Raw genomic sequence first — 60,655 nt, 5'->3', positions numbered from 1 at the left:
TGAGTAGGAGCAGAGAGGTTATTTTACCTCTGTATTTAGCACTGGTGCGACCGATGCTGAGCCTGCTGGAATCCTGTGTCCAGTTCTGGTGTCCACAATTCAGGAAGGTTATTGGTAAATTGGAGAAGGTTCAGAGAAGAGCCATGAGAATGATTAAAGAATTAGAAAACCTGCCTTACAGTGAGAGAACAAGGAGCTCCTATTCATTTTAACAAAAGGAAGGTTAAGGGGTTACAGTCTGTCAGTACCTACACGGGGAACAAATATTTAATATTGGGCTCTTCAGTCAAGCAGAGGAAGGTCTAACATGATCTAATGGCTGGACATTGAAGCTAGGCAAATTCAGACTGGAAAGAAGGAGTAAAGTTTCAACAGTGAATGTAATTAATCATTGAATTCTCCATCACTGACCATTTTAAAATCCAGATTGGATGTTTATCTAGCAGCTCTGCTCTAGGAATGACTGTGGGGCAGGTTTCTGGCCTGTGCTCTATGTGGGGTCAGAGCCTTAGAGTCCCTTCTGGCCTTAGAGTCTATTACTCTATTTTAGATGGGGAAATGGAGGGACAGGGAAGTGAAGTGACTTGCCTGGGGTTACACAGTAGGTCAGGGACAGAACACAGGAGTCCTGGCCCACAGCCTCTTGCTTTAGCCACTGGACACCATTCCCTCCACATACTGGCTCTTCTTGCCCCATAAGTGTGCTCATGCCATGAAGACTCCTAGGCCTCTGCAGAACCACAGCCCCCCAGGCACAGGGACATGGAGTGGGGCTGGCAGATGGCCCAGCAGGCCAGGAGGGGGCCCAGGCCTTGGGACAGCAGAGCAGAAGACATGGAATGCAGCAACTTTCAAAGGTTTGCCCAAACTCCCCATCACCAAAAAACCCACAGTGCCTTCTCCCAATGCCCCTCCCCCGACATAACACACCCACGGCCCTGCCCCCAACAATAACCCACCCACCGCCCCGCCCCCATTAACTCACCCTCCTTCTGCCCCCAACATTAACCCATCCACTGCCTGCCCCCAATATTAACCCACCCACCGCCCCGCCCCCGACATTAACCCACCCTCCTTCTGCCCCAACATTAACCCACTAACCGCTTTATACAGAGTAAAACAGATTTATTTGGGGTCTGGATCCCATTGGGAGCTGGGTATCTGGGTGCTGGAGACAGGTGACTTGCTGAGCTGTTTTCAGTTAAGTCTGTAGCTCTGGGGGCGTGGACCAGACCTGGGTCTGTGTTGTAGCAGGCTAGCGTGTCTGGCTCAACAAGGCAGGGTCCTGGAAGTCCCAAGCTAGCAGGGAAAACGGGCTCAGAGGTAATTTCAGCACATCATGTGACAGTCCCAACCCAAGGGGGTCTCTGTGTCCAAACTCATCACAAAGTTATCTAGACGATTGCCCTACTTTCTCAGTATGAATCAGGAGGCCTGCCCTGTTGCACCCTCCTCCTTGTGTTTCCTCCTGGTATCCCACTCCCCCACTTACCTCTGGGATTAGGTCTCCATCCCCCGGTGAACCTAGTTTAAAGCCCACCTCGCTAGGTTAGCAAGCCTGCCTGCAAAGAAGCTCTTCTGTCTCTTCATTAGGTGGATCCCATCTCTTCCGAGCAATCCTTCTGCCTGGAACAACATCCAATGGTCGAAGAATCCAAAGCCCTCTTTCTGACACCACCTGTGTAACCACATATTTACCTCCACAATTCGATGGGCCCTAACTGGGCCTTTTCCTTCAACAGGTAGGATGGAGGAGAACACCACTTGCGCCTCAAACGTCTTTATCCTTCTTCCCAGAGCCACGTAGTCTGCACTGACCCACTCAAGGTCATTCTTGGCACGATCATTGGTGCCCACGTGGAGAAGTAGGAAGGGGTAGGCTTAATCAGTCTTGGCAGACACTCTGTCACATCCTGCATTCTAGCTCCAGGCAAGCAGCACACTTCTTGAGTTTCCCGGTCTGGACGGCAGATGGTATGACTACATCTCTCTTAGAAGGGAGTCCCCAACCACCACCATCCATCTCCTCCTCTTGGGAGTGGTGGTCGTGGAACTCCTATCCCTAAGACAATGCATCCCATGCTTTCTGGCCGATGGGATCTCCTTCTGATCCTTTCCCTCAGATGACTCTTCCAAACCATTCTCCGCTGTAGTACCTGTGCAGAGAGCCTGAAAACGGTTTCTTACCTCTATCTGCATTGGGGGTATGTGGGTTCTCCTCTTTCGTCTTCTGAAGGTCACATGCTGCCAATTTTCTTCCCCATTTTGCACTGCCCTCTCTGATTCTTCAGCATGCTGTACCTGCAGTACCAAACACTGACTTCTATTCAGAAAGTCTTCATTTTCTCTGATGCAGCGCAGGGTTGATACTTGAACCTAGTCCTTGAACCTTCTTTTCCAATATGGAGGCCAGCTTGCACTTTGTACAGAGAAGTCGCTTCTATCCTCTGGGAGAAAGACAAACATGGCACATCCTTTGCCGGTCACAACAGCTGTATGTTGTATTTACTGCTCACGGAAGCCTGAAAGGCAAAAAACTCTGTGTCACCTCCCCCGAGGCGAACTCCCAGGTAAATTCCCTCTGTTTGCTTCTCCTCTGTTCACAGCTCACAGATACCTGGTCAGCCCAATAAAATCTCTTTAAATGGAATGGACTTGGAATCTCTGTCTCTGTGTGTGTCCTCTAGCGTGTGTGTGTCTGCCTGAGCTTGTATGTCTGGTGGAGCTCCCTGTCAACATGTGCATCCTTGTGTAGGTGCATCTTTGTATTTATTGCACATGTGGCTAAGTAATGGGTGTAATTTTGATCTTGTGTGGCTTGGAGTGAGCTAAGCAGAGTGTGCAGAGTGTATCTTTTTCTCTAGCTGTGTGTCTGATCTCACTGTAGCTGTGTTTCTGAGCATTCCTTTGTGTCTGTATGTGACAAGTGTGCATTGTGTGTGTTCCTGTGTATGTGTTTGTGTACCTGTGTGTTTTTGTAGATTCATATGTGTGTGCTGCTGGGCAGCTGTGGCTGAGAGGTTATATTCACACCAGAGGGGCAACAGTTTCTGGTTTTAGCCAACCATCCACTGAGGCAAAGCTGAGTCCTTATAACTCAGCACACCCAAGAGCCCTGGTAACACAGAGTGCACTATGTGATGCCATGGGCTCATTTAACAGAAAGTGAATTGAGGGGAAGGGGCAGCTCAAGCCATCGAGATGAGACCCTGAGCCTGGGGATGGGGGAAAGCAGATAGGCCAAGGCCTCCTGTCCCAGCTTGAGGAAACGCCTACCTTCAGCTGGGAATGCCAAAGACAAGGCCCAGAAGCATCCTGGGATACGTGGTCACCCACGCTGCCTGTGCTTTCCCTGGGGCTGAGAACCAGAGCGACTGGGCCTGAGCTGGGAAGTTTGGCTCTGAGTTTGAAATTCTTGTAGCGCCAGGTCCAGACCCACAGCTGGCTCTGGCCTCCAATGTCCCCACGGCTCAAGGAATGGAGCCTGTGTCCTGGGACCAGCCCAGAGGCAGCAGAACTGGCAGTGGCAGGGAGGAGGTGATGGGAATTGATCCCGCACTTGGGCCGGACTGAATGGGTCCTGCCCCTCCTCTGGCCTAGCTCCCGGGGCACCAGGAGAAGACGGTGCCAGGAGGCAGGGATTGAAGAAGGGGTGGCCAGGAACAGCCACGTCATTTTAAAGAAACCAGCAGTGGGGTGGCCAGTTGCGTGATGAGTGGCTGCTGTGGGTGCCCAGGGAGTGGAATACGGGGGAGGGGAGGGGGGCACTATGCCACCTCAGCCCCCCCCGACTCCATCGCTTCCTCAGTCTGCTATGCGTCTTCAAGCCCAGGGCGAGTGCCTGCCCCGTGCCCTCCCACACCCATGCTGCTGCCGGAGCCCCGGGCGCTGCCCGACCTCCCTTTGTACTGTGGTGTGATCTCAGTGCCGCTTAGGTGCTGGGCTGGCACCTGACGCTTGCCTGCCTGCCATGGCCCCACAGCCCCGCTGACCCACTGGGGATCTATTCCTGCTTCTCCCAGTGGCAGCATAGCCAAGCAGAGAGCAGCAGGCTTTGGGGAAGAGGACAAGACCCTACCCCAACCTCCTTCAGCCATCACTGCACCCCCCGCCCTGCCCACCCGCAGGCCAAGTGAGACTCAGGAATGAGAACCATTTTAATGGAAGGTTATTCACTGCCACCCTGACCTTCTGTCTGGGCTAAATTTGTTCTTCTGCAAACAAGTCGCCTTATTTATAGCTGTGATGACAGGCCTTGCGGGCAGCAAGAGGCTCCGGTGCAGGAGCGCGCCTGCCTGGCCCCTGTGCTCGCCCGGCGCTGATTGGCCCAGGCGGTAATGAATTGTAATCCCAGATAAGGAGGGTGGATTAGCTGGCTGTCGTTACCGACAGACCCTGGTAACTCGACCCCCTCTGCTGGCTTGATTTATGAGGGGATCTGTGTGCTTCGAAGTCTGGGCACCGCCTGGCACAGCGGGAAGGCTGAGCATTGGCCTCAGCATAAACAAACCAGTGAAGGTTACTCAGCAGCACCGGGCTGTGCTGGGCTCTAATCCTGCCCTCCCCCAGGCTGTAAATATACCAACCGCTGTCACGTTACTCCACGCATCCCCGCCCCCTCGGTACAGCCTGCGCATCAAGGAGTCACAGCCTCCTGAGGTGGGGCGGTCCCCTCAGGACAGAGCTCAGGGTATGCTGGGGGGGGAGTGGGAGTGGTGCGAGGAACACAATGGGCTCAGGGGGTTGAGGAGACTCAATCCCACCCGAGTCAGACAAAGCTGGGGCCTCGTGGTGGGGGCAAACGAACCCTAGAAGAACCTGAAGGTGGAATTCTGCCCTCATCCCAGGACAGAAAGGACCCAGGACAAGGTCAGGGTCCATGCCAGGCAAGGATGCCAGGGTGAGGAAGGCAGCAGGGGTGGAGAAGCCCCAGGCCAGAGCTGTCTGGGGATTGTCCAGTGCTGGGGCTGAATGAACATCACACACGTTCCCCTCTCCCCCCAAGAATGGACAGTCCCCTTCACTCCATCCAGAGTGGGCTGAAATGGGGAAGCTTGCCGCACTCTCTCGGCCCAAGAGGTGATGCCCACAGGGCAGGGCTGGGGTCTCTGATGGCACTGGCAGCTGTGCTATGGACGGCGTGTGAGAGCTGAATGTATGTGCCCACTCCTCCCTGGCTACATGTCAACAACCCCACTGGCACCCAGAGGTAGCTGCAGTTTGACAGCCCCTTTGCCCCATCGGGGCTGGGCTCTGCTCTAACACCGGTGTAAATCCATAGTCGCTCCAGATTTACACCAGTTCTGCCCCAGGCTGTCTCCTCAGTGCTTTCCTTGGCCTGAGGGCACATGCACTGCAGAGGCTAATGGGTGATCAGAGCCGACACCTTGGGGGTTGTGGCGCCAGGGAAGGGTTCTTTGGATCTGTGCTTTGGGTTTCTTTGCCCTGAATGTTATTTACCAGAGCAGGCTGGTAGGGCACTTAACCCTTCACCTGCCATGGGGAAAAAGGTTCAGGCCTTAACACAAATAAACATCCCCCTCTCCAAAGGGTGAGTCCCAATCTACAGCCGGGGAAAGTCAGAGAGGTCACAGCTATAGCTCCCTTGCCTTCAGTGCCTTACGTGCCAGCATCTCTGGACACCAGGCCACAATAGCTCCCCTGACCCAAGCACTGACAGATGGAAAGAGACCCCAGAGTCCCCGTTCTCCCTCCCTGCTCTCACCCGCGAGACGCCACTGCCTGCCCAGAGCAGGACTAGAACTAGGGCACCCCAACCTCCAGACAGCGTCCCTGAAAATGCTACTTTTCTAAGGAAAAATAGCCCCATAACAGCTTGACAAGGGGGGGTTCGAGGTCATATCTTGTATTGGCCCAACTTCTGCTGGGAAGAGAGGCAAGCCTTTCAGCCACACACAGCTCTTCTGCAGGGCTGGGAAAGGCACAGTCAGCGGCAGATTAAGGTTTCGTGGAGCCCTGGGTCAGAGCAAGTGGGGGGCCCCTCCCCACTCCTTCTGTCTGCGGTCCCTCCCCCATTCCGCCTTTTCCACCTGCTATTCCGCCCACAGCCCTGCCCCGTTCTGCCCTTCCCCTCACCCCTGTTTCACCCACGGTCCCACCCCATTCCGCCCCCCACTGAGGCCCCATAACCCATTTGCTCCTTTCTGCCCCCCCACCCCTCTGTAGCCCCAAGACCAGAGAAGCTCTGTTCCCTTCCCTCCCCCCAGGAGGCCATGGCGGGGAGTGAGAGCTCCTCCAGTCCCAGGTCCATCCTCAGAGGGACCTGGGAGGCAGATGTGGCTCCGAGTCACGGCATGGTCCCCCTTGCTTGGGGCCTGAGTCCGCCCCGAGCATAGGGTTGCCAACTTTCTAATTGCACAAACCCAAACGCCCTAGCCCCGCCCCTTCCCTGAGGCCCCGCCCCTGCTCACTACATTCCCCCTCCCTCGGTGGCTCACTCTCCCCCACCTTCACTCACTTTAACTGAGCTGAGGCAGGGGGTTGGGGTGCAAGACAGGGTGAGGGCTCTGTTATATCCTTGGGGCAGCCGGTGTAAGGAGCAATCACTTGAGGCCAGAGAGCAGGCAGCTAACCAAAACCTCCATTTTATTTACATAAATACAGAGAGCAGCTCAGCCGGTTGAAACCGGTTGAGCTAACCCATAATAATCCAACTCAGTTGCCATAGCAACAAAACCATGACAACCAAATACACAACAGGCTCCAACTGGGGGTGTGGACTCTGAGGTGGGGCCAGAAGTGAGGGGTTCAGGGTGCGGGAGGGGGCTCCAGGCTGGGGCAGAGATCTGGGATGTGGGAAGGGGTGAGGGCTCTGGCTGGGGATGCAGGCTCTGGGGTGGGGCTGGGGATGAGGGATTTGGGGTACAGGACGGGGCTCCAGGCTGGGGGGTGAGGCCAAGGGATTTGGATTGTGGGAGGGGGCTGTGGGTTGAGGCAGAGTCTTGGGGTGTGGGAGGGGGTGCAGGCTCTGGGGTGGGGCCAGGGATGAGGGGTTTGGGATGCAGGAGGGGGCTCTGGGCTAGGGCAGGGGGTTGGGATGTGGGAGGGGGTGCAGGCTCCAGGGTAGGGCCATAAATGAGGGGTTCAGGATGCGGGAGAGGGCTCTGGGCTGGGGTAGTGGGTTGGGGCATGGGAGGTGAGGGCTCTGGGCTGAAGGTGCAGGTTCTGGGGTGGGGCTGGAGATGAAGGGTTTGGGGTACAGGAGGGGGCTCCAGGCTGGGGGGTGAGGCCGAGGGATTTGGAGTGCAGGAGTGGGGCTGCAGGTTGAGGCAGGGGGTTGGGGCGTGGGAGAGTGTGAGTGCTCTGGGCTGGGGTGCTGGCTCTGGGGTGGGGCTGGGGATGAGGGGTTTGGGGTGCAAGAGGGGAATGCATGTTTGGGAGGGCTCAGGGCTGGGGTAGGAGGTTGGGGCTCGGGGTTGGGGTGTAGGCTTACCTCGGGCGGCTCCTGGTCAGCGGCGCAGCACGGCTAAGACAGGCTAGTCCCTACCTCTCCTAGCACCATGCAGCACCCCAGAAGCGGCCAGCAGCGGGTCTGGCTCCTAGGCGGGGGGCCAGGAGGCTCCGTGTGCTGCTGTCGCCTGCAGGCACCACCTATGCAGCTCCCATTGGCTGTGGTTCCCATTGGCTGCAGAGCGCCTTGGTGCCAGACCTGTTGCTGGCTGCTTCTGGGGTGCGGCGCGGTGCCAGGACAGGTTGTGACTAGCCTACCCTAGCCCCGCTGACCGGACTTTTAACGGCCCGGTCGGCAATGCTGACTGGAGCCGCCAGGGTCCCTTTTTGACTGGGCGTTCCAGTCGAAAACCAGACACCTGGCAACCCTACTCAGCGCTGAGTCTGGGGCCTTCCGGCCTGGTCAATAGGTGCTGCCTTTCTCCCCCTCTTCTGTCCTTCCCTCCAGCCCCTCCCCACATGGTTCATTTCTCTACCCTGTGACAGGCTGCCACCTCAGGGGCAGGCCTCCTTCTTCCCCGGGGAAGGTATTACACAACTGGTTTAATCTCTCCTGCCTGTGGAGAGCTGTCCCCTTGACACCCCAAGGTGACTTGTCATGACTCCAGACTCCCCCTGACAGCTTTAATCTCCCTGACACCTTCGCTCCCTCCACTTGGATCTCAGAGTTATGGGAACCAACTGCAGGCCCGGCCGGGGGGAAGACACAAAGGTAACGGGACCCGGGACCCAGGGGCTCTGAGCTGTTCAGGGAGTCGGCAGGCACTTTGTATTTAATCACTGAGTCTAACTGGCCTCAGAGAGCTGTAAAAAACCTCTCTGTAGCTTTGCAGTCCCTGTAGAAAGGATTTAGACCTCGTCTATTCAGGCAGCTAACTCCTAGTGTAGGCATGATTCAAACTAGTGAAACTTGTGTTCACACCACCACAGCCACTCCAGTGACTGAGACCCCCCAGCCAGCCCCACAGCAGATGTGACTTGGCCTGGCTCCAGTGAAGTCAAGAGTGTGACACTGGATTTACATCACGGGAAGGTTTGGTCCCCAGTGCGGACAAGGCCTTAGACATGTTAAAGATCTGCAGGTCTGGCCCCTGGAATTCAGCGCTCTAGGTGAGTGGTTAGGTGGAGGTTTGCGTGTACCGTAGCAGAGCAATTTGCCTGTGTTTCCACAGCGTTGTTCAGCGTGAAAGAGCCCAAAGCCCGTTGCAGAAGGGCTGTCTCCATCCTTTGCACAATTCCACTGCGCTTGTTGCAGGGATGAACTTGGCCCGGCGAAGGCAGTAGTCACAATTCTCACTCCTGAGCTGCAGTCACCTCCGTGGCAGGGCTGAGTCCCCTTTGGCACATACCAGTGCAGCTCAATGGGAAATTATTGGTTCCTTTCTAAAAGGGTTTGGAATTTGTCCACAAACCCGAAAAGTCTGTTGTGGTCAGGTTAACAGTCAGCTTCAGAAAGCCCTGTGCGTGCGTTGAGGTGCCTGCCTGGGAACTTGAACCCCAAGTACCACCTTTCCAGGGGAGCAGCCCAGCCCGGAAGCTGTTTCTTTGCCAATCTACTGGGATCTGGGGTGGTGTGAACACAAGTTTCACCAGTTAAAATCATGTCTACACTAGGAGTTAGCTGCCTAAATAGAAGAGGTCTAAATCCTTTCCCCATCTCCTAGATAAATGCCTTAATTACCAGGCTGGAGAGTCACTCTTGCTCTTTGGCCCAGTGACTATTGAGTATTTATCCAAAATGGGACAACGTCAGCAGGACAGATTAAGAGCAGCCCTCTCCAGAATAGCTTGCAGCCTGGTGGGTAGAGAGGGGTGAACATTCTGCCTGGGACAAACGGACAACAGGACAGTGTGCTCTCTTTCCAGAACCAAGGCATGACATGTGACTCTAAGATTGGATGGGCTTCTGAAGTCGACTGGAAAGGATCCATTGGAGATGATTCATATCAGCACTCGGGCCAAGGGATTGTGGGATAAATGACTTCAGGGAACTCAGAAGTGTGCTGAAGAAGAAAAACGTGCAAGTGATCCTTCTTCCTGAGCAAAGGAAGACAGAATGCAGAAGAATCTGCAAGTGAACCACTGGCTAGGTAAGTGGAGGAGGGTTTGGGTTTTGTGGAACATTGGCCACCTTCTAAGGGGAAAGGGAGCTGTAGAGTTTGGATGGCCTCCACCTCAGTAGAAGGGGGAAGAATCTCCTCAGGGACAGGCTGGCTAGAGTAGTCAGGAAGGCATTAAACTAATAACAAAACAGGAGAGTAAAAAGAGGGAAGTTATGAGCACTCAGCACACACCTGAGATGATGAGAACAAAATTAATCCGGGAACAAAGGGACATGAAGAGAAGAAATTCTTTAGTCTGAATGATAATTGGGAATTGTTTAAGAACACTTTACTAGATGCCCAAAAAGACACAATCAGGGAAGAAGGCCATATTGGTTAAAAACCCTACCTGGTTAGAGGGGAACTGAAGGCAGCTATATACAAATTAAAAATTATATATATAACAAATAGAAGAAAGGGAAAGTTGGTAGTAATTAATATAATTCAGAAGCTAGGAACTGTAGACAATTGATAAGGGAAGCAAAGTGACACAATGGGAAATCTATGGCCAGCAGAGTTAAGGACAATACGGGGTTTTTGAAGACCCATTGGCAAAGGGTTCACTGTTCTTTGCAAAGAATTCTCACCCAGACCTGACAACCTCAGTACAAGGATGTCTTGCAGGAAATGTATCTGTAAAGGATAACATGTAAGGGATCTACAAAAAGCTCCCCACAGACCAGGACACATCAAATAAACCTACTTTTGTTTGATCAGAAGTGCTTACAAGGGCTGTATGTTGTACAGGAGCAGGGATTTAAGGTCAAACTAATTAACTGGGCTACCCTGCTCCTTTGGGGGCAGAGGAGCTGGAATTCTGTGAGTAGCCAGTGTCAGGCGCTGAAGATCGCAGGGGAACGATTCAATGGGACTCAGTATTAGGGACTGGGCCATGGGTAGTCTTGCCTAATGGCCAGGGTGGAAGGCTGGCCTAATGGTCGGAACAGAATTGCCTAGGCCTAGTGGCCAGAGGCCAAATCAGAAGCCAAATTGCCAACTCCAGGAAGCGAGTCAGAACCAAGAGCCAGGAATCAGGAGCCAAGAGTCAGAGCCAGAGTATCATCCTGCATCATCCGTGCAATCGCCAGCTGCCGAGTTCCTTACAGCTACTCCTTTCAGAAGTGGTGTGCCAAGTCTTCATTTATTTACTGTAATTTAAGGTTTTGCATGCCAGTAATACATTTTAACATTTTTAGAAAGTCTCTTTCTATAAGTCTATAATATATAACTAAACTATTGTTGTATGTGAAGTAAATAAGGTTTTTAAAATGTTTAAGAAGCTTCATTTAAAATTAAATTAAAATGCAGAGCCCCCCAGACCGGCGGCCGGGACCCAGGCAGTGACATTGCCATTGAAAATCAGCTTGTGTGCCGCCTTCGGCACGTGTGCCATAGATTGCCTACCCCTGATCTAGAGGCTGCTGAGCTGAATTCACTTTGGGCCAATGGTGCACCAGCACTGGGGCTCCCCTACTACAATCACTAAGAGCTGAACTCACTAAAAGAGCTAAACTTACTGAGCTGAGTGCTGTGTTAACTAATGGGGGAGCCTGAAGCTCTATCGCTAAGCGGCTGGCAGAGCGGAGCAGTTTGCAGGACGGTTGGAGCAGCCAACGGAACAGTGAGCGGAGCGGTTTGCAGGGACGGCTGGAGCGGCTCACGGGTCGGCTGGAGGAGCGGAGTGGCTGGTGGAGTGGAGCTGTTCGTGGTGAATGCTGCAGCAGAACTCCACAGAGAGGTGGGGCAGTCGGCCCCAGACCATGTAAGGTGCCCTTTAACACCCTGTGCCCCCCCACCCCAATTTCCACCCAGGCTCGGGGGGGTGAAAAACTCTACAGATAAACTTTTGAACTCTGGTGCAGCACTGACCAGGGACAGAGACTTTTGGGTTGTTGGACTTTGGGGTAATTGGACTTAAGACCCTAAGGGGAAAAGGACATTGCCAAAACTTACTTGGTGGGTCTTTTGCTCAAGGTTTATGTTATGAATCCTGTTTGTGGTGTTTCCCCAATATGATGCCACATTGTTTCGCTCCTTTATTAAAAGGATTTTGCTACACTCAGACTCTGTGCTTGCGAGAGGGGAAGTATTGCCTCCTAGAGGCGCCTGGGGGTGGTGGTATGTAATTGTCCCAAGTCACTGGGTGGGGGCTCGAGCCGGTTTTGCATTGCGTTATTGAAACGGAACCCCTGGATACTGAACCCGGCCCTTGTTGCTGCGAACTCAGAGGGGCAGAAGGGTTACTCTCCGAAGAATCCAGCAGAAAGCACCCAGAGGGGTTTCCAGCTGCAACACCCTGGGAGAGCGTCTCTTAGAGCAGATTGCTACTGCCAACTGACGGGGCTGTTCCGGTAGATCTTGCGGCAGAGGTTTAAGGTTGGGTGCTGGGTTCAAAGCCCCCCAGTGGCTGGGGTTGTTACACTGCCAGTGGCCATCAGCAATCCCTAGCTGTTATTGGGTTTGCGTCCTGCTTAGGAGAGACTGAGAAGAGATAGCGCAGGAGCCAGGGGAAGCCAGTGACAGAGCAGAGCAAAAATCAGACAGAGAGCAAAACCAAGGGCAACCAGACGGCCCTCTACTGGATACTGCCCCCCCCCCAACTATGCCAGCTCCCCTTTATCCCCCCAGCTGAAACTGCTCATCTGAAACTGCTACGGATGGACCAAAAAATCATGGGCTTCTGCCTGCATTCCAGCTGGTACTATCATCCGATCCAGACTTGCTCAAAATCCAGCTCCTGCCACGACTCTGACTAGCTTTGCTCAGAGCTGCTCAGAGTCAGGTAAACATTGCACTTCAGGCTGGTCACAAGTCATTCCACCAGCTTTGCCTTGCTCCAGTTCCCATCAGTCACACCTCTCTGCTGGGATCCCCAAATCTGGACACGGGCAATGGCAGAGAGGCGGAGGGCCAGGGCAGGGTCTGACATTGCAGGGCACACATGGGGCTTCGTGTGCCGCCCCTTTAAAGGGAGTCTGGCCGGTGTGATGTCACAGAGAGTGGGTAATAATGGAAGGTGGTTGGTGTCAGTGGGCCAGGGGCTGGGGAAGGCAGGCCAGCCAGACCAATGCGAGTGGAACATCCAGGAGAGTTGCTCTTGGTGGGGTTGTAGCATGGGCCAGCCCTGGCTTAAGCTGAACCCTCGCGTAGAGAGTGTGACACCTCCACAGAGTGAGTATGGAGAGGCTGGGTGGAGGCAGATGGAGGGGGAGCCCCAAGGCAAAGCTTGGAGCAGCGAACATGGACTTGGAGAAGCATCCTGACTGCTGGAGCACATGTTCCTTAAGAGAGTCCTTAGCATTGGACCAAATTGCCGAGAGCGGTCATTAATTAGAAGTGCCCAGCTTGAGACAACCAGGCCTGAGTTTCACATGTGCGGAGCGGCTGCAAACTGGAGTAGTGGGTGCTCCGCACTTCTGGACATCAGGCCACATGCTCAGAAATGAAGCCCCCCCAATCAGTGGCCTTAATGGCTAGTTAGTAACTAGCCTTTCCTAAGCTTGGGGGTAGGCAGAATTATTTAACTGCAAGTGGCCCAGATGCTGCCTATCAGCAATTTGGATTTCTTTGGCTCTGCTATAAATTCCAGCCCCTCGACTAAGGGACCAATTGTCTTGGAAAGCAGTTGGCTTTGGAGCTGGGGTCACTGACCCACATTCTAGGGAGAGGTGGGACGATCTGAACCGTTTGTACCCACCTGACGCTGGCCCGGTGGTTCCAGAGAGAGGAAACTGACAGAACGCAGCTCCTCAAGGCAATGAGACAGCGCTCCGCTTCCAGCTCCTGTGGGGCTACATGAGACTCAGAGCTGTGGGGGTTGGGGTGGACTCCAAACCCAGGGCCGGCTCCAGAGCCCAGCGGGGCAAGCACCCGCCTGGGGCGGCCCTTTCCCGCGGGGGCGGCAGGCTGGGCCGGCGGACCTGCCGCAGTCATGCCTGCGGGAGGTCCACCGGAGCCCCGGGAGCAGCGGACCTGCCGCAGGCATGACTGCGGACGGTTCGCTGGTCCCGCGGCTCGCCTGGACCTCCAGCAGGCATGCCTGCGGCAGCTCAACCGGAGCCGCCGGACCTGCGAACCGCCCGCAGCTGCGGGAGGTCCAGCCGAGCCGCGCGACCCGTGGACCCTCCGCAGTCATGCCCGCGGGAGGTCCGCTGCTCCCGCGGCTCGGGGGCGCCTCCCGGGCATGACTGCTTGGGGCGGCCAAAAACCTAGAGCCGCCCCTGTCCAAACCGCCCCCACATCAGGGAGTTGTTTAGATCGCGATCCCGTTGACTCCAGTGGACTATTCCGACCTCCCTAATTCACCAGCAATTAGCTTCCAAACGATATAGCACTAAGATGTGTCTTGGCAGAGACCCACGGTAAACTCATGCTGGTATCAAACAAATTTGCAGATTCAGGACCAAACGGGACAGAAAATCCCACCCATGATTCAGAGCCAGCATGCCTAATGCACCTGGAATTTGACCCCCACATTCTCCCACGACCCCAGCAGCACAAGCAACCTTCCCCCAAGCCCTGGGTCTAGACTCCAGATACCCCACCTGGCCTCCATCCTCCTGACCCATCAGAGGGGCCCAAACCCCACTTACTTCATAGCTTCCTGCCCCCTAGACACCAAATCCCTCTCTCCTTCCTTCAGAGCCCCCAGGCTCACCCACTCCCCAAATCATCCATCGGAGAAGGAACTCCCTGCTCCCACCCCCTCGCCTGGAGGGGAGATGACCTCTCCCAGTCCCAGCCTGGGCCGGGGTATGTGAAACGCTGGCTCCAGGCCTGCGGTGCCTCGTGGAGGAGGCCGTGTGCTCTCCCAGTACAGCTCCTGCAGCACCCAGCCAGGCACCTCGGGGTGCTGCCCAAAGCTCTGGCAGAGGTGGAAGGGGAGCAGGATACCCCTCCCCCATCCTTTCCCTCCTACACCTCCTGAGTGGTTTTCTCTCCCCTTCTCCAGGCCATGGCTGTGGGCAGCCTGCTCTTCCTGGCGGTGCTGGTCATCGTGCACCACCCCCTCAGGGTCAGCGACAAGCAGGACCCGGCAACGGTGCAGCGGACGCAGCAGCAGGAGCAGCGGCTGGCCCTGGAGATGACGCGCCTGCAGTGGGAGTTTGAGCAGAGGAACCAAGAGGAGAGGCCGGGCCCACACCGGAGCCTGGCGCCAAACCAGAGCCAGGGGGAGGAGGAGGCCACGGCGCTGAGGGTGGCAGCCAAGCAGGGGCCCAACGACGTGGCCTGGGATGGTTGGCCCTGTGGGTTCCTGATCATTATCCTGCTCTTTGAGCTCTGCAGGCCAAGCCTGGAGCCCGAATCCAGCTACGACTCCAGCAGCGAGGATGCCAGCAGCGAGGAGGAGGAGGAGGAGGATGCCGAAGCAGCGCCAGGGGGCTCCTGCACCCGGCATCCCGACTTCCCCGGCAGAGTGGCCTTGGAGCACTTTTATGAACAGCACTTCCAGGGAGTGTCCAAGGACCTGGCCAGCACCTGCGAGTTTGTGGAAGGTCTGGTAAACAGCCTGCTGGAGGTCTGCCAAGTCCTCCCCTGCCAGACCTTCCTCCCACAGCTGGAGAACTGCATTGGCGTGGCCAGTGCCTTTGAAGGCTGGTGCCCCCATAGGGACTCCGAGGCCTACCGGGTGCTCGTGCCCCTGCTGCCGCCCAAGGGGCACTCCTTCCGCCTGGAGATGGAGAATGTGGAGGGCACCCTGGAGAAGCACGGCCACATCCTGGTGGAGCTGGAGTGCATGTGCAAAAGGGAGAGGTTGCTGGGGGACGTGGTCTGCCTCCTGCACCACGCCGAGGAAGACCTGAGTGACAACATACAGGGGCCCTTCCGCGTGCACCTCTTGTGCACTAGCTCCCACTTGGATGTGGAAAAAACCACCCTCTGGTTCCACAGTCTGGTAGGCAAGGCCTGGGCCCTTGTGGCTCCCAACTACAACTTCCAGCTCACAGCCCAGCCCTCCGCTTCCTCCTGCAAGCTCAGCCTGGCTTGTGAGTCCAGGAGGGCTCTCTCCATTGAGATCATACTCGGGGTGCAGCAGGGAAACTCTCTGGTCTTCCTGGCCAGCCACGGGGCTGAGACGGGCCCCCCGAGCAGCCCAGTCTGGCTAGAGACCTTCGCTGTCCAGGAAATGCTGTTCTTCCAGTGGGTGAGCAGGTACGCCCCAAAGGATAGCTGTCACCTGAAATGCCTCCAGATCCTCATCCATCTCAAGGAATGCAGGCTGCCCATCCTGGAGAACAGGATCCTTACCACCTACCACTTCAAAACCGTCCTGATGCACCTACTGCTCCTCCTGCCGGTGTCGGAATGGCGCCCGGAACAGCTAGCTCAGAGGCTGCAGGACATCCTCTCGTACCTGCGCCGTAGCCTGGAGGAGAAATGCCTCTACCACTTCCTGATTGGAAACAGCACCCTGGCCAGCCACATCCCTGTCCTCAAGGCCTTCCGGAATGCCGAGCCCCTCAACCTCTTCCAGCATCTGGCACTGGAGCCTGCTGCTCATGCCAAGGCAACCAGCGAGTTCCTGGAAGTGATGGAGCAAGTCAGGGCTCTACAGTGCAGCAATTAGCAAGACAGTGTGTGGGTCTGCGGCACCAAGCAGCCGATTATGCTGTGAGTCTGACAGCCTAGCCCATCATCTGCGGCACAGAATCACTACTGGGAGTCAGACCATGCCACTGACATCAGAGCGGAGCCAGAACAGCTTCACTGAGCCGGGGCAGGGGCATCAGGGCTTGCTGGAGATGCCACCCTGTTATACCAATATAATAAAAACCAGCAGGATCTTATTAAGAGGGATAAGGCAAAGATGCCACATTTATTGTAAATATAACAGTAAAGCAAAAGATAAAAGCAAGCAACGTTGTTTTACTACTTATTTCTATCACTACTTATTTCTTACACACACACACACACACACACTCATTCAGGTTCTGTATAGGTGTTATAGTTACCAGCCTAGACGTTGCTCATGCCAAGTTACTGGCCAGGTATCTTGGTCATGAGGATGGAGCCGAGTCTGTGTCAGATGCACCTGAAGGCTGGCAGCAGAACCATAGACTCAAAGTCCTTAGTCTTCAGAGTCCAGTTTTATAGGAATTTATTCCTATGTCAGTCCATGAGAGTTACTTCATTCTGCTGTTGCTAAATCAATCAGCAGGTGGCTGGCTCCATGTTGTCAGATGTTTGTTTTTCCTTCCTTTGAGGTGGTGGGTTGGATTCCAGTTTGCCCTCCGGGGGTCATCTGGTTGATCCCACTTGACACCTTCTTCAGCCGACACTGAATCCTTCAGGCTGATAACTCCCTAACCATTCATTCATTATTTAAACTAGGCACTCATTCACATACATTCTCTATCTTAATCACATCTATTTCACTGTCTCTTTACCTTTTGGGGTGTTACCAATTTATGTGAGACTCCCTGTCTTTTAACATTCAAAAATAAAGTGAGATGAAAACTTACAGAGGGTGGGGGTCTCTATCTATATACTATAACAGCTACTGTTTTGGCTTACTTAGAGTTAATTAATGTTTAACAAGTTTTATACAAAGTATTTCTTTGAGCAGGCTTCACACAGACACAGCTGGTGGCTTGCAGGTTAGAGGCTAAATCTTGGGAATCACATTTACTTCTAATATAAACCTTCAGTTATAAAGTATCAATTAACAATAAATCATTTCTAACAATAAATCATTTTTCATATAAACCATGTCTAATATAAACCTTCTTTAATATCCCTACAACCCTGTGTGCCCCGGGCGTGGAGAGACCTGGGGACAGAGGGCATGCAGAAGGCGCTGTACATTTAAAGCCAAGTCAGACGAACTTCCTAGTCCCAGAAATGCTCCAGTATTTTTGTACAAGTGTACATCCATTCTCAAGGGCTTTGCTCTACTGGTTCAAATAAAAGCTTTGGCAAATCTCCATTGATAAACACCTGACCCCATCACTTCTGGGCCAAGGGACTGAATCTCTGCTGAAAGACCCCCTCCCTCCAAACGTATTCCACTGACTCCCCAAGCATGCGGAGTCTGTTGTAGGAATTTGGATGGACTATATGGGCCAAAGGTGTTAACATAACCCAGTCACTGTCCAAGTTCCAAGGTCCAACAGGTTTTGTTTGCAGAGACCTCAGCCTGCTCCGTACCAGGCAAACCCACCTGGAAACATTTTAACCATTTACTAAAGATACAGAAAAGATGGAAAAAGCGACAGAGTCCTGTGGCACCTTATAGACTAACAGATGTTTTGGAGCATGAGCTTTCGTGGGTGGATATTAACTTTGTCAGTGTTCACACCTCAACTGCTAGAAGAGGGCCTCATCCTCCCTGACTGAACTAACCTCATTATCTCTAGACTGATTCTTGCCTGCATATTTATACCTGCCTCTGGAAACTTCCACTACATGCATCCGACGAAGTGGGTATTCACCCACGAAAGCTTATGCTCCAATACGTCTGTTAGTCTATAAGGTGCCACTGGCCTCTTTTGTCGCTTTTTACAGATCCAGACTAACACAGCTACCCCTCGGATACTTGACACCAGAAAAGATGGAAAAATCAGTTAAAGCCTTTGAAATGCAAAGTATTAAGTAAGGCGAGGCCTGGGTGCTCATGTCTCACAACTACAACTTCCAGCTCATGGACAAGCCCTCTGCCTCCTTCTGCAAGCATCTGTTTGAACTATATCCCTTGTTCCCTTTCCCTTGGGCTGGAGAGAGGTTTTAGGAGGAAAAAGCCCCATTTGTCAGTCTCTTAGGCCTTAGCTACACTTGCCAGTTATAGCGCAATAAAGCCTCCCAGAGCGCTGTACCTCACTCCCCGTCCACACTGGCAAGGCACGTACAGTGCTGTGTCTCCTTGGCTACAGCGCTGCTGGTACTCCACCTCCCCGAAAGGAATAACAGCTGTTGCATATTGGCTGAGACGCTGCTGCTCCAGTGTAAACAGGGAGTAACGTTATTACACACTGATTGACCTCCGGAAACTTCCCATAATCCTTTTAACTGAAGCGTCCTCTCTTGTTTTGTTGTGAACTCAGGAGGAAGAAGTGCCCTTTCAAAGCTCTGTTTCGGGGGCTGCTTATCAAAAAAACAAACAGCTACTATTTGCTTTGAATGAGTGAGAGGGAGGCAGGGTGGCTCTGTTTGGAGTGCCGACAGCTAATGTTTGCTTGAAGAAAGAGCGGGGGGGGGGGGGGTCCGTTTTGGCGAGCGGCTGCTTATCTGGTCTATGAGAAAAAAAGAAACAGCTGCTGTTTGCTTTCAGTGAGTGAGAGGGGTCTGAACTTACAAGACAGCGTGCTGACACTCTCAGCACCCCAAAAACCCACTCTCTCTCCCCCCACACTCCCTGTCACACTCCACCCCACCCCCCCTTTTGAAAAGCACATTGCAGCCACTAGAATGCTGGGATAGCTGCCCATAATGCACCGCTCCCAATGCCACTGCAAATGCTGCAAATGTGGCCACGCCAGTGCGCTGGCAGCTGGCAGTGTGGACACACTGCAGCGCTTTCCCTGCTCAGCTGTACAAACGCGGGTTAAACTCAAAGCGCTGTACAACCTCAAGTGTCGCCATGCCCTTAGACGGTAACAACGACAGGCAATCTTAGGTGCTGACTCCGGGGCTGGAGCACTCACAAAAAGAAATAGCAGGTGCTTAGCACCCACTGGCAGCCAGCTCTCCCCCTCCCCCTCAGCTCCTCCCATCTACCCCACTGATCAACTCCTTCCCCTCTCTCCCAGCGCCTCCCACCCACCACAGATCAGCTGTTCCATGGTGTGCAGGAGGCACTGGGAGGGAAGGGGAGGCAGGCCGCCCAGAGGATTCAGGGGGCCTGGGGCAAAGCAATTTCAGGGGCCCCTTCCATAAAAAAAAATTGCAATACTATATGCTCGTGGGGGCCCCTGTGGGGCCCAGGGCAAATTGCCCCACTTGCTCCCCCTCACGGGCGGCCCTGGGAAAAATAAACCTTCCCCATCTCAGCACAAACCTAGTTTTGAGAAAACTTCTTTACAAGGTATCACTGGTTCTCAGCATCAGCTAGTGCTAAAAGGCACTAAAGCTCATTAAAAGGGTTGGACAAATATTTTTCATCAAAACTTTTTTTGGTTCGAAAACTAGGGGTTTTTAAAAAGCAGAAAAAAATCACGGCTAATGTCTGCTTTCCTTCAAAATTTGTTGTGGTTTTTTTTAACTGAAAAGCTGAAATTAGTCTGCCAAAACCTGAATATGGTTTGGGGTTTCAGAAGTGTGTGGCCAAATATTTGCTGCTTGCTGTGTTTGATTGTTTAAATAAACAATAAAAAAATTCTGCTTAAAAAAAATCCAAAACTTTTGAACCACCTCAGCTTGTGACCAAACGCCTGAGCCCATCCAGTCAGAGATTTTTCCAGGTTTCTGATACTCTGCTGGCTTCCTTTACTCTCATCTGTCTCCATAACTTTGGGTTCATTTAGGTTAGAACATAAGAACAGCCATATTGGGTCAAACCAAAGGTCCATCCAGCCCAGTATCCTGTCTACCGACAATGGCCAATGCCAAGTGCCCCAGAGGGAGTGAATCTAACAGGTAATGGTCAAGTGATCTCTCTCCTGCCATTCATCTTCACTCTCTGACAAACAGAGGCTAGGGACACCATTCCTTACCCATCCTGGCTAATAGCCATTAATGGATTTAACCTCCATGAATTTATCTGTTTCCTAGAGACTGGCTCCATGGGGTCCCTCACAAACTGGAGATGGTTACTGTGGGCTTGTCTTTAGTATAGCTTATGTACATACTCCACGAACTGAGCATTTGAGCTTGTTCCAGAATCTGGGATGAGCCTATGCTGTGAAAACTGAAATGCTCGAAATAGCACATGCATGTGAATGGACACAGGGTGCTAAAATTTAATTAACCCAGGGGTTCTCAAACTGGGGGTCAGGACCCCTCAGGGGGTCATGAGGTTATTACTGGGGGTCGCGAGCTGTCAGCCTCCACCTCAAACCCCACTTTGCCTCCAGTATTTATAATAGTGTTAAATATATAAAAAAGTGTTTTCAATTTATAAGGGGGGGTCGCACTCAGAGGTTTGCTATGTGAAAGAGGTCACAAGGACGAAAGTTTGAGAACTACTGAATTAACCCCTCTGGAGCCTCAGGGAATGTAGGGGAGGGGAGTCTCCCTTCGTAGGGTTGGGAAGGATATTGCTCTTCTCATGTGATCCCTCCCCCAGTGGCTAATTTTAAATGAAGCTACTACCCTACCCTGACATGAATCTCCCTATGGCACTGAAATTAAATATAGACTATAATTTGGCATTTGAGAAGTGAAAGGGATGGTAGCCCTAATGGAAAAGCTCACAGCTTGGCTCTTCTGCAAGCCTCAAACTGCTGAATGAGCTTCAGGGTAGGGAAGGCTGTGCCTCCCAAACAGCCTGGCCCTGCCCCCATCTGACCCCCATCCACTTCCTGCCCCCTGACTACCCCCCTCAGAATCCCCAACCCATCCTGCTCCTTGTCCCCTCACCATCCCCCAGAGACACCACCACCACCACCCCGGGACCCCACCCCTGCTCCCTGTCCCCTGACTGCCCCGACCCCTATCCACCCCCCCGCTGAGTCCTGATAGACCCCCCAGAACACCCACGATCCAACCCCCCCGTTCCCTGTCCCCTCACCGCCCCCCCAACCTCTGCCCCCTCCCTGTGCCCTGACTGTCCCTGAGACTCCCTGCCCCTTAGCAATCCCCCGGACCCTCAGTGCGTCGCGTCCAGGGCCATCCCTGAACAGCGGTGCAGTGTGGCTCCAGCGGGGCCTGAGCTTCGCCCCACTCAGAACCGCGTGGTATGCGAGCTTCCTTCAGGGGAGAACTGGGCAGGAAGAGGTGGGGCAGAGGTGCGGCCCTGGGGAAAGAGGTGGAGTGGGGGCGGGGTCTGGGGTGGAGCAGGGACAGGAAGAGGCGGGGCAAGGGAGAGTAGGGGCAGGGCCTGGGGCGGAGCAGGAAGAGGCAGGACAAGGAGTGTAGTGGGGGCAGGGCCTGGGGCTGAGAGGGGGTGAGCTGATGCCTGTAACAGCAATAACTGTCTTTTTGGGGAAAAGAGGAGAAGCTAGTGGAGATGAGTTGGAGCAGTCCTTGCTGCTGCTCTTAAAGTCTGATCCCGTTTCCTAAGACCAGGGGCGGCTCTAGGAATTTTGCCTCCCCAAGCACGGGAGGCAGGTCCGGTGGTCCCGCGGCATCAGCAGACCTCCCGCAGGCACACTTGTGGGAGGTCCGCCGAAGCCACGGGACCACCGGACCCTCCGCAGGCAAGCTGCCGAGGGCAGCCTCCCCGCCGCCCTCGCGGCACCGGCAGAGCGCCCCCCGCGGCTTGCTGCCCCAAGCACGCGCTTGGCGTGCTGGGGCCTGGAGCCACCCCTGCCTAAGACGACAAAACCACAAAAGTGGGGAGACAAGAACAGGGAAGGTAGAAAATGCAGCTTCTGTCTCTGGTGTGACTCTCACTTGCAACCTCCCTGCTGAAAAGCACAGGCCCAGCACATGGTCTGATCAGCCACTTCAAGACCTGGCAAACTTATACCATCATCGGGCTGGATAGGCCGTTGCTTTTAGCTGCCTCTTTCTGGTCACAGGTTTACAGCAGTGCTACAAAATATCCTGGCGATGCCAGACTCTTGTTAGGCAGAAGGGAAAAGGAGAAGAGAAGCACAGAGAAGAACAAAGGGAGGGAAAGAAAAGGACACGTGGGCTGAAGAGAGAGAGAAAAAATTTCACATCCCAGGTGGTGGTTGGGATTCAGCTGGAGCTGGGTCTTGGTCCCTGTCTCTGGCCTCGTCTGGTCAGGACATCACTCAAGATCAGGAAGGATGACGTCCCACTGTCCCAGGAGATGGTGGGGATGGCAACCATGGTGGTGAAGCTTGCTCCAGTAGCCAATTTTTCTCCCCAAAGTCTCTAAAGCCCCACATTAGTTTGTCCATCAATTAGTTTCAACTCACCAGTTCTGGTTCATTGGTTTCCGATTCCACACTTTTCTTGTTACCAGGCATGATCGTAACACAGTCCTTGAGTTGGATCAGGAAGCCTCTTTGTCGGGACTAATTCAGTCTCCCGTTCGGACTTTCACCCAGCAATGTTTGTTCTTATAGGCTGTTGTCACATCTTATAAATTCACTCTCGTTTTTTACAGCTGAACTCACACGCAGGGTAAATTTGTTGGCCCAATTATCACAACACAGTCTTCATCAAAACCAAATCACCCCCCAGCACCTATGGACACACTTGGTTTCCTCTTAACACTAGCTGCACACTCCATTTCGCCCTTCCACGTATCCAAAGACGGAGCACAGCACATAGAATAGCCTCTGTGATAACCCAACATGTTATGCTTCATTTTGTGCTATTCCAACGCCGCCCCCTCGCAATATCCCACCATCCCTGGTAGTGATTCACTTCTCCTCACATATCCCCCTTTCCCACTGCCCTGCTGGCAAACTCCCTGTCCCCCAAATGTCCCCATTGGCAAACACCCCTCCACACTATCCCAACACCTCTACCGGTGACCCCCTCCACCCCAATAGTCTGATGTCCCTGCCAGAGAAACCTCCTCCCCCAGGTATCCCAATGCTTCCACTGCCACCAAACATCCCCTGGATGGGGCACCTGAGGAAGCCTCACACACCCCCAAAGGGCCCTGCACCCCACCTCCGCAGTGACTCTCAGCCAACGTGTAACAAAGGTTTATTAGTCGCCGGGAACACAGCGTAGAACAGAGCTTGTTAGCACTGAAATCAGGAAGATTTAGCAAAGTCCACCAGGGTGGAGGGAAGAGGGGGGCAGTATCCAGAGCCCAGGGCCCTCCCCGCTGAGTCCCAGACCAGTAGCCCAGCCTGAGACACCCCTCTTGCCCCTCCTCCATCCTCTCTCTTTCCCAGGCAAACAGGTCACCTGGTCTCTTTGTTCTCCAACATCTTGGGCTGGCTCCAGCTCTCAGTTGCCAGGGTACAGCGTGGCTGCCCGTTCTCTGTGCCCAGGCAGACGGCAGTCACACCTGCCCGCTACGGGTCTCTGCAATCATCACACACCCTTATCCCGCCACCTAGATACTTGAATGCTACACAGGGGAAACTGAGGCACGTGCACAGTATTCAGAGAAAACATTAAGAACATTCCCACTTTGTCACAGGTGGCACAGCCCCCCACTGGTCTGGGCTGTACCCTGGTACATCACAGAGAGCGCCCGATATCTCAATATCCCTGCTGTGCACCCTGGTGCTATCCCAATACCCCGATGGACCCCCAGCACATCCCAGAAGGTTTCCCACACATCACACTGCAACACCATTGAGTCGTCACACCAGGAAGAGTCTTTCCAGTGCCCTTTTCTCATACCCAAGCGTATCCCCAGCTCAGCAAAGCCCATTACACACTCCCTTTGATAACTGATCAGATCCTCCCGGGCACCTTCACCAATTCACTGGAGCGAGCAAGGGATGAAAACCAATATCCAGTGGACAGAGGGTCCCTTGTTTCCTGTTTGTCCCTCACTCCCCTTTCTCTGGCTCACCTCCAAGAGCCCAGCCAGGATGCAGGGGAGTGGTTCTCTGCCCACCTCTAGTGCCACCACATTACCAGTGCGAGGCAGGTCAGTGACCCGCAGCCCCTGAGATCCCACCCCTGCCCCGTCCCCCACCTGCTCGCCGCCGAAGGCTTCACCACCCTCCTAGTGAAATAGTGTTTCCTAATATCCAACCTAGACCTCCCTCACTGCAACTTGAGACCATTGCTCCTTGTTCTGTCATCTGCCACCACTGAGAAGAGTCTAGATTCATCCTCTTTGGATCCCCCCTTCAGGTAGTTGCAGGCTGCTATCAAATCCCCCCTCACTCTTCCTTCTGCAGACTAAACAATCCCAGTTCCCTCATCCTCTCCTCATAAGTCATGTGCTCCAGCCCTCTGATCATTTTTGTTGCCCTCTGCTGGACTCCAATTTGTCCACATCCTTTCTGTAGTAGGGGGCCCAAAACTGGACGCAATACTCCAGATGTGGCCTCACAAGTGCTGAATAGAGGGTAATGATCATGTCCCTCGATCTGATGGCAATGCCCCTACTAATGCAGCCCGATATGCCATTGGCCTTCTTGGCAACAAGGGCACACTGATCTCCCAGCAGTGCCCCAATCCTCTGTCTGCACAGAGTTCAACTAGTGATGGACAAGGCACTGCTTACGGCCAGACACTGCTCTTCTAGCCCTAGGCACTGCCAGCTCCACTGAGAATAGAACAGCGCCCCCTGGTGAGGGCCAGGGTTGCTCTGACTTCTCTGCCTGATTTAGTTCAATAGAAGTGAAGGTGTTGCTAGTGTTCCTACATTGCACAACCAGCAGTGTGAACAGATACATGCTTCCCTGGGATCGCATGTGGGGCTCAGGCCAGCAGCCTTGACTTCTGCTGCTCAGAGGAGCTAGTCTTGTGTATGCAGATGGGACTGGATACGCACAGCCCGGGAGGTATATTGGACTGCATCTACCTACACATCACAACTACATTTCCTGGTGGGGAGAGCTGAAGCCCGAGTCTAGTGGAGCACTGCGAGGTCATAGCTCAGGTCACGGCTATACATATGCCGGGACTATGCACCCCAGAACTCTGCAGCACACCTGTATGGTGGCATCACTTCTTGTTTACTCCAGTTAGGAGAATGGATAGAGGCAGTTGATGCTAAGTCTGCCAATGCAACCTCTTCAGGCACCCGGATGTCTGTTTCCAAAGGTTCAGGAGGGAATTCAGTCCGATGCTGCACCTATCGCATTGTTTTACTCTTCTCTGCTTCACCACCTCCCAGCACCGTGAATTCTGAAACCATGAGGGAGATGCAGTGGGGTTTGTTCTACCCCTGGGAAATCCAGTCTCCCCCCAACAAAGCAGAGCTCCCAAAATCTGAACCAATATTGCAGTTTATTATTTTTTTTTAAAAATGCTCTGTACAAAATAGTTAAAATCATTTCAGAGAGATCCTAATAATGTGTAAAGCGATGAGACAGTATAGTTACGGGGGTTAAAACCCAGTAATTACAACCAGTCCTATGTACAGAAAGTGAGAGCTGTGTTAAAACAGACAGGTGGGGATATGCTGGAGAGTTCTTTGCTCTAGCAGTGGCTATGGCAAGAAGCAGCATGAAACTGTGGGTCATTGTTACCATCTACAAAGACAAGGGAGACAGTTTGATGGTTCAAAGAAGGCTCCGGTTCCCATGGAAGCACAAGAGTAGCAATCGCCATCTGCCTGAGTGATCCTAAGAGCCCAGGTTTGGAGAGGCAGGTGTCCATGATTCACACAAGGTATTTGAGAAATCCCACTGATGTCGCTGGCAGGGGAGAGATGCAGACATGCCACTCGCTGAAACAAATGGCTAGTCTCATGGTGGGACGAAGAGCTCCTGTCCTATCAGAGCAGCCAGAGCACCCTGCTCCGCCCACATAGCACGTCAATCTCCTTGCTTCACAAGGATGTCAGACAGGTCCTCTACCCCCTCCAGCGTCAGATTCTGAAAAGGAGAGGAAACCGATTAGTTCTACAAGCCAGACTCTTCCCAGCGGAGACCACTATAGCCAGCCCACAGGAAAGCTGTTACTGACAGGTCACAACGGCACGGGTAGTCGAACTAGTCATGAGCCTAGTCTGCCCTGACTTCCAGCTTTGTACCTAGAACCGTCCCTAGGGTGGAACCATCTTAGAGTCACTGCCGAAGAGCCAACTTGCTTATTTCTTATCAGTGCATAGGAAACAATTAAAAACCCCACAGCACAGAAGTGATGTTCAAAGCAAAGTGCAGGGCCTGAGCTAAGCCACCAGAAGACAGGGTGAAAGGCCAAATTCAAACCTTAAATCAAGACCAATGTGTTCGTTTCTGGATTAATAACCACCTCAAAGAGGACGCAGGAGTAAGCAGAGAGCCTCCAACAAGGACTTGAAGACGGGATTGATCAGCAAAGAAAGCTACAGCTTGGAAGTCAGAAAGCATAGACATGAAAAGAGAATTGCAAAATTCAAGCTGAGTTAGACCTTGCAAAGGAAATTAAAGCAGTAAAAAAGTTCTTTGGTCATAAATAAAAACCCAAGAAGAAAGGTGGGGTTGCTATGAAGCATCTGAGGAGTGAAGTTCTGAAGCAGCCTCCCAAGGGGAACAGTGGGGGCAAAAAACCTACCTGGCTTCAAGACTGAGCTTGATAAGTTTATGGAGGGGGTGGCCTGATGGGGCTGCCTACAATGGCATGTAGCCGATCTGTGACTGTGAGCAGCAAATATCCCTAGTGGCCAGTGATGGGACACTAGCTGGAGCGGGCTCTGAGCTACTGCAGAGAATTCTTTCCCGTGTGTCTGGCTGGTGGGCCTTACCCAGATAGAACTTTTGGACCCAGCACCCCACCTCTTTCACTGACTGCTCTTTGCAGGCCCAGTGGGATTCATCGGAGTTGCCCAGCATTACACGCAGACACTGTGCTCACCTTTTCATTTGCCAAGTGCAAGAGGCAGGCAAAGGCCAGTGGCACAGAGAGGTTCTGAGCCATCGCGGAAGGCAGTCTGCAAAACAGCCAAAGGGAGGGAGGTGGTTACATAGACAGTGGGAGCCTACACATTAGACACCAGTGATGGGGCATACTGGTGAGCCAGTGGGGGCTGGTTACGTGAGTGACAGATCCTTCACCATTCTCCAGCTTTTCCTGTTTCTCACTAAGGAGACCAAACCCTCTCCCCTCGAGGGCCTCGCCTGGGCCGAGAGGTGAGCAGACTCTGATCGACATTCAGCAACCAGAGCTGGAGATCAAGCTATCCCCAGCTGCAGCAGATGGGAGAGCTTCACACTGCAGCCGAGACATTCAGGGTATGCTACACTGCCATGAAGCACCCGCAGCTGGCCCATGGCTCAGCCTCAGGGGCTATAAAATGGCAGTGTGGACCTTTGGACTCAGCCCAAGCTCTGGGACCTGGGTGGAGGGAGGGTCCCAGAACCCAGCTTCCAGCCTGAGTCCGTCAGCTGACATGGGGCAGCTGCAGGTGTTGCATTGCACTGTACATTTACCCGCCTCGGAGGCCACTCCCTGTTCAGACTGACACCCCCTTGGTGTAAAAGCCAAGTGCGACATTATCCCGCCAGGGGGCAGATGGGGAGTTAGTAGGGAACACCCAGGATTCATCCAGAGGCTTGCAGCAGCAGCATATCTGATCCAGCAGCTTGCAGCCATGGTGCAGTAGCCCTCTCTAGGCCTCCACATACCTGTGAAGCAGATCTTTTGTGATGCCACTGAAGACCTTCTTGCCTGCTAGCGTTACAGAGTCAGTCTCCTTCTCTGCGACTTCATTCTGCTTCAGCAAGGAGAGGAAAGGCAGATAGTCAGACACAGGCAGGTCAGGGTGCTCACCGGGACTACGCCAGGAAAGCCTCACCCCAGGAGTCCAGGTCTTTGCTTTCCCAGACATGAGCAAGCCAAAGATGCATCATGGAGGAGTCTCACACAACTCCTTCTGAAAGGTGCCATCTTCTCTCCTAAGGCTGCCAGGGACAGTCTGGCTCCTTGACGAGCCATGCGCATTGATCTGAAGCCCTCCCTGGGCCACATCAGCATGAGAGAAAAGGACCAAAGCTGAGAGCCTGGCCGTGGAGCTCCTACACTGAACACGACAATCCTGGCAGTGCAGGCAGGGTCACGCTGAATGGGCTACTTTACCCAACATTCAGGATCCCCCAGGGCTTGGTAAGGTGCCTGCTAGTAACACCACAGAGACGCCTTGGCTGGGAATGCAGTGGAATCAGCCAGCCAGGTCACTAGGCCTGAGAAGGGGCCGTCAAGCTGGTACGCAGGTATGTGGGTGGCCAGCCAGGGACGGCTGCTTTGGGTTCTCCTTGCACTCACCTCTGCCCCAACCTGGTCCTTCTGCACATCAGTCAGGAGGTCCCACATGGTCCGTTTTAGCCTCTTCATGTCCATCTTTTTGGCCGTCTTTGCATAATGAATTTCTATCTTATTCACCTGAAGGTAGACATGCAGGGTGAGGGGGGGAGGGATAGCTCAGTGGTTTGAGCATTGGCCTGCTAAACCCAGGATTGAGTGTTCAATCCTTGAGGAGCCATTTAGGGATCTGGGGCAAAAAATCTGTCAGGGGCAGTAATTGGTCCTGCTAGTGAAGGCAGGGGACTGGACTCGATGTCCTTTCAAGGTCCCTTCCAGCTCTACGAGATAGATAGAGCTATCTCCATATTAAAAAGCAGCAGCGTCCCCAGACAAGCAGAAGTGTGTCAAACAGACCAGAGAGCTGAGTCCAGCAGGATCCCCTCTCTGGGCGGTTTAGAGGGCATTATGCTACCGGATGGAGCACGGCAACCAGTTAGTCCCTGCGCCTCAGCATGCCGGCCTGTTCCGAACACGGAAGCGAGGCCTGAAGGGAGCAGGCTCCCACAAAGAGCTTTCCTTCCATGAGCCTCCTGCAGCTAGAGCTTCAGACTAGCTCCCCCGCTCCCCTGCATTGGCCAGCAGCTTGCTACGGGAGCACACAGGGGGCTTCACTGCTCTCCAGGGCCCCAGTCCACCCTGCAAGCTCAGGACTAACCCCGAAAGTGCTCGGCCACATACCAGGCGGGGCCGCACAGGCAGCAGGCCAGTTCTTACCTTCTGCGGCTCAGCAACAAGGTTGGACTCGCCATACGTCGTGATGTCAACCCCAAGGGCCCCGATGAGCTCAAACTGATCTGTCCCCCTCACAGTCAGTTCAAAGGGCCCACCCTGGCCCACGAAGTCAACGGGGTCGGGGTCGTCGTCGCTATCAGCAGCCTGAGCAGATATTGGGGGAAAAGGGAGACGCCTCATGCAGATGCCGTAGTCTGTCTCCTCCATGCAAATCCCAACAGGAACATGCAGGTTTCCCCACCCCCAACCACAGCTCAAATATCTTCCTCCCACTTCCCCCCCGATGAACCATCTACACCCCAGCACCAAAGCAGCACATGTTTTCCAGAGCTGGGAAGTGCAAAGAGATGCCCGAGCTCGCCCACCACAGGGGGTATGACTGAATTTGCGGCACGGGGTCTGTGAGGGCACTGAAGCAAGTCCATGGCATTTTTAAAGAGCCAAGGCAGAGCACTTGGAACAGGATCCTGAAACAGCTGGGAAGCCACTGGTGGCCTTGGAGGATGTGACAATTGTGCTGCGAGCTGAGGGTCCGCGCACACGGGAGGGGCGGCGGCCCGGCCCAGGTTTTCGGCAGATGGAGAGAAGCGCATTTGCAAACATAGGAGCTGGCTAGTTCGGAGTCAGCACGATTCCAAGGTTAGCGAGCATGGAGGGATGAGGAGGCTCCTGCTGCCCAGAGAAAGGTTACAACTGTGTCACCGGCAAGAGTCAGCTGCTGTTTCACTAGTGAAATCCGGTAAGCACGGGGCTTTGTTAGCGCCTGGTTCAGTCCCTCACAAGCAAGCAGCTGCCAAAGCCTGTCCAGGCAGTTCCACTCGTGGCACTGCAGGGACCACATTTGGATTGGTGAGAGCAAGCAGGCCTGTGGGGTGCTGGAGGCCGCTCTCCCAAGCGGATCTTTCCAGCTGGAGAGAGATGGTATTTTCCACCAGACAGTACACAGCCAAGTGACACCCCCACGCCACCTACCTTCAGTGCAGGACAGAAGTTGGAGGTATCATTGGGGTTGTTATAATCATAGTCTCCAATCTCATCCTCTTGGTCAGACGAGCTGCTCTGAAGAGCCTTCCTCCACAGCTGCCGAGACAAGGCCAAGGGGGAGAAAAGGACACAGAGCTCCTGAGCACTGCCCAGACTAGCATCCAGACAGCCATATTCCCTTTCTCCTAGGCCCATGGCACTCCTCTTCCTTCCCAGGTCCATCCCAGCCCTCCTCCATTTATCCCTCTGCCCTCCTCCTCATGCACAGGTTGGGGAGCACAGCATGCCTGGTATCAGCAAGGCATCAGGTTTAACCAGATGAGCCAAGCGCCTCAGCGGACTGTCTCCTGCCGGAGGAGTGTTCGGTGACTGCACCATGGGAGTCCCGCAGTCCACGGCGGGCAGGGCGGAAGAACCCAGCGGGGTCAGGAAGGGACTGTACCTTGATAGCTGGTTTGAGGGAGAGCTGGATGATGTTGTCAGGGTCATAGTGGAAGTCTTCAGGGAGAGTGGTGCTCTTCTTGTTCTGGTTGTCAAGAGTTGATTTGGCCAGAGTTATTGCTGCCTGTTCAAAGTCAACACCAGACTTATTATACCAGAGTTCCTGCCACGCCGAGGGCCAATCCTAGCCCAATACACCAGGGAGCCGTTTCAAAGAACTCCCTTGCTTGCCAGGGCATGGGAGCTCCGAGTTCCATACAGCACTGGAGCAAGCACACAAAGAGTTTGGAAGCGGCTCCTCAGAGCTCCATGTTCCAGAGAAGAGAGTGGGGGAATATTCAAGAGGAAGCTCAATGCAGCAGTAGCAGAGAGCAAATGGGAAGACAACCAGCCTGGGGCTGGCACTACTGTGCCTCGACAGGCTCGAGCTGTGAGTCTCATCTGACAAGTAACTATGGGAAAAGGCACCTTTTCACTCAACAGATCTGCCCATTTATTCAGTCAGACTTGTTCACTTTAGTGACTACAATATGCTTCTAATCCAGATTATTCTTGGGAGACTCAAAAAGCTAACAGCTCTGGGATAGCAAGATGGAAACTAGGCTAGTGCCCCCACTGTACAGATCTGTTAGCTGTGTGCCACTGGCAGCTCTGCATACTGCCCTCGTTGACCCCTGGGCAGCTCCCTGCCTGCAGCGGCATAAGCCAGGAAGAATCCAGCATGACTTCCAGAATACAGGGCTAGCAGAGAAAGACTCTATTGTCATTTGATCTGCAGCGAGGAACACCCCCACAGATGGACCCCCAGGGCTCATTTTAGAGTCCAGTTCACCGCAGAACCCCATTTTAAAAATCTGCTAATGGCTTGTACTAAAGACACTCCCCAAGTCGCAGAGGAGGGAGCAGAAAACAGCCAGGCCCCGCGGCAACCCAGTACATACCCTAGTCTTACGGAAACGCGTCGTGAAGTCAATATCCTCATCAAAGTTGAGTTCAAAGACTTTCTTTATGTTCCTCTTCCTGCCCGCATTCTCAGTACCCGTGTCCACTGCAGAAAGGGAGGATTTGGTCAATGCTCAGCACTTTGGGGGAGAAGAATCAAGTGCTGCTAGGCTTACTTCTCAGACACTGTTCCTAGCCTACTTGGAAAGGTCCTCAAATCACCCACACCCAGGTATTCTTGAGCTAAAGGAAAGGAAGATGGTATATGCTTCTCTTTGTCAGTGGAGCTTTTCTGTGAACTAACAGAGGCACTGGAGTTTTCATTCGAGATTTAGTATTTTAAAGGGATGTTTGTCTTTCTAAAGAAGCACAAGCAGAAAATGCAGTTGAGCTTCACTGTGTTGGAGGGAGGTTGCAAGCTAAACTGGGATAGATAAACTGGCATCCCCTATGGCTGCACTAGGACAGGACCTAGGTAGTATTCTGTTAGATCGATATATATAACCCCTCTCCCTACACCAAGCTAGACTCCCCCCTAGGCAGAGAGCGCTCCTCCCAAACTGGCTGGAGGAGCGACTGGAGAGCAGTGCACAGTCGTCTCTACCCGGATAGTCACTACTCAATGGCTAGAAAGCCATCTGTGTCTAGGCACACCGGAAGTTTATGATAATTGGATCCACTTTCTGAACTGCATCCTATAAATACATACGTTTATGGTGAGGCTTAAAGCGCCAGTGCTCTGGGCCAGCCCACATCAACATGGTGCGGGGGCTGAAGTAGGAATACTCTCCAGGTTTCACAGAGAGATGGAGGCACATGGTTCCGATGTCTCCCTCCGCAAGGGGAATCACGTCCTTACTGAAAGAGGACCCCCCCAAATCAGTTATAATCCATGCAAAAAACCACCACCACCACACACTACAGTAGCCCAGGGGCTAGCCAGTATGTGCATGCATCACTGTTGGATGGCATCAGTTCTGTTCAGATGTGGGTCTTTTCCCCATCCGGTGGCTAGTCTGCAAACAGTATAAAACCCTTAACACAGACAACCCTTGATCTTAAGTAGGTGGGGAACAGTGGCTTCTAACCCCTACACCTCTTATTCACTGCCTTGCTGTTGGTTGTAGAGGCACACACAAAAATAATACAAGTTAGCTGACTTGCCAACAGGGGTTCTGGGATTTGGGGAGCAGATGGTGATTTGCCATGTTGCTCCCTAAGGAGGTACAGGATAAGCAGCTGAATAAGGGTGATTTCCCTAGCTTCATTCCCTTTTGTCTCATTCCATCCCACCCCAATAGATGCCCACCACAGATGGTGGAAGGGGTTTTTACTTTCCTCCTCCTGAAGTCTGTGGGGGTAAGAGCAGGTGTTTTGGCTCTAGCTAAGGGAACAGTTTGGGCACGTTGCAGTCCCTGCCACAGATGTTTGGGGCTGTCAACTCCCATCTCTGGACATGGCGGTCAAATAGTTGATGCAGGGTAAGGATGCCCATCCCTTCAGAGGTGCTTTGCACAGGCTCAGGGACTGGTGGCCAACAGACTTAAGTGGCTTGAACTGAAGTAACAAATACTCTGGTGTGACACACAGCCCAGTTCTAACCTTCATTAACAAAGCTCAACCACCCTAATATCTTCAGCACTGATGGTTCCGGTGATTCACAGCAGGGATGGTTAGGGTGGGGGACTGGGAGAAATTTAAAACCATTTTAATTGAATTTGACATTTAAACAGCGTTGGGAGACACTTTAGATAGCTGTGCCGCTTACTTTTAACCTGGAGAACATATTGGATGGATGCGGGTCTGATTGGATCATTAACTGGGATCCTAGTTTTCCATGATGATTAAAAAAAAAAATCTCCAATAAAAAAACCTAAACAAAAACTATACAAAGCCGTGTCTTTCTGCAATTAAAATGAAACACTGAACTTTAGTTTCCCTAGCTACCCTGAGGTATCAGTTGAACACAATATTTTAGAAACCCGTTTATCCAAACCTCTGTTATCCAGCTCTCTGTATTAACCAAACCACCAGCCGCCCGAGCCCCACCACTGTCGGTTCGGTTAATACCGAGAGCCAGTCAATGAACGCATGGATAAACGGGGTTCTACTGTGTTTTTATTTTCTCATTTTAAAGATTCTCTGTAAAAGCGCAAATTCTGTGTTTTTTCATGGTGAACGGATTTCTAGTATCCCTGGTCACCAAGTCCCATTTCTGTCTCTCGGTGGGGGAAAGAAAAGATTAGAGCTAGAGTCCTATAACGAGAAGTTAGACCATTAGTCTGCTTGGTTCACGGATACCACCTGCACAGTAAGCAAGCTCTGCTTGTAAATTTCATTGCCTCAGGAAACTTGCTATCAAAACACTGCTGACCGACATTGCAATCCTGAGCTGTGGCTAGGTGGCAAACCCCAGCTGCAGACCAAAGCTCTACCACGTACCTCATGCTCTCACGCACCATCCTGCAGGCTTCCCGCTTGTCTAAGAACTCCCCACCATCCCCCGCTACTGTCCTATCTGGCATGTCTGCATCAAAGTCATCCTCCATTAGGGCATCAGCACAGTCTGCAGGGTCACAATCCACCTCTGCGTTGATATCAAAGACTTGGTCGCTTTTCTTAAATCTATCCAGCAGAGCGGACACTGACTGCAGAACAGAAAGAGCAGGTTACTCACTCACAGAACGGATTCAATACCAAACCCTGGGCCTCCAAGGCAAAATAAGACACCTATGCAGGGCTTAACACATTTACTCCAGAATATAAACCCTACTCTGGCCCTAGTACTCGGAAAGAAGGGACTAATTAAAAACCTAAAGGGGACTGGTTATCCAGAGAATGGGCACTTCAGAGAATCCCACACCCAGGTAACCTGCTCATCCTTGGAGCCTTAGTCCAGTCCTGTAGATTAAATGCTATAGGACATCAACCTCAGGGAATAGAGAGGGAAAAGAAATTGTTAAGAAACTGAAGAACTAAACTCAGGTGATGACTCCTGAAGCATATCCTCAGGCACATGCAGGCCATTTGAGCCCAGAGTACATCACCATCCTCCCAATCTAGAAGGACAAGAATTGATCCCATCTTGTACTCAGTATGTGTTTTCTCAGTACCTCAAGACGCAAGAGAAATCAACCTCTCTGCTCCACACCAATGGGTGCTGATTACAATAATCCTAGGGAATCCTTTTGCAAAGGCCAGGGCCTTAATAAGATGTCTGAGTGGCATGTATTTCTCCAGAGATGTCCCTTCAAATAGTTTTGAACCCCTATTTTCTGTTTAAAAGTAGGTCAGATGCTTGAGTTAGTCCCAGAATTCTAGTTGCTAAGATGCACCACAGGGAAATACTGGATACCACTTCCCTGTCCTGTTCCAGCAGAATAGCACTGTCCCTGCAGAGCAAGTCTCCCTTTCCTTTCCAGCCTGCAGAGAGATCTTTGACAGAGGCAGCTGAGCACACTGGGAACAACTCCCATATCATGCGCTGCACTGACCTAATACGAGCAGCTTGCTAACAGACCTACCTCATTATGGGAGTCACTGTCCCAGTGAGAAAGCTGGAAGCCACTCAACGTAGGGCAGATGGGGCGCTGTTCGATGCACTGCAGTAGGATAGCTAGAGACCACGAAAGCAGTAAGAAGATATTATGAACAGGGTTAACTGATCAGCAATTAACCTAAACAACCATCATCAAATAACCTGGATTTATACTACTGCTGAGATGACCATACCTCATTTATGGATGAGCATTTCAGAACACACGCATGGGAGTTGAAGGTTGGAGAAGAAAGCTATTGCCCCACCGCTGAGTGATTAACCCAGGAAATAAATGCCTGAAGCCACACTCTGTTTACTTTCACCCTACACTGGCCATGATTTTACGGTTTAAGCCTAAAAAGCAGCAGGAACCAAGAAACCTACCCTAAAATACGTACCACGCATCAAATATAGGAACATCTCCCCCTAAGCAATACATGCATGACAGCACCAAAGGGTTAACTGGGTGAGGGGGGTGGGGCAGAATTAGATAACAGAAGCAAGAATGAGGTCAGCTGAGACCAGAATGTTAAGATGATCCAACCAGCGAAGGGAACATAGTGCCTGTTGCACTAAGAGATAATGAGCATAAGAACTTTATTAGGGGGTTAGGTGGGATGAAACGGGAGCCTGTAGGAGTCCAGAGTTCACAGCTGTTACTTGCACCTACACTTCAGGTCTGCCACCTTCACAGGAGTAGAGCTCGGGGACTCCAACGTCTCAGAAGATGGGAGAGGCGTGACCTTGGAATCCAACAGGAGCTCACAGCGATAGCTGTGGGTGTGCAGGGTGCTGAGAAAGATGCCAACCGTGCTGCACTCATCAAAGGAGGCTGCTGTCTTCTGGAACATGGGATCGACCTGCACATGGACACAAAGCGAGAAGAATCAAGGAACAGAGGCAGAGGGAAAACAGATGATGGATGGACACATGACCCCATCACAGAGAAGCTCTAAATAGAGACATGAGCTTCACACTCACACTTGGGTTAACTAGTGCAGAGTTGTCTTGCTGTAGAATTTGAAGCACACCAGTACGGGAGGGACAGGGTGGAGACAGATGAGAGACTTGCTATGACAGCAGAGTGCAGAGATAGGCAAGAGGAAAGCACATGAATGCTACAGCCTGACACAAGATTGCCATGTTGAGAAGAGGCGTTACATGGGGGTGAGGAAGGAGAAGTGTATCTGGCGCAGGGTGAGTAGAACAATTGCTACACGAAGACTCCAGAGCAGTATTCCCCACCTCACTTCTGCGATCTGCCTCAGAGATGTTTATGTTATTCAGGTTCTGTTCGATTGTTTTGTATGAGTGCTTCTTCTTTGTCTGGAGCTTCTTGGCAGCTTCAGTACCGGCAGCAGCTCCATCTATAAAAAAGGAGAATTACTGCAGAGGCTGTCTCTAGAGCCATGTAGCTACCAATGGTGGGGGTTTGACTCTTCTTGAAAAGTGGTGAGTTGAGAGTACATCAAACATAGACCCGACCCACTCATTCCTTTCTAAATCTCTGCCTCTTCTTCTATTCCCTCAAGCTTTGGGCTAAGAGGGGTTGCGTGTGTTTGGCTTTTACCCTACACACTCATCAGGAGTTACCACAAAAATCAGCGAGCAGGTTCAAGAGTTTTGAAAAATCTCCTTAGAATTACTACAAAAATAATTCTAGGTTTATTTAAAAATCTGATCGCAAAAGGCAGTACTCAAACCCACTGGGCAGATGCTGCAGAGACGCAGACAAGAAAATGTCCTTGGATGCACAGAATCCAGCTCCATCCTCCATAAAATCTCTTCCCATTTAGATTAGTTTGTGAGAATTAACACACGCTTCTTCTTGCACGTGCTGGTGAGAATATCATCTCTGATTTCACACAGTGCAGCCCCACATCAGCTGACGGTGTAGGAACTAAGTGACATGAGTCCCTGGGCTCAGCTGAAGCTGCTTCAGTGCAACAGAGTCAGCGTTTTGTCTGCCAGTGAGCAGAGGACTGATTGTACAACATGTAGCTCCTGATCTCCTTGCTCGCCCAGACCAACACAAGGAGAAGACAAGTTCTGGACTTCACTAGCCATTACTGACTAGGGAACACAGGCCTAGACAAGTCAGAAACCAAGGTCCCTTCAACTGATCAAATTAATCCCAAAATAGCCATATAGTACCTACTCATAGCAAAGCCTTCACTACACTAAACGAAAGCAGGGAGCACAAACCAGACGATCAGCACTAGACATTTGGGGAAATCCTTTAAATTATTTCTCATTCAACTGCATTTAGATGCCTAAACTAACAGGGAAACAGAAACCCATGTCATTCGGTCCATCCTTTACTGCCCATGTAATGGGAAGCTGAAAAAGACATTGCTCTAGCATGTTTGTGCAATCTGGATTCATCCAGTTTGCTTAGGAATATAGGTTTACCATAAATAGATCAGACCATTAGTCCATATGGCTCAATATGCTACTTCCATCTGTGGCCAATACCTGCACACAAAACTGTCCCATAATGCACCTGACCAATGATACGATGCTGATGATCACAGAGGGCATGGGAAATCCGGGGCAGTGAATGTATCCTAAGGATTAGATTCCATTATTTTTATTTTAGCTTGTATGACTACAAAAGTTACTGGGCATAAAATTATCCATATTGGGTATGTCTGGAGTCCCAGCAAAGGGAAGTTATATAAAATTTGCTAAAGGTTGTGTTTCCTTTTGCTGACTAATCCGTCTTTCAACAGGACATTCTGCTTTTGTAGCACAAGACAGGATGAAGACAAGGGGGTGCTTCCTCTTACGATTTTGAATCTCTGTCAGGCCACTCTGCCAGAATAAGTAACCCAAGTACTCACACTCAGCTCAGAGAAGGGAGAAAGGTCTAGCAGGCTGAGCACAGTACTTCGGAGTCAGGAGATTTGGGTTCTAATCCCATCTCTGTCACTGATTTACTGTGTGAATTTATACGGTCACTTCCCTCCATTTCCCCATCCCTAAAAAGGGCCTAGAAATCTACAGATGCTGTGTAAGCATAAGGTTGTTATATGGGGGTCCTGCACCAGAATTGGGAGTTATGACTGTTCCAACTCCCTTGATTAGTACATCAAAGTAAAAGCAGCACACCTGCACCCTGGCTGTCCACATCCTTTGTGGTGGCTGAGTCTTTGCCCAACCCTCCAAGAACCTTGTATACATCTGCATGGACAGCATCCACTCTCACCGCATAGATCTTTGTGCTGGCATCCAGGGTGCCGGCCGCTATCTGTGAAACAGACCAAACAGAACACACAATCAGAAAGGATCTAATCTCACTGGAATAAGTTGCTTTCAGAGAAAGCAAACACAAAATGTGAGCTGCAGGACTGAAATTTCAGTGAGAACATTTATTTTTATATTCCTGATGTAACTGGAGACGAGCAAAAAGCTAAAGTAGAATTTGCCAAGCTGAAACGTGCAAGAGTGGCCATGTTGCTGGACAAAGTTCATGTTCCATTCCATCAGCACGATCGGAGATGGATTCCTTTTGTAAAAAGGATATTTTATGAGCATGAATCACCACAATGCATTTCTGTTCAGCCACACTGGGCTCTTCCATCCCTTTTCCTTCCACAAAAACACAGCTCTTCAGTAATGTCACTGTGGAGCCTATGGAATTTGTTTCTCACCCACCCTATGTGCTACTGCTGTGACCCATTCTATGGAACTGAATGCCACAGTTCTCTCTTTCAGCATGAGCTTCATACATGGAGGTCAAACTTAGTTACGGTCAGGCCACCATTACCCTATGACTCAACCATGCCGGAACTCTGCATTTGGTGCTGTTCTCCCACCTCCCAGATCTCACCTGTCTTACACACCTCATTTTAGCTAAAAGTTACAGAAGCCAAATGGATCACTCTTATTCCCCCCCTTTCAAAACGGAAAGTTAGAGCTCTATCTTCTGCCAGCGCCAGCGGGTCCGGCTCAGCTTTACTTTGAGGATTCTCAGTGACAACCTATCTTCGTAGTGTCTATCTGCAACTGAGTCCAACTTTATTGTATGTTGTCACCAAAAGTTTCATTAATTAACTGCTTCTCCTTGTCCCTCTTCTGCCCTGTTACAATTTCACCCCCTGCTACCAGAGACAGTTTCACTGCTGTACTGAATTCTACCCAGATTTTTTACCCTGTAGTGCCCTTCAGCAAATACCAGCTCTTATCCTAAGCCCAGCTCCCTAAACCCACCTGATGCTTTGAAAAGATTGGGGAGGTGTGGGGGGTTGATGGTTCCCAGGGGTACCCAAGGCACCTCTACCGCCCATCCTTAGCACAAGGAACCCTTGCCAGTACCTGCTATGGTCAGTTCCTCAACACCACCGGCATCTGGCAACATAAGAGCAGAAATACTGGGTCAGACCAAATGTCCATCTAGCCCAGTATCCTGTCTTCTGACAGTGGACAATGCCAGGTGCTTCAGAGGAAATGAACAGAACAGGGCAAGTATCAAACAGAGGCATCTCCTGTCGCCCAGTCCCAGCTTCTGGCACTCCAAGAGCATGGAGTTGCGTCTCTGACCATCTTGGCAAATAGCCATTGATGAACCTATCCTCTATGAACTTATCTAGTTCTTTTTTGAACCGTTATTCTCTTGGCCTTCACAACATCTCCTGGCAACATCTTTCACAGGTTGATTGTGAGTTCTGTGAAGAAATTCTTCCTTTCGTTTGTTTTAAAGCTGCTGCCTATTAATTCCATCTGACAACCCCTGGTTCTCGCCTAATGTAAAAGTTCGTCAATTTTTCCATACCACTCATGATTTTATAGACCTTTATCATATCCTCTTTAGTCATGTCTTTTCCAATCTGAGCAGTCCCAGTCTTTTTAAACTCTCCTTATACAGAAGCTGTTCCATACCCCTAATCATTTTTGTTGCCCTTCTCTGAACCTTTCCCAATTCTAAGATATCTTTTTTGAGATACGGCAACCAGAACTGCACACAGTATTCAAGATGTGGGAGTACCCTGGGTTTATACAGTGGCATGAGGATATTTACTATCTTATCTATCCATCCCTTTCCTAGCGGTTCATAACATTGTTAGCTTTTTTGACCACCCAAGCCTAGCAGAGTCCTCAGAAAAAGAGCAGTGCAGAGAAAATCACCAGAGAGGCCTTTACTGAAGCCTTCTGTGTAATCTACATTTTGCTTCCAGAACACTCGTGCAGACTCCCAGCAACATGGCTTGTGGAGTCTGACATCTCCCCTGGCAGGCAAGTATCTTACCGTTACCAGCAAGCAGGAATGCCCACTGGAAAGCACAACACCCACATCCAGATCTGGACTCCGTTCTGCCAATGACTTGCCTCTAGACAAATCACTCCCCCTGTTCCTCAGGCTTGCCCTGCAGAGTGGGGCTAAGCGCATCTGCTCACCTTTACAAAGCACTTGGAGATCAGAGGAAGGAAAGCACTCAAGATACAAGTATCAGAGGGGTAGCCGTGTTAGTCTGGTTCTGTAGAAGCAGCAAAGAATCCTGTGGCACCTTATAGACTAACAGACGTTTTGCAGCATGAGCTTTCGTGGGTGAATACCCACTTCTTCGGATGCAAGCAGTGGAAATTTCCAGGGGCAGGTGTGTATATATAAGCAAGCAAGAAGCAAGCTAGAGATAACGAGGTTAGATCAATCAGGGAGGATGAGGCCCTGTTCCAGCAGCTGAGGTGTGAAAACCAAGGGAGGAGAAACTGGTTCTGTAATTGGCAAGCCATTCACAGTCTTTGTTTAGTCCTAAGCTGATGGTGTTAAATTTGCAGATGAACTGGAGCTCAGCAGTTTCTCTTTGAAGTCTGGTCCTAAAGTTTTTTTGCTGTAGGATGGCCACCTTAAAATCTGCTATTGTGTGGCCAGGGAGGTTGAAGTGTTCTCCTACAGGTTTTTGTATATTGCCATTCCTAATGTCTGATTTGTGTCCATTTATCCTTTTCCTTAGAGACTGTCCAGTTTGGCCGATGTACATAGCAGAGGGGCATTGCTGGCATATGATGGCATATATTACATTGGTGGACGTGCAGGTGAATGAAGCGGTGATGGTGTGGCTGATCTGGTTAGGTCCTGCGATGGTGTTGCTGGTGTAGATATGTGGGCAGAGTTGGCATCGAGGTTTGTTGCATGGGTTGGTTCCTGAGCTAGAGTTACTATGGTGCGGTGTGCAGTTGTTGGTGAGAATATGCTTCAGGTTGGCAGGTTGTCTGTGGGTGAGGACTGGCCTGCCACCCAAGGCCTGTGAAAGTGTGGGATCATTGTCCAGGATGGGTTGTAGATCCCTGATGATGCGCTGGAGGGGTTTGAGCTGGGGACTGTATGTGATGGCCAGTGGAGTTGCATTGGTGACCTTCCAGAAAACACCATCCTAGCCACCATGGATGTAGAGGCTCTCTACACAAACATCCCACACACTGATGGAATACAAGCTGTCAGGAACAGTATCCCTGATGATGCCACAGCACAACTGGTTGCTGAGCTCTGTGCCTTTATCCTCACACACAACTATTTCAAATTTAATGACAATATATATCTCCAGATCAGTGGCACCGCTATGGGCACCCGCATGGCCCCACAATATGCCAATATTTTTATGGCCGACCTGGAACAACGCTTCCTCAGCTCCCGTCCACTCACGCCCCTTCTCTACCTACGCTACATTGATAACATCTTCATCATCTGGACCCATGGGAAGGAGACTCTGGAAAAATTCCACCATGATTTCAACAGCTTCCACCCCTCCATCAACCTCAGCCTGGACCTATCTACACGGGAGGTCCACTTCCTAGACACCACGGTGCAAATAAGTGGTGGTCACATTAACACCACCCTATACCGAAAACCTACCGACCGCTATGCCTACCTTCATGCCTCCAGCTTCCATCCCGGGCACACCACAAGATCCATTGTCTACAGCCAAGCACTGAGGTACAACCGTATCTGCTCTAACCCCACAGACAGAGACCAACACCTAGAAAATCTCCACCAAGCATTCTCAAGACTACAGTACCCACACGAGGAAATAAGGAAACAGATCAACAGAGCCAGATGTGTACCCAGAAGCCTCCTACTGCAAGACAAACCCCAGAAAGAAACCAACAGGACTCCACTGGCCATCACATACAGTCCCCAGCTCAAACCCCTCCAGCGCATCATCAGGGATCTACAACCCATCCTGGACAATGATCCCACACTTTCACAGGCCTTGGGTGGCAGGCCAGTCCTCGCCCACAGACAACCAGCCAACCTGAAGCATATTCTCACCAACAACTGCACACCGCACCATAGTAACTCTAGCTCAGGAACCAACCCATGCAACAAACTTCGATGCCAACTCTGCCCACATATCTACACCAGCAACACCATCGCAGGACCTAACCAGATCAGCCACACCATCACCGCTTCATTCACCTGCACGTCCACCAATGTAACATATGCCATCATATGCCAGCAATGCCCCTCTGCTATGTACATCGGCCAAACTGGACAGTCTCTAAGGAAAAGGATAAATGGACACAAATCAGACATTAGGAATGGCAATATACAAAAACCTGTAGGAGAACACTTCAACCTCCCTGGCCACACAACAGCAGATTTTAAGGTGGCCATCCTACAGCAAAAAAACTTTAGGACCAGACTTCAAAGAGAAACTGCTGAGCTCCAGTTCATCTGCAAATTTAACACCATCAGCTTAGGACTAAACAAAGACTGTGAATGGCTTGCCAATTACAGAACCAGTTTCTCCTCCCTTGGTTTTCACACCTCAGCTGCTGGAACAGGGCCTCATCCTCCCTGATTGATCTAACCTCGTTATCTCCAGCTTGCTTCTTGCTTGCTTATATATACACACCTGCCCCTGGAAATTTCCACTGCTTGCATCCGAAGAAGTGGGTATTCACCGACAAAAGCTCATGCTGCAAAACGTCTGTTAGTCTATAAGGTGCCACAGGATTCTTTGCTACTCAAGATACAAAGTACTATTCTCAGGGTCACCAGACCCCCTGCTATTTAAATCATGACTGAGAATCCCCTACCTACACCTTGTCCACTTAGCCCAAGTGAATATTCTGCTGGGCTCCCTCTAAAGAAAACTGTTCCCCTTTTGTCTCCTCCCATCATATCGCTGGTTCCCTCCCTGCTGTCCATCTACTCCAGTCTAATTCACTCCGCCTTCAAGTCTCCGACCAAACTCCTTTCGGTATGGCCTTGCTCTATCGCTGGCCTCTAATGTCAGAATAAGGACTTCAGGAAACCTTGCAAGCCTTTCCTTGATAAATGAACCCCGGTTTCTGTGGGCTTAATTCTGCTCGATTATACCAGTGCAGAAATCTCACTGATTTCACTGGTGTAACAGAGGAGAATTTGGCCCCATCAAATTCTATTAGGAGTTACTGTCCAGTCATTTCCATTAGCTGTCCTAACCAGGAACAGCAGAGGAGTTCCCGTCCAGCGTTCCCTCTACATTTTTATGTACATGTGCGGAATGAATTTTCCTATGTGCACCAATATGGAGGTGATGTGTGGCGGGGTGGGTTCAAAGGGTTTGGAGTCTGGAAGAGGGCTCAGGCAGAGGGTTGGAGTGCTGGGGGGGGAGGTAGGGATGAGGGGTTTGGGGTGCGGGGGGATGTGGGTTCCGACTGGGGGTGCAGGCTCTGGGGTGGGGCCGGGGATGAGGGGCTCTGGGCTGGGGGTAAGGGTTCTGGGATGGGGCTCTGGGGTGGGGCCGGGTATGAGGGGTTTGGGGTGCAGGCTCCCTCAGGGCTGCAGCAGGGAGAGAGGACTCCCCCCAGCCCTCTCTTGACACAGCAGCTCTGGGCGGGGTGAGAGGCGCCTTTCTCAACCTGCGCCGCCCTTGATAGCCTGCTGCACGGCCATGTAGCTTAGAGGGAACTTAGTTCCCATCTGCCTGCATTATGCCCATTTAAGGTGAGGCCGGAATTAACAAGAGGCCTCTCTGCTCCAGGAGGGAGCAAGAGACAGAACACTGCACCAAGCGGGCAGCAGCCATCCACCTCACCTTGAAGTTGGTCAATTCTGAGTCCTTCTGTTTGAGTATCTCTGCCATGTAGTCTATGAGGTGCAGGCCAAATGCATTCTTCGTGGTGATTCTCTGAAACACAGCACATAGGCAGCTTCTATTATTGGAAAATCATGTCCTTCAATCCAGTGACATGAGCAACTCTTGGTGGGGAATCTCATCAACAGGGGGTCTCTAGGCCCGACACTGTTCAACATTGTCATCAATGATCAGAAAAATATAAAATCACAGCTGATAAAAATCGGTAGATGGCACAAAGATTGGAAGAGGTAAATGAGGACAGGGCAGTCACACAGTGATCTGTATACCTTGGCAGGCTGGCCCTATTCAAACAAACTGTGTCTTAATGCAGATCCTTGCCAGCAGCCAGTTATTCTCCATTTTCTAGTTGTGCATTTGATTGTTCCTTCCTACTTTGTTGGTCTTTATTGAATTTCATCTTGTTGACTTCAGTCCAATTCATCAAGGTAATTTTGAATTCTAATCCTGACCTCCAGCCTGCAAGTATGGAATTTTTTGTTCCTAGATATATGACCTTCCATTTGGCCATACTGAAGTGTTTGTTTGCTTTTACCCAGCATAGCCAGCAATCCAGATCACTCTGCAGTGACCTGTCCTGTTCATTATTTACCACTCCCCCAATCTTTGAGTTATATGCAAACTATCAGTAATGATTTTATTTCTTTCAGGACACTAATAAAATATGTTAAATAGTGTATGGCCAAGAACCAATCCCAGAAGACCCTCATTAGAAACACCCCCACTCGATGATGGTTTTGGTCTGATAAACGCACGCATCCCCGCAGGTCAGCACCCATATGTACCTCCGTTTACCTGTTTGATATGATCCTGCCTGACTGTACAGAATCAAATCAAAGGAGGTTGTTAGAGATGAAGCAAAGAGGAAACAAAATAATGAGAGATAAGGCTCCTTAAGGGAACAGTGAGGGGAGCTATTAATTGGGGATTGCCTGATAATATTTACTCTTTCCAGACCTGAACCTAGGAAGATGGGGGAGAAGGGGAATTGAATATTGGCTAGGGAAGATGGGAGGGATTGAGCGGGTTATCAGCAGCAAGTGGAGATGCCCCTCTGACAGGCACAGAAACTGCAGCAAGCATGTGGTCTCTCTCAACCCAGAGGTGGAGGTAATGAATGTCATATATGCTTTAGCCAAGTTATTTTCCTCAATATAGGGGGAACTTGGTGAAACATAACAGCCTGTGATAATCTAGATCTTAAGATGTTTATAGAAAACTTTGTTTGACAGCATTCTGTCTGGCAAGAAATCACATAAGAACAGCCATAGTGGGTCAGATCAAAGGTCCATCCAGCCCAGTATCCTGTCTCCCAACAGTGGCCAATGCCAGGTGCCCCAGAGGGAGCAAACCTAATAGGTAATGTGTGACGTTATTGATATAAATTGGGACCATATAGAACATGGGTTGCAACCAAGGTCCTGTAGTGGCACCAAATCTTAAATAAAGGGGGTCATCTAAGGTGTCTAAAACCAGATTATGGGTTGCTGGTTATAATTATGCTGTCTGTATGTCTGTATCATTTTTAGTTTAAGTTATAAATGTTGGCTCTGTGCTGTCTGTATTTCAAGTTGATGCTGTGCTTCTGGGGGAAGCATCCCAGACGAGCTGGTGTTAGCTCTGTTAGCCTGTTTGATGGCCCATTAAGGACCATCAGCTACACAATTGACCCATGGAGAGAAGGCAGACACGCCTTGTGACTCAGCAAGGTATGCAGAGACTTGTCCATGTGACTGCAGACTCCATTTTGCTGGGATTTTCCACAGTGAGAACAAAGAGATTCTTACACCTGGAAAAGCCTATATAAGGCTGATGCTGCATCTCCATCTTGTCTTCAATCCTGCTTCTGACCTCTGGAGGGACTTTGCTACAAACTGAAGCTCTACACAAGGGACTGAATGACCCATCCCAGCGTGGGTGTATTCCAGAGACTCAATTTGAACCTGCAGTTTACTCCATCACTGCTGCAAGCCTGAACTAAGAACTTTGCCATTACTGTATGTAATTGATTCCATTTAACCAATTCTACTTCTCATCTCTACCTTTTTCCCTTTGTAAATAAACCTTTAGATTTTAGATTCTAAAGGATTGGCAACAGCGTGATTTGTGGGTAAGATCTGATGTGTATATTGACCTGGGTCTGGGGCTTGGTCCTTTGGGATCGAGGGAACCTTTTTCTTTTATTGGGGTGTTGGTTTTCATAACCATTCATCCCCAGGACGAGTGCACTGGTGGTGATGCTGGGAGACTGGAGTGTCTAAGGAAATTGCTTGTGTGACTTGTGGTTAGCCAGTGGGGTGAGACCAAAGTCCTTTTTGTCTGGCTGGTTTGGTTTGCCTTAGAGGTGGAAAAACCCCAGCCTAGGGCTGTGACTGCCCAGTTTAAGCAATTGGTCCTGATTTGGCACTCTCAGTTGGGTCCCGCCAGAATCGCTCCGTCACATAATGATCAAGTGATCTCTCTCCTGCCATCCATCTCCACCCTCTGACAAACAGAGGCTAGGGACACCATTCCTTACCCATCCTGGCTAAAAGCCATTAATGGACTTAACCTCCATGAATGTATCCAGTTCTCTTTTAAACCCTGTTATAGTCCTAGCCTTCACAACCTCCTCAGGCAAGGAGTAATCACTCATCAGTAGTTGTGGTTGTGAAATCCTCATTTCTTTATTGTTTTATCTTTATGGTCCCCACTTCTCTATTATTTGTTTGTATGGTCTCTGTCTGGTTCTTTGATTAATTATGTAACAGATAGAAACAATTTTGCTAGATGTAAATTAATTAAGGTGGTGGGGTATGATTGGTTAGAGAATTTTGTTATTGGTTAGTAAAATTTTAGTAAAAATGATTAGTTACGGTACAGCCAAGCAGGACTCAAGTTTCACTATATAAACTGGGGTCCAAAAAAAAGTTCTTTGGGAATCAACTCCAGGACACAGCCCCAAGAACAGAGCTGCCAGACCTCACCACTCTGCCAATGACACTGCGCAGAAACTGGAGTCCCCCAGATGACCTGATCCCAACTGGCCAGCAAGAAAAGTTCATCTGTCTTATTGGGAATGGTGAGCATTGTACGTGTAGCCTGTGCATTCTGTTTTGGCAATTGTTAATAAATAGAAGTAGGATATTACTATGTAAGGCTCTTTCACTGGTAAAAGACCCCACAAACCCGCAAAAGATTAAGCCCTGCATCCAGAGGGAATGGGTGTTTGCCCAGAGACCCCAGAGGAGTAGAGCTAGAGCGCCTAAATTAAGAGGGTTACGCCCTGAGCCCTAGGAACTAGGTAGAGGTGGGTGCCCTACGTGTGCAAGGGACAGTGAATTTTGTGTGGGTAACACATGGGCTTTTCACTAGTTTATTTGTATTGTTATAGCACCTAGGAGCCCTAGCCATGGGTCAGGGCTCTGTTGTGCTAGAAGATGCACAAAAAGACAGTCCCTGCTTTGAAGCTTACAACTTTGGGCTTACAACTGAAGGCTGCATTCTTCACTTCCAGGCTTAAACTCGGGAGTTATTGAGTCTGTTGCTAAACAGCCCAGAAACGACAGCCTTGAGCATATGCCTAAGAGTCCCAAACTTCACCATCTCCACAGGCTGCACAATGTCCTTTTTTGGGTTGTGTTTGGGCGTGATCTGTATGTGCAGAATTGCCCCACTTGAAGAAATGACTTTCTTCAAAGTCGGCTTATTGCGCTACATGCAGAACTACTTTCACTTACGTTCTCTGTTGACAGCTTGATACAGGTGGAGTAGTGATCTGAAATCTGGGTGTTTGTCAGTTTCGGGATCACAGGCAGGGAGGTTTCTGCTGGCCTAATGAAACAAGCAAGAACTTTTGCTTTAGAGAGCACAGCCCACTGAGAACTCCCGCTTGGGTAGCAATGCACGAGAAAGCATCTGTAACTTAGAAACACCTTCTCACCCCGAGTCCCAGGCCTTTCGCACAGCTCCACCCATATACTTACCCACCCCCACTAAGTCTGGTACTAACACAGCCCAGGGCACTTCCCACAGGCAATAATCGAACGTGGATAGAGATGCTTCATAAGTCACTCTGACCTGCTGGAAGGGGACTGTACAGAGAGGGGTGAGTCAGTGCTGCTGAGCTGCAGATCGATGACCCTGGAGCGTCGGCGCTGCTTCCGTTCCTGTTCGTCGTCGTTCCCCGGGAAGCTGGCTAGCACCGGGGTGTTCGAGGTGCTGACATGCTGCCGCTTGGTGCTGGGGGACACGAACACACCGTCGGAGGAGGCGCTCCGGCTGCGACCAGCGGGCTGGGGCGCTGACGTGCTCATCTTCACTGCAGGGGGGAGAGCAGGGAAATATAGAGAAGGCAGGTGATGAGCTAAAGAGACGTTAACCTCAGCCCCCCGGCCAGCGCCCCACTAACCACCCCGGGACAGCTCCTCCCCCCTGCTCCTGGGATCCCCTCCCCAGTGCCCCCTCAGCCCCGGCCAGCGCCCCACTAACCACCCCGGGACAGCTCCTCCCCCCCTGCTCCTGGGATCCCCCCCCAGTGCCCCCTCAGCCCCCAGCCAGCGCCCCACTAACCACCCCGGGACAGCTCCTCCCCCCCTGTTCCTGGGATCCCCCCCAGTGCCCCCTCAGCCCCCGGCCAGCGCCCCACTAACCACCCCGGGACAGCTCCTCCCCCCCTGCTCCTGGGATCCCCTCCCCAGTGCCCCCTCAGCCCCCAGCCAGCGCCCCACTAACCACCCCGGGACAGCTCCCCACCCGCTCCTGGGATCCCCCCCAGTGCCCCCTCAGCCCCCGGCCAGCGCCCCACTAACCACCCCGGGACAGCTCCTCCCCGCCCCCGTCAGGCCAGCGGGAGTCACCCGGGCGGCCCGGCCCGGCCCGGCCCGTCACGCCCCCGCAGGACCCGGCTGCTCCGAACCGCGCTCGCTGGGGGCGGGGCCTCCCACCGTTCGCTGCCGCGCGCCCGGCCAGTCACTCCCTGGCCCGGCCGACTTCCTCCGCTTCCCGGTTTGAATCGGCCCGCGCGGACACTGCGCAGGCGCGGGCGGGTGACGTAGCAGCGACGAGGGGAGGGTGAGCGGCTACGGGGGCTGAGAGGCGGCGTGGGGTTGGGGCCCCTTCCCGAGTGCCTGAGCCGGGGCGGGGTCGCCTTGGTTACCGCGGGGCGGCCCCGGGCCTGGCCGCTGCGTCCGGCAACCGGCCGCGCGGGGGAGACGGGGCTGCGGGGCGGGAGCGAGGGGCACCGCAGGGCTGGGGGGCGGGGCAGGGGTAACAGGGGGCTGGGAGTGAGGGGCACCGGCGGAGCTGGGTGGGGAGCCCAGCGCTGGGCTGGCAGCAGGGGGCTGCGGGGCGGGAGCGAGGGGCACCGCGGGGCTGGGGGGCGGGGCAGGGGTTGGGATCTCAGGGGCTGCGGGTCGGGCTTGAGGGACGCGCCGCGCTCTGGGTGTGGGAGGTTTATACAGCCTCTGCCTGCAGCTGGCTCCCCCCGGCCAGTGTCAGCGGTCGGTCCCCTTGCCAGGCCTGCACGGCAGACTCCAACCACTTTTCTCGTGGATTGTGTTTTCTTACACAGACACCCAACCTAATTCTCAATTACTGAGGGACAGTCTCCGCTCAATGGTATATTTTGCTTTCCACGACCAAATCTCTGTAAACTTTTCATGGGTGATGTACCTGAATACTTGGATTCTAATATCTAAATCAGGGGTAGGCAACCTATGGCACGGGTGCTGAAGGCGGCACATGAGCTGATTTTCAGTGGCACTCACGCTGCCCGGGTCCCGGCCGCCGGTCTGGGGGGCTCTGCATTTTAATTTAATTTTAAATGAAGTGTCTTAAACATTTTAAAAACCTTATTTAGTTTACATCCAACAATAGTTTAGTTCTATATTATAGCCTTATAGAAAGAGACCTTCTAAAAACGTTAATGTGTTACTAGCATGCAAAACCTTACATTAAAGTGAATAAAAGAAGACTTGGCACACCGCTTTTGAAAGGTTGCCGACCCGTAATCTAAACTGTATTGTTAAATCTATTCACCTACATTTGGGCTGTTGCCGACTGTGTACTCTTAGCATATGACTTTAAAAACAAACTTTGTATTTGTGGATAATCTAAGCACTATGCCTAGATGTACAGATGTTCTTTTCCCAACATATACATTAGAGTTTTTTTAATATTAGCTTTAATAAAAATTTTACTTTTGTCCCGGGAGGAACATAGTCCCAGTTTGGGACTATTTAGTGTTGGCAAATAGCCAGTTTTTCCAGCTGGCTTCTCATACCTCTCTCACTGTGTTATAGTTTCCTGTACTGAGTGAGAGGTAAGGAAGGGTGGAATTTTCCAAGGAGGTGCAGGGTGTTGGGAGATGGACAGCGAACTCTGGGCTCCTCTGAAAAGCCGGTCTGAATGCCAGAGGTGGGAGTGAGAGGAGAGAAGCTGGATAGGCATCCACAGCCCTGGAACACCCAGGGGAAAAAATTAGCTGCAGCCCCAGCCAGGGCTCAGTAGTTCCTAGCTCCTAGGCAGCCCCGCCCATCACTGATCAGCTGGTAGATGGCTGCATTAATTGCCTATGAGTTGTTCAACTTTTGTAGCCCCTGGGCTTGCTGCAGTAGAGGCTGACCCAGCCCTGTGTCAGCCCTCGGTGGGGAGCGGGGGTCCCTGCTCCAGCAGCCTCAGGGAGCTGCTCCAGCCAGGGTTAGGAGTGGGTGGGTGAGGGAGGAGCGCAGAGCTCCCTCTCATGAGCAGGGGGTATAGTAGGCCTCCGCCCCCACCCCCTGGCCAGCGTGCCTCCTGCAGGGATTCAGGGCTGGTGCTGGGAGGGGGCTGGTGCTGCTGCCCGGCACTCTGGGGCCACCCGAGCACCGGGACTGGGGGCATGGCGACTGCACTGCCCGGCCTCCTGAGCACCAGGGCTCGGGGCTGCCTAGGGCTGGGGGCGTGGGGACCATGCTGCCCAGACACCCGGGCTGGGGCGCTGTGGTGCACCAGGGCTGGGGCCTTGCCCCGCCGGGACCGGGAGTTAGTCTCCCTGGGCAGCTGGGTCACTGGCCAGGTCACTGGCCGCCTCTGCTCTGCACAAACCCAGCCTGATGAGCAGCAGTGAGAGCCACCTGCTCCAGGACAGGCCCAACAAAGAAAATAACAGAACACCACTAGCCGTCACCTTCAGCCCCCAACTAAAACTTCTCCAGCACATCATCAAAGATCTACAACCTACCCTGAAAGATGATCCTTCACTCTCACAGATCTTGAGATACAGGCCAGTCCTCGCTTATAGACAGCCCCCCAACCTGAAGCAAATATGCACCAGAAACCACATAACAAAAACGCTAAGCCAGGCAACGAAGCACCTAATCACATCAGCCACGCCATCAAGGGCTTGTTTACCTGCACATCTACCAATGTGATATATGCCATCATGTGCCAGCAATGCCCCTCTGCCATGTACATTGGCCAAACCGGACAGTCTCTACACAAAAGAATAAATGGACACAAATCTGACATCAGGAATCATAACATTCAAAAAACAGTAGAACACTTCAACCTCTCTGGTCATTCAGTAACAGACTTAAAGTTGGCAATTTTGCAACAGAAAAGCTTCAGAATCAGACTCCAATGAGAAACTGTTGAATTTGAATTAATATGCAAATTAGACACCATTAACTTGGGCTTGAATAGAGACTGGGAGTGGCTGGGTCATTACAAAAATTGAATCTATTTCCCCATGTTAAGTATCCTCACACCTCTTGTCAACTGTCTGAAATGGGCCATCTTGATTATCACCACAAAAGCTTTTTCTCTCCTGCTGATAACAGCTCATCTTAATTAGCCTCTTACAGTTGGTATGGCAACTTCCACCTTTTCATGTTCTCTGTATGCAGGGGTGGCTCTAGCTTTTTTGCCATCCCAAGCATGGCAGGCAGGCTGCCTTCGGCGGCGAGCGGGTGGGCAAGTGGCAGGTGGGCAAAGAGGCGAGCAGTGAGCCAGCAGGGGCTCTAGGGGCGGGCATGGGGGTTTGAGGGGAATGATCTGCCACTTTAGCTACCACCTCTGCTCTCCTTCTGGCCACACCATTCCCCCGGTAGGGCTGGAAGGGCCATGGGAAGAAAGGAGGATGGTAACTGATGGGCTGTGAGGAGCACATCCACCAGCTGGAGGCAGCAAGAGGAATAACAGGGACCCCCAGACTGCAGTACAGGAATGATGTTGATGTGTGGAATGGCCCATTCAGTGGGGTGTGCTCAGATGAATTAGGATGCTCCAAAGAGATGAATAGTCTCAGTCGTGGAATACCATTGTTCAAGGTAATCGCACGATACATATCCGTTTTAGAGCAACTGGAATATTAACATTTTCTTCTCACTGAGGGGAACAATATGCGAGGAACACCTGAGCCAAATTATTCCAAGCTTGCATCATTGGCCCTGTTCTGGCATACCAATATCCTAGATAATCTCATTATGCGTGTGGATTTTAGAGTACTTTGAAAATTAAAAGCAGCTCATAATGCAGAGGGAGGACATGTATTGGGAACATCTTGATCAGATGACCTAAATTTGTACCATAAATTCTACCCCAGTCCCTGAATAGCTTTTTAATTATTGCTTCCCCAGAAGGGAAGGGGGTGACAGAAATTATCCACGACTGATCCTGAGAGAGTAATATCAGGATCAGAGCCATAGTTTGAGCCCCAAGTATGTGTAACAAACAAACAAACTTATAAGTAGTATAAAATTTGGATGTTGTGTGATTATTTTAGTGGGACTGTATCTCACTTACACGACCACAAAAATCTTGACAACTAAACCAATCCTGTGGCTATTTTCAGACAAGATTTTTTTGGAGGCCTCTTTCCCCTAATCAGCTTTCTCTTACCCTAACCTATTCTGTCATGCTCCCAGCACTCTGGTCTATATGTACTTGCAATGGTGGAAAGGAAGAAATTTTCACACCCAGATCCAGTCTTTCAGGCCCACAAAGTCAGCAGTTACCAGGGCTGGTGCAACCACTAGGCGAACTAGGCAGCCGCCTGGGGCAGCAAGTGGTTGGGGGCGCCCAGGGCCGTCCTCAGGCAGAGGCAGCTGGGCCATAAACCAGTTGACTCCAAGCCCTGTTGGTAATTTGAATGTCAATGTTAACTGTTTCCCTGCTGACCAAAGCATGTAGGGAAGGAGAGAGCCAATCCCATGGAGATCTGCACAGTCTGCTTCGAGTGGAGTGCTGCCGGGGCACTGACCGTGCCTCGCACTGGTAATGTGGTGGCACTAGAGGTGGGCAGAGAACCACTCCCCTGCATCCTGGCTGGGCTCCTGGAGGTGAGCCAGAGAAAAAGGAGTGAGGGACAAACAGGAAACAAGGGACCCTCTGTCCACTGGATGTTGGTTTTCATCCCTTGCTCGCTCCGGTGACTTGGTGAAGGTGCCGGGAGGATCTGATCAGTTTTCAAAGGGAGTGTGTGTAGTGAGGTGGCCTAGTTCCCAGGCGCCCTGGAGGAGGAACAGCCCAGCAGAATGCCGGACTGGGCAGAGCTACGGAGCTCTGAGCCCGCCCCGCAAAGGGTCAAGCACTGACCCAGAAGTATAAAGGCAGGCCCTCCGAGCCCAGTAAGGCACCAGCCGTCAGAGGGGCTCTGCGACCGAGCTCCCGCTGGGGAGGCAGCAGAAGACAGTGGCCGGCCTAGTCTTCCCCTTCCCCTTCCCCTCGCTCACTATCCCGGGGAGGCCTGGACGAGCCTGCCCCGCTCCAGCTGCCCCGACGAGGAGCCGAACCCACCTTTCGCCACCTACCCCAAGGACCCGCTGAGCCCGCCCATGGACACTTACCCTGAGGAGCCAATGGTGGTTGACCCCTATGCTGACACCACGACAACTCAGGTACTCGGTGAGGGGGAGAGTGGAAGTAGCCCGGGGGTAGCCGACCCTAGTCTGGCTGCAGCACTGCCAGAGCCAATGTCAGTGTGTTGCGGCCAGGATCCCCACTGACACAGCAGCAGGTTGCCTGCTGCTGTTAGGGCCCCGGGCTGGGACGCAGAGGAGTGGGCGGGCCAGCATCCCCCCTGCCACCCCACTCACGGGTGGCAGTCTCCCTCTTGCCCCGACACTCAGGCCTAGGAGCCTGGGCTTAATATACTGAACTGGTTGCTCAGCCCCTGCCTGAGGGTCTGAGCTCTGCACTGTGGGTTGCTGCCCCGCCCTGACCAAGGGCCTGGGCTTATATACTGAACGACTTGGCTCAGCCCCTGCCTGAGGGTCTGAGCCCCGGTGCTGTGTGTGCTGCCCCGCCCTGACCTAAGGGCCGGGGCTTTATAGTCTGAACTCCCTGCTCAGCCCCTACCTGAGGGCCTGAGCCCTGCAACAGTGTTTGTTGCCCCACCCTAAACCCAGGGCCTGGGCTTTAGAGACTGAACTGCTTGCTTGGTGTAGTGAGGCGGCCTGGTTCCCAGGCGCCCCGGAGGACGAAGAGCCCCCCTCTCCTGACAGCGGACCCCCTACAGTGTGTAACGGGGCTTTGCTGAGCTGGGGATACGCTTGGGTATGAGAAAAGGGCACTGGAAAGACTCTTCCTGGTGTGACGACTCAATCGTGTTGCAGTGTGATGTGTGGGAAACCTTCTGGGATGTTCTGGGGTTCCATCGGGGTATTGGGATAGCACCAGGGTGCACAGCAGAGATATTGAGATATCGGGCACTCTCTGTGATGTACCGGGTTACAGCCCAGACCAGTGGGGGGCTGTGCCACCTGTGACAAAGTGGGAATGTTCTTAATGTTTTCTCTGAATACTGTTCATGTGCCTCAGTTTCCCCCGTGTGGCATTCAAGTATCTAGGTGGCGGGATAAGGGTGTGTGATGATTGCAGAGACCCCTAGCGGGCAGGTGTGATTGCCGGCTGCCTGGGCATAGAGAACGGGCAGCCACGCTGTACCCTGGCAACTGAGAGCTGGAGCCAGCCCAAGGTGTTGGAGAACAAAGAGACCAGGTGACCTGTTTGCCTGGGAAAGAGAGAGAGGATGGAGGAGGGGCAAGATGGGTGTCTCAGGCTGGGACTCAGCAGGGAGGGCCCTGGGCTCTGGATACTGCCCCCCCTCTCTCCTCCGCCCTGGTGGACTTTGCTAAATCTTCCTGATTTCAGTGCTAACAAGCTCTGTTTTACACTGTGTTCCCGGCGACTAATAAACCTTTGTTACACGTTGGCTGAGAGTCACTGCAGAGGTGGGGTGCAGGGCCCTTTGGGGGTGTGTGAGGCTTCCTCAGGTGCCCCATCCAGGAGATGTTTGGTGGCAGTGAAAGCATTGGGATACCTGCGGGAGGAGGTTTCTCTGGCAGGGACATCAGACTATTGGGGTGGAGGGGGTCACCGGCAGAGGTGTTGGGATAGTGTGGAGGGGTGTTTGCCAATGGGGACATTTGGGGGACAGGGACTTTGCCAGCAGGGCAGTGGGAAAGGGGGATATGTGAGGAGAAGTGAATCACTACCAGGGATGGTGGGATATTGCGAGGGGGCGGCGTTGGAATAGCACAAAATGAAGCATAACATGTTGGGTTATCACAGAGGCTATTCCATGTGCTGTGCTCCGTCTTTGGATACATGGAAGGGTGAAATGGAGTGTGCAGCTAGTGTTAAGGGGAAACCAAGTGTGTTGGTGTCCATAGGTACTGGGGGGTGATTTGGTTTTGATGAAGACTGTGTTGTGATAATTGGGCCAACAAATTTACCCTGCGTGTGAGTTCAGCTGTAAAAAACGAGAGTGAATTTATAAGATGTGACAACAGCCTATAAGAACAAACATTGCTGGGTGAAAGTCCGAACGGGAGACTGAATTAGTCCCGACAAAGAGGCTTCCTGATCCAACTCAAGGACTGTGTTACGATCATGCCTGGTAACAAGAAAAGTGTGGAATCGGGAACCAGAACTGGTGAGTTGAAACTAATTGATGGACAAACTAATGTGGGGCTTTAGAGACTTTGGGGAGAAAAATTGGCTACTGGAGCAAGCTTCACCACCATGGTTGCCATCCCCACCATCTCCTGGGACAGTGGGACGTCATCCTTCCTGATCTTGAGTGATGTCCTGACCAGACGAGGCCAGAGACGGACCCAGACCCAGCTCCGGCTGAATCCCAACCACCACCTGGGATGTGAAACTTTGTGTCTCTCTCTCCAGCCCACGTGTCCTTTTCTTTCCCTCCCTTTGTTCTTCTCTGTGCTTCTCTTCTCCTTTTCCCTTCTGCCTAACAAGAGTCTGGCATCGCCAGGATATTTTGTAGCACTGCTGTAAACCTGTGACCAGAAAGAGGCAGCTAAAAGCAACGGCCTATCCAGCCCGATGATGGTACGAGTTTGCCAGGTCTTGAAGTGGCTGATCAGACCATGTGCTGGGCCTGTGCTTTTCAGCAGGGAGGTTGCAAGTGAGAGTCACACCAGAGACAGAAGCTACATTGATTCTGTGCCGCAGATGATGGGCTAGGCTGTCAGACTCACAGCATAATCGGCTGCTCGGTGCCGCAGACCCACACACTGTCTTGCTAATTGCTGCTCTGTAGAGCCTTGACTTGCTCCATCACTTCCAGGAACTCGCTGGTTGCCTGGGCATGAGCAGCAGGCTCCAGTGCCAGATGCTGGAAGAGGTTGAGGGGCTCGGCATTCCGGAAGGCCTTGAGGACAGGGATGTGGCTGGCCAGGGTGCTGTTTCCAATCAGGAAGTGGTAGAGGCATTTCTCCTCCAGGCTACGGCGCAGGTACGAGAGGATGTCCTGCAGCCTCTGAGCTAGCTGTTCCGGGCGCCATTCCGACACCGGCAGGAGGAGCAGTAGGTGCATCAGGGCGGTTTTGAAGTGGTAGGTGGTAAGGATCCTGTTCTCCGGGATGGGCAGCCTGCATTCCTTGAGGTGGATGAGGATCTGGAGGCATTTCAGGTGACAGCTATCCTTTGGGGCGTACCTGCTCACCCACTGGAAGAACAGCATTTCCTGGACAGCGAAGGTCTCTAGCCAGACTGGGCTGCTCGGGGGGCCCGTCTCAGCCCCGTGGCTGGCCAGGAAGACCAGAGAGTTTCCCCGCTGCACCCCGAGTATGATCTCAATGGAGAGGGCCCTCCTGGACTCACAAGCCAGGCTGAGCTTGCAGGAGGAGGCAGAGGGCTGGGCTGTGAGCTGGAAGCTGTAGTTGTGAGCCACAAGGGCCCAGGCCTTGCCTACCAGACTGTGGAACCAGAGGGTGGTTTTTTCCACATCCAAGTGGGAGCTAGTGCACAAGACGTGCACGCGGAAGGGCCCCTGTATGTTGTCACTCAGGTCTTCCTCGGCGTGGTGCAGGAGGCAGATCACGTCCCCCAGCAGCCTCTCCCTTTTGCACAAGCACTCCAGCTCCACCAGGATGTGGCCGTGCTTCTCCAGGGTGCCCTCCACATTCTCCATCTCCAGGCGGAAGGAGTGCCCCTTGGGCGGCAGCAGGGGCACGAGCACCCGGTAGGCCTCGGAGTCCCTATGGGGGAACCAGCCTTCAAAGGCACTATCCATGCCAATGCAGTTCTCCAGCTGTGGGAGGAAGGTCTGGCAGGTGAGGACTTGGCAGACCTCCAGCAGGCTGTTTACCAGACCTTCCACAAACTCGCAGGTGCTGGCCAGGTCCTCGGACACTCCCTGGAGGTGCTGTTCATAAAAGTGCTCCAGGGCCGCTCTGTCGGGGAAGTCGGGATGCCGGGTGCAGGAGCCCCCTGGCACTGCTTCGGCATCGTCGTCCTCCTCCTCCTCCTCGCTGCTGGCATCCTCGCTGCTGGAGTCGTAGCTGGATTCGGACTCCAGGCTTGGCCTGCAGAGCTCAAAGAGCAGGATAATGACCAGGAACCCACAGAGCCACCCATCCCAGGCCACGTCGTTGGGCCCCTGCTTGGCTGCCACCATCAGCGCCGTGGCCTCCTCCTCCCCCTGGCTCTGGTTTGGCCCCAGGCTCTGGTGTGGGCCCGGTCTCTCCTCTTGGTTCCTCTGATCAAACTCCAACTGCAGGCGCGTCATCTCCAGGGCCAGCCGCTGCTCCTGCTGCTGCGTCCGCTGCACCGTTGCCGGGTCCTGCTTGTCGCTGACCCTCAGGGGGTGGTGCACGATGACCAGCACCGCCAGGAAGAGCAGGCTACCCACAGCCATGACCTGGAGAAGGGGAGAGAAAACCACTCAGGGGGTGTAGGAGGGAAAGGATGGGGGAGGGGTATCCTGCTCCCCTTCCCCTCTGCCAGAGCTTTGGGCAGTACCCGAGGTGCCTGGCGAGGTGTTGCAGGAGCTGTACTGGGAGAGCACACGGCCTCCTCCACGAGACACTGCAGGCCTGGAGCCAGGGTGTCACATACCCCGGCCCAGGCTTGGACTGGGAGAGGTCATCTCCCCTCCAGGCGAGGGGGTGGGAGCAGGGAGTTCCTTCTCCGATGGGTGATTTGGGGAGTGGGTGAGCCTGGGGGCTCTGAAGGAAGGAGAGAGGGATTTGGTGTCTAGGGGGCAGGAAGCTATGAAGTAAGTGGGGTTTGGGCCCCTCTGATGGGTCAGGAGGATGGAGGCCGGGTGGGGTATCTGGAGTCTAGACCCGGGGCTTGGGGGAAGGTTGCTTGTGCTGCTGGGGTTGTGGGAGAATGTGGGGGTCAAATTCCAGGTGCATTAGGCATGCTGGCTCTGAATCATGGGTGGGATTTTCTGTCCCATTCGGTCCTGAATCTGCAAATTTGTTTGATACCAGCATGAGTTTGACCGTGGGTCTCTGCCAAGACACATCTTAGTGCTATATCGTTTGGAAGCTAACTGCTGGTGAATTAGGGAGGTCGGAATAGTCCACTGGAGTCAACGGGATCATGATCTAAACAACTCCCTGATGTGGGGGCGGTTTGGAGTCCACCCCAACCCCCACAGCCCTGAGTCTCATGTAGCCCCACAGGAGCTGGAAGCGGAGCGCTGTCTCATTGCCTTGAGGAGCTGCGTTCTGTCAGTTTCCTCTGTCTGGAACCACGGGGCCAGCGTCAGGTGGGTACAAACGGTTCAGATCGTCCCACTTTTCCCTAGAATATGGGTCAGTGACCCCAGCTCCAAAGCCAACTGCTTTCCAAGACAATTGGTCCCTTAGTTGAGGGGCTGGAATTTATAGCAGAGCCAAAGAAATCCAAATTGCTGATAGGCAGCATCTGGGCCACTTGCAGTTAAATAATTCTGCCTACCCCCAAGCTTAGGAAAGGCTAGTTACTAACTAGCCATTAAGGCCACTGATTGGGGGGGCTTCATTTCTGAGCGCGTGGCCTGATGTCCAGAAGTGTGGAGCACCCACTACTCCAGTTTGCAGCCGCTCCGCACACGTGAAACTCAGGCCTGGTTGTCTCAAGCTGGGCACTTCAAATTAATGACCGCTCTCGGCAATTTGGTCCAATGCTTCTTAAATGCTAAGGACTCTCTTAAGGAACATGTGCTCCAGCCAGGGGCGGCTCTACGTTTTTGGCCGCCCCAAGCAGTTATGCGCGGGAGGCGCCCCGGAGCCGCGGGAGCAGCGGACCTCCCGCGGGCATGACTGCAGAGGGTCCGCTGGTCCCGCGTGGCTCAGCTGGACCTCCCGCGGCTGTGGACGGTTCGCGGGTCCGGCGGCTCCGCTTGAGCTGCCGCAGTCATGCCTGCGGGAGGTCCAGCCGAGCCGCGGGACGAGCGCCCCCTCCGCAGTCATGCCTGCGGCAGGTCCACTCGTCCCGGGGCTCTGGTGGACCTCCCGCAGGCATGATTGCGGCAGGTCCGCCGGCCCAGCCTGCCGCCCTCCCCGGCGGCAGGGGACGCCCCCTACATTTTGCCGCCCTAGGCACCAGCTTGTTTTGCTGGTGCCTAGAGCCACCCCTGGCTCCAGCAGTCAGGATGCTTCTCCAAGTCCATGTTCGCTGCTCCAAGCTTTGCCTTGGGGCTCCCCCTCCATCTGCCTCCACCCAGCCTCTCCATACTCACTCTGTGGAGGCGTCACACTCTCTACGCGAGGGTTCAGCTTAAGCCAGGGCTGGCCCATGCTACAACCCCACCAAGAGCAACTCTCCTGGATGTTCCACTCGCATTGGTCTGGCTGGCCTGCCTTCCCCAGCCCCTGGCCCGCTGACACCAACCACCTTCCATTATTACCCACTCTCTGTGACATCACACCGGCCAGACTCCCTTTAAAGGGGCGGCACATGAAGCCCCATGTGTGCCCTGCAATGTCAGACCCTGCCCTGCCCCTCCGCCTCTCTGCCATTGCCCGTGTCCAGATTTGGGGATCCCAGCAGAGAGCTGTGACTGATGGGAACTGGAGCAAGGCAAAGCTGGTGGAATGACTTGTGACCAGCCTGAAGTGCAATGTTTACCCCAGTCTGCGCAGCTCTGAGCAAAGCTAGTCAGAGTCGTGGCAGGAGCTGGATTTTGAGCAAGTCTGGATCGGATGATAGTACCAGCTGGAACACAG

General features: G+C 52.5%; 3 protein-coding genes and 1 long non-coding RNA gene across 7 annotated transcripts; 2 read left to right on the top strand and 2 right to left on the bottom strand.

The window, feature by feature from the left end:
* Positions 1-7,712: 7,712 nt before the first annotated feature.
* LOC123365241 lies at positions 7,713-10,915 on the top strand. The gene is made up of 3 exons (XR_006577489.1): positions 7,713-8,182; positions 9,337-9,560; positions 10,881-10,915. It is a non-coding gene; the product is annotated as an uncharacterized LOC123365241 (long non-coding RNA).
* Positions 10,916-12,613: 1,698 nt separating this feature from the next.
* LOC123364433 (inositol 1,4,5-trisphosphate receptor-interacting protein-like 1) lies at positions 12,614-16,381 on the top strand. Its single transcript, XM_045006568.1, has 2 exons — positions 12,614-12,743; positions 14,524-16,381. The coding sequence occupies exon 2, from the start codon at positions 14,527-14,529 to the stop codon at positions 16,138-16,140; it is 1,614 nt and encodes a 537-aa protein (XP_044862503.1). The 5' UTR covers positions 12,614-12,743; positions 14,524-14,526; the 3' UTR covers positions 16,141-16,381.
* A 9,137-nt stretch (positions 16,382-25,518) lies between these two features.
* On the bottom strand, positions 25,519-49,279 carry NCAPH (non-SMC condensin I complex subunit H). Of its 4 annotated transcripts, none has more exons than XM_045008237.1 (18): positions 49,157-49,279; positions 48,291-48,531; positions 47,951-48,044; positions 44,172-44,264; positions 38,260-38,398; positions 36,394-36,515; positions 35,819-36,008; positions 35,135-35,226; positions 34,053-34,258; positions 32,320-32,468; positions 31,610-31,716; positions 30,670-30,792; positions 30,216-30,323; positions 29,226-29,387; positions 28,473-28,589; positions 27,836-27,924; positions 27,066-27,141; positions 25,519-26,104 (listed from the first exon to the last, which is right to left on the bottom strand). In XM_045008237.1, the coding sequence occupies exons 2-18, from the start codon at positions 48,524-48,526 to the stop codon at positions 26,045-26,047; spliced, it is 2,163 nt and encodes a 720-aa protein (XP_044864172.1). In that variant the 5' UTR covers positions 48,527-48,531; positions 49,157-49,279; the 3' UTR covers positions 25,519-26,044. The 4 variants fall into 4 exon arrangements, with proteins under 4 accessions (XP_044864172.1, XP_044864176.1, XP_044864175.1 ...); XM_045008241.1 differs by having other exon boundaries at positions 27,836-27,921; XM_045008240.1 differs by having other exon boundaries at positions 49,070-49,209.
* Positions 49,280-56,133: 6,854 nt separating this feature from the next.
* LOC123364506 (inositol 1,4,5-trisphosphate receptor-interacting protein-like 1) lies at positions 56,134-60,325 on the bottom strand. The gene is made up of 2 exons (XM_045006692.1): positions 60,169-60,325; positions 56,134-58,356 (listed from the first exon to the last, which is right to left on the bottom strand). The coding sequence occupies exon 2, from the start codon at positions 58,351-58,353 to the stop codon at positions 56,737-56,739; it is 1,617 nt and encodes a 538-aa protein (XP_044862627.1). The 5' UTR covers positions 58,354-58,356; positions 60,169-60,325; the 3' UTR covers positions 56,134-56,736.
* Between the last annotated feature and the right edge of the window lie 330 nt (positions 60,326-60,655).

Source organism: Mauremys mutica, chromosome 2, assembly GCF_020497125.1.
Source record: "Mauremys mutica isolate MM-2020 ecotype Southern chromosome 2, ASM2049712v1, whole genome shotgun sequence".
Taxonomy (NCBI): Eukaryota; Metazoa; Chordata; order Testudines; family Geoemydidae; genus Mauremys; species Mauremys mutica.
Note: the sequence above shows the minus strand (reverse complement) of the source record. Positions and strands in the feature narration are given on the sequence as shown.

Coding starts and splice junctions, on each gene's coding strand:
- LOC123364433 (XM_045006568.1), top strand. CDS start 14,527: ATGGCTGTGGGCAGCCTGCTCTTCCTGGCGGTGCTGGTCATCGTGCAC.
- NCAPH (XM_045008237.1), bottom strand. CDS start 48,526: ATGAGCACGTCAGCGCCCCAGCCCGCTGGTCGCAGCCGGAGCGCCTCC. Junction 48,045..48,290: donor GTACAGTCCCCTTCCAGCAG/GTCAGAGTGACT, acceptor TTGTTTCATTAG/GCCAGCAGAAACCTCCCTGC. Junction 26,105..27,065: donor TGCACTTGGCAAATGAAAAG/GTGAGCACAGTG, acceptor TCTCCTTTTCAG/AATCTGACGCTGGAGGGGGT.
- LOC123364506 (XM_045006692.1), bottom strand. CDS start 58,353: ATGGCTGTGGGTAGCCTGCTCTTCCTGGCGGTGCTGGTCATCGTGCAC.